The sequence below is a fragment of the Trichosurus vulpecula genome, chromosome 6 (genome assembly GCF_011100635.1).
Source record: "Trichosurus vulpecula isolate mTriVul1 chromosome 6, mTriVul1.pri, whole genome shotgun sequence".
Taxonomy (NCBI): domain Eukaryota; kingdom Metazoa; phylum Chordata; class Mammalia; order Diprotodontia; family Phalangeridae; genus Trichosurus; species Trichosurus vulpecula.
This window is the reverse complement of record NC_050578.1, coordinates 262,088,116-262,160,204: the sequence shown is the minus strand read 5'-3', so window position 1 is coordinate 262,160,204 and position 72,089 is coordinate 262,088,116. Positions and strand designations below refer to the sequence as shown.

At 35.8% G+C, this 72,089-nt stretch overlaps 4 protein-coding genes across 4 annotated transcripts in view; all 4 read right to left on the bottom strand.

The window, feature by feature from the left end:
• Positions 1–43, bottom strand: part of LOC118854004 (olfactory receptor 5D18-like) — a 945-nt gene extending 902 nt beyond the window's left edge. The window contains exon 1 of the mRNA XM_036764302.1: positions 1–43. This exon is cut by the window's left edge and continues 902 nt beyond it. Within this exon, the coding sequence (XP_036620197.1) occupies positions 1–43 (43 nt within the window).
• Positions 44–15,313: 15,270 nt separating this feature from the next.
• LOC118855021 (olfactory receptor 5D18-like) lies at positions 15,314–16,261 on the bottom strand. Its single transcript, XM_036765156.1, has one exon. The coding sequence runs from the start codon at positions 16,259–16,261 to the stop codon at positions 15,314–15,316; it is 948 nt and encodes a 315-aa protein (XP_036621051.1).
• Positions 16,262–26,698: 10,437 nt separating this feature from the next.
• Positions 26,699–27,628, bottom strand: LOC118853981 (olfactory receptor 5D18-like). The gene has a single exon (XM_036764272.1). The coding sequence runs from the start codon at positions 27,626–27,628 to the stop codon at positions 26,699–26,701; it is 930 nt and encodes a 309-aa protein (XP_036620167.1).
• Positions 27,629–45,774: 18,146 nt separating this feature from the next.
• Positions 45,775–46,722, bottom strand: LOC118854015 (olfactory receptor 5D18-like). Its single transcript, XM_036764321.1, has one exon. The coding sequence runs from the start codon at positions 46,720–46,722 to the stop codon at positions 45,775–45,777; it is 948 nt and encodes a 315-aa protein (XP_036620216.1).
• Between the last annotated feature and the right edge of the window lie 25,367 nt (positions 46,723–72,089).

Genomic DNA, 72,089 nt, shown 5'->3' with positions numbered 1-72,089 from the left:
TGAACATGACTGTAGCACTCTGATTTCTGGTAGCACTCACCATGATTCCTTTTGGAGAGAATTTCAAAGTCATACAATCACAGCCTATCAAAGGTAGGAAAAAAATTCTATGGCTCTATGCTTCAACACATTACTCAAATAGAACTCCCACCCCCACAATTAACATTACAGTTTGTTACAGTCTCTGCTTTAAGATACCCCATTTCAAGGAAACTAATTAAAATTGAATAACTCTAAATGGGTTGAAATTTTCATCAAAACTAAATTGATAGCTTTGCAACATCTATCTATTGGACCTCCCTTGTTTTCTGGGGTTAATCAATCTTTTCCAGCCTCCACAATGATTAGTCTAAAGCATGGATCACACTGTGTTAGTCTTCTCCACAACTTTTAACAATTTCCCTTTTCTCCCTATTTTCCGTAGAATTTACATAAGATAGTTTATCTAAAATTTACCTAAATCATATCTATGCCAATTTCATGTCTACCAGTTAATTGCTCCTTGCCACCCTGTGCTATAATTACAACTTCATTTGTATTGGAATTCTTTATGTGAAAATTTTATCATGAGATTAAAACATCATAAAACTATCTCTTAATTGGTCTCCCTGTCCCAAGTTTCTCATCACACCATTCCATCTTCTACATTTTCATAAAATGTAGTCTCTTCTTGTGTTTATAAAACTGATTTGTTAGATCCCAAAAGAACTTAAATATTTGTTTGCTAACCACAGTTTTCATAATAATTATATACGATATACGTGTGTGTATACACACATAGATACACATTTACATATGTATGTGTATATATGTATGTGTGTGCATGTATATATATATATATATATATATATATATATATATATATATATATATATATATATATATATATATTTATTTTTCTATAAGGAATTTGAGAAAATCCCACTGACCTATATGTTTGTAATTTGTTTCCTCTTCTTAAATTAGTACTGGCATTTACCTTTCTCTAATTTTGCAGTATTCCTCTGTTCTTTGTGATATTTAAACATTACTGCAAATGTCTCAGCAATCTTATGTTTCTTTTTTCAGTACTTGAGGATCTAGTTCATCAAGTTGTGTTAACCTGGCATTTCTACCTCCACAAAATTTCTTGCATTTATCCTTTCTACTCACATATCCACCACTTTCATGACCTCTCACTAACATTATTTCATTACCTTTTTATTTCATCATTTTGTCTCAAGCTCGGTTGCACTCCAATGTTTCTTTCACACGGCTTCCAGAGTTTCCTGAAGTGTATTTCTAATAAAGTAATTCACTCTGCTCAGATATATCCAATGATTTCTCTTAAATCTAGAATTTTTAAAAAATGTTTGGCATTTCATTCATATATATACACACATATATATAATATGTATATATAATATATATGTGCATATGCATGTATGTGTTTATATATGCATATGTGTGTATATGTGTATGTATGTTTATATTATATATACCTATATGCACACATACACACATATATATACATACAAACATACATATAAATGTACGTACATAGCTTTGTTTTTTATAACTGTTTTACATGTGCATAGTTATATATATGAGCATATATAACTATTTGTGTAGACATGTTGTATGTATAGCTATGTATGTGTGCATATATCCACAACTTACACACACATATACATATGTGTATGTATACATAAAGATAGAAAACATGCACGCATAGCTACATGTAAAGCATGTGTATAAATTCACATATATGTGAACATATGCGTATATGTCTAAAAATACCTCACAACCAATCCTCTAAAATTTTCTTCTCTTCCAAACTTCCCAATTTTTATCATAAGCACTAATACCCCACCAATTTTCCAAGTTCATAAATTCATAATTATCCTGAAATCTTTATTTCCCCTTACCTCACTTACCTGATCACTTGTGAGAAGACATTTTTACCCCCACAACATCTCACAAAAGACCTCTTCAGCTTCAATCACACAGCTAATAACTTAGGTTAAGGTCTTTATCAATTTTGAATAGACTACTAAAACTGTCTCTTAATTTTCTTCCTGCCCCAAATCTCTCATCACTCCATTCCTTCTTCTACAATTTGATAAAATGTATTCTCTTCTGTTTAGATTTTTGAAGCTCTATTCAACTTGACCCAAAGCAACCATTCCCACCTAAGTGGGAAATACTACTTAGTCATGAGTCCCTCCTCTTGCAATTGCAAAGTTGATTTGTGGGACCCCAGAATGAAAACTTACGTTATATAATTTTTTTTTTCCTTATAAAGGACCATCCTATGTATTTTGGGCCGTTGTTCTGGCATGCTAAAGTTATTTTTTTTTCTTATTTTAAAATTCTTTATTCTCAGAACCAATATCCAAAACTATGATTCACAAGCCCTGAAAATTTGACAAGCATGTAATCTATGCTTTTATCCAAGTAATTTTTTCAATAATCACTGTCACATGGCAAGAAGATATCTCTAGAAGAGGTCAGGGGAGGTTTGATGGAGGAAGTGGACCTGGATGGAAGGAATGGATTTTAACATATGTAAATGGGGGATAGTCATTTTTGTTGGTTTAGGGCCATCAATGTAACCTCTTGTTTTCAAATAATCTTTCTCATTCTAAAATTTCATGATTTAACAATCATGAATTCCATGTTCTCTATCCTATAGTCCTTGAAGGAAATAGATACAATATAATAAAAAAAAAAAACATCTTTTCCCTAGGAAAAGTAACCTAAGAAATCAAAGAAAGGGACTTGTAAGTTTGCATAAATTGAACTTCTGTCTGTATTTTATTCAATAACATAATAAGACCTCTGTTTCTACCCTAAAGGAGACCTCCACTGTCCCACCTTGATATTTTGATGGGATTAACCACAGAGAAACATGCCCATTAGAATAGTTTTTTGAGAACTCCACAGAAAAGTAGGCTAACAAGTTGCAAACTCAAGGTTAAGACATTCTCGCAGCTGACATCCTGTTCCTATTACCCAACCTCAAAAATAAGTAAATTCTTTGAGCAGTACCAACTAATGTGCTACCTGAAATGTTGTTCTAAATCTGTTTAAACTGCTATGATCTATGTCTGTATCTCCCTTTGTTCTGAGGAATTGCTAGGCACTAGGCAATTGCCTCTCAGCTAATGATAATTAACCATTCAGTCTTATTTCTAGTGCCTTCCCTCTATTAATTATTTTTCTATATATGCTGTGTATATATAGCTTATTTGCATAAATTTGCTATTTTTTCTCCCCTATTAGATTACAAATTGCTTGAGGACAGGGACTGGCTTTCGTCTTCTTTACATATAGCCAGCATTTAGCACAGTACCCAGCACATGATATGGACTTATTAAGTATATATTGTGTAGTTGATTGATCCTCTAGATTTGCCTCTTAAATGATTGGCCTCTACTCAAAGGGACCAAAATGGAAGGAATTACTCTCCTGGAATACTATATGACATCTAGGTGGAGGTTTTCCTCAACAATCCATTCTAGCTTTGCTATTTGGTTTACATTAGATTTTAAGATTCATTGCCAGTGTATACAGATTTGTTGTGGAGAGTACCTACAGGAATTAGGAATAGCTTTTTTTAAGCCCCAGAAAATCCTTCCTGATTAAGTTTTGTGTTCTCTATCAGCACAAGTTAGAACTCCCACCTGTCTTACTCCCTAACTTAAAGAAATTCATAGTGAAAAAAAAGCCTTGTTTGCAATTGCATCTGCTAACCTAAATAGTTATCTCTCTTCATTTACATTTAAAGTCTTCCTACCTTTGTCCAAATCCTGTTTGAGTTCCACTTCCTCTTTGTAGCTGTTTCTGACATATAAGTACTAAGTTTTTAGTGAATTGATTTTAATTGCTCAGTGAACATCTTATGTCTAGCCCCACACACTCATAAAATCAATATGCATGTCCACATACTCACCAAAAGATGGATGCTTCTAAATCTTATTCCTTTGATATGAATTACTGGGGGTAATCGTCCTGGTAAAATATTGTTTCCATAGTGGTAAAACCCCTAAGAAAAAAGTATCAGATTAGACTGAGGTTATCAGCATGCATACACAGTTGGATTCCCTCAAACTATGTTAATTTCAGAGTGGGATAGGAAAAGAAAATTTTCCACATTTCGTAGTTTAAGATAAAAAGAACAATGGGAAGAAAACAAGTAATTTTTCTGTGTCTAGGAGCTAAGTGAGGGAACTGAGGAAGTTATCTAAAGTCTGCCTGAGGACCCTGGAGAACCAGGCCCCAGAGAATCTCCTCTCAGTCTTTCCCCAATTCATTAGAGGAAACCCAGAGGTTCTTGTGTTACTTTTTCAGAATGGGATTTCCTTGAAATCTCAATGGCAATTTGAACTCAGATGTTTACTTCATTAGTCTTATTATCATTAAACTTAATTCTAATTTGGAAATAAATAAATGTAGAAAGCACCAAGGTTGATGGACTTGTAGATAATAATTAAATAATCAGTGAAATAAATATATATATATGTGTGTGTGTGTGTGTGTATTTATATATTTATATGTATATATATATATATAGCTGTACATATATATACACATACATGCATATATTTGCATATAGTTATCTATCTATCTATCTATCTATCTAATAAGATAGAAAAATATACAGTTAGTGTTAGAATTCTACTATGTCCCCAGGAATTGGCAGACCAATATTGGAGTTGAAGAGTGGAATTGGACTATTCTTCCATATCCTATCAAGAAAGCTCTACAAAGCAGAGCATTGTAAATGAAAATATTTACACAAATACATAAAGCAACAAATAGATAAATAAATAAATTGATAAAAGAACAAGAAAATAAATAACTGGATGACCATTAAAGTCTAGAATTCTCTCCTATTTAGACCTTTGGCTTCTGTGGTGTCATAGTTAATTTCTACCTTCTGGATAACCTTTCCTAGACCTTCTCAGTCTTATTGCTTTCCCTCTAAATTATAATTAGTTTACCCTGTCTTATTTGAACCTAGTTGTTTGTATACTGTCTTCCCCACTAAACTGTGAACTTTATTTTTAAAATTTTCTCTGTATTCCCAACATTTAGCGTAGCTCCTGTGCCATATAGTAGAGATTTAATAACAGATTTTTGTTTTAGTTGACTTGACTTAAAGCAAGCAGCCCATCACTTTTGACAGTTAACCTGAATTCACCAGCGTTAGGTTTCTACCTCTTTACTGAGAGTAGGGCAAGTTTTGTTATTAATAGTAATATAAAACTGACATTTGACTTCTACATTTCAAATTTTTCCACCTACATTAATTTAGGCAAAACATAAAATCTGATAGCTATTATTTTTCATCTCCAAGTGTGATGCTGAAAGAAACATGTCAGCTGCTCTGTGGAAGTAATGGTTCATAGCATTTTGTGGAACACAGCATTCAAATAGGCTTTAGCAATTGGCACTGCCTCTGATCTGTGCTGAGGGGATAACTCCAGGGCTAACTGAAGCACATGGGGAATATCTTGACTTTTGTGTGATAACTAGAGCATGGGGACTCTACTATTCATCAACTTTAGTTTTATGATCTATAATTCAATATATAAATTAATTATTTTAATCATCTAATCATTTAGTTATCAGAATTTATTTATTTTAATTTTTCCATTTCACATTAATTATCTATTTAAGTTTAATTACTATTTAATCTACATAATTATATAAATAATTGGAATTTTAGAGTTTATGCTAATATCACACATATAATTCATGCTTTCCCATTCCCTCAGTCTTATTTTTTTGGCTTATTTTTCGTTCTTTCCCCTTCTCACCCCCTGAAAGCAGTGGTATCATTAAATATTCTCATTTGAATAGTCCTTGGGTTTAGACTTTAATTTTAAAATAAGATTTATTATTGTAGAGCTTCACATTTTAAAATTAAATCTTCTCTGTTTTCTGCTTCCCATCTTTTTTCATGCCAAGATTTTTTGAGGGGCATACCCTCTCTCCTCGCTCCCCAGGTTGACTGGGATTCATCCTTCTGGTTTTTAGAAGCCTTTTTTTGGTTAAAAACTTGCTTTTGATGGCAATATTTTGGTGTAGGCTATATGTGTGAGGTCATGCAAAGAATATCCATAATAGTCATGTTGCAATAGAAAACAGACAAAACAAAAATTCTCAAGACAAATAAAAAAAATGCTTCATTCTGTATTCAGAAACCATTAGTTCTTTCTCTGGGCATGGATAGTATTTTTCATTATAAGTCTTTCAGAAATGTCTTGGATCATTGTATTGCTGAGAATATTATAGGGACAAATACATAACCATAGGCACTCAACTGGAGACCTCAATTTAAGATAAAAAGAGTTCATTAGTCACTATTCTTTAGGTCTCCTATTCATTAGTTTGCCAAGGTACCAGATTTAATATCATCTATTTCACTCTCTCCATTTTTCTACAAGAGTAACATAAAATATTTTATTAAACAATTTGGCAAAATTTGGGTAAACTCTATAGCATTCTATTTTATTTGACAAATTCAGATCACCCTCTCTCAAGGTTCTGTTGTTTCATTAATGTGAGGAATTCTGTATATCACCATACCCTACCCCAGTGAAAATGCACAGCTGGTTTTTAGTGTATAATCTTCTAGTATTGACTGGGACTCTAAGAGATTTAGTGTCTAGTCCATGGCCACAGAGGTCATATTTATCCTATTTATACACTTATATCTCCACTTGTCTTCCCCACTAGCATGCAAGCTCCCTAAAAAAGGGGTTCTTTTATTCCAAGTTCTTATATTGCCGGCACCTAGAATAGTACCTGGTACACCATGGGCACTTAATGAAATTCTTATTGATTGATATGTTTTAGAGACCCAACTTCAGCCCAAGTCTTCTATATGATGTTACACAGACAAGTTGAGGAGCTCTGTTATAAGACGAAATTTAGACAGGGATCACTTTTTTGTTTGTTTTATTTAGCTTTAAATTAAGCCAGGTTGGCTCTTTATTATTACTACATCTATATCATAATCGTCACCATCATCATCATAGCCAATATATCTATATATGTGTGTATATATGCATATGTATGTGCATAGATACGTATGTGCACGTATATGTAGATAGAAAAGATAGATAGACAGACAGACAGACAGATAAAGCTCACTATTTGTCAGGCACTACAGTAAGTCCTTTAAAATGATTCTCTCATATCCACAACAACCCTGGGTGATAGGTGTGATTATTATTACCATTTGATAGGTGAGGAAATTGAGGGAAGCAAAGTTTTAGTAACTTGCTCTGAATTAGACTGTTGGTAAATGTATGAGGTTGGATTTGAACTCAGATCTCTCCAACTCCAGACCCAATGTTCTATCTACTGCACTACTTAGATGTCTCTTTACTTTCTAGATAATTGATGATGATGAATAAATGAATGAAAATGTAATAATAATTTTTATTATTATAATATGGAAAATCTTATTTTATTCCATCAATTAAAAAGAAAAGAAATGCAATTGTTAAATGTTTACCACATGTTAGACTCTGTGCTATGTATTAGGGAAATTAATGGAAGAAAATAAAATGTGAAAGCAAGACCCTGTTGAGGAGCTTGAATTTTATTAGGGGAAAACAATACATGTAAGGGATCTAGAAATTGAAATGGGGGTAGGGAGGAAAGAAGCAAGCAAAATGTTTTAGGAATGTCTGGAAAGATACATGATGGCTGGAATTGTTGGCATGATATAATGAAAGCTCACTTATCAGAGCTCATGGTCCCAAGAGAACAGTTTGAATTCCAGTAGGAGGAGGAGGAAGAGTTCTAGTGTAGACATGACGTAATTTGGAAATAGCTCAGAAGTATCATGTTTATCCAGTTCTGCCCCTTCTATAATGTGAGATATGGATCTATGTGATGTATATGTGTGATATATATATATATATATACCATATTAAATATTATATTACAATATAGCATCAATATATATTACATATATTATACACATATTATAGCCTACAGAACTTCCTGCCTTACTTTAAGTCCCAACTAAAATTCAACCTACTATTGGAAGTCTTCTCCAACTCCTCCTAATTCTAGTGCCTCCCTCCATTAATACATATATCATTCTATATAAGATGTATTTCTATGTAAATATGTATGTGAATATATGTAGATAGATGAATAGTTATAGATAGAGGTAGATCTATCTTTATCTATACAGAGATCTGACATCTGTGTGACCTTGTCGTTTAATCTCTTTTGTCTTAATCCACTGGAAAAGGAAATGGAGAATGAGTATTCTAGTATCTTTGCCAAGAAAACCCCAAGGAGAGTTTGGTTGAAAGTGCTTGTGTGTGTGTGTGTGTGTGCGTGTGTGTGTGTGTGTGTGTGCGCGCGCGAGGGGGGAGGGAGTCAGAGGCACATTTGGGATTAAAGTCAGAGACATCTATGGTTATGGTTAAAGTTTGTGCACCCTTTGAAATAGAAGGTATTCACAGATGACGAATATGTCTTTAAATGACTTGAATTGCAGAAGGAAGTCTCTCCTGAATAGTCCCTGGCAAATATATAAGAGGGCAAACAATGCCAAAGTATGTCTATTCACCAGAAGGTGGGAGCATCTATATGGTTTGTTTCTTATTTCAGAGATTCAGTAAGTAATGAGCCTGGTGAAATAAAGCATCTCCATATTCATAAAACACCCGCAGAATATTGTACCTGGCCAACTTTATATCCATAGGGGCTATATACAGCCCAACAACGTCAAAACTCTAGTAATTTTCACCTAATTTGCAAGGTGAATAAAATTCTCTCCATATCACCCCATGAGCAGACCAAAGCAGAGAAACGAGTTCTTATAGGATGCAAGGAAAATGAGCCTGAGAATTAAGTGGAAGATTTAACATCTGCCTGTAGGACTCTTGAGAACCAGGCTCTATAGGCTGATCTCTAACTTTTTCTTTCCCCTATGAGCAACAACCCAAGGTATTAGAGGGAACCTTAGCCTCCTGTGTCATCTTCTCTGAGTTGGACTTTTTTTGTTAAAATAATACCATTGGCAGCTTCTATTTAGATGCTTATTTTTCATTCTTCTTGTGATGATCTGGCTAATATCTACATCTGAAGTGTCAGTTTAGAAAATTCCAAGGATCATTCTACAGTAGACATTTATTTAGATAATCATTGAACACAATGCTCCTCCCCCCCAACTTAGGGTGGGAGTTCCCTTGTGTATTCATGCATGGGTTAACTAACATTGGGGTTGAGGAGTATCATTATTCCATTTCCATTATCCTATGACAGGAAACATCTACAACTGAGTGATGTTAAGAACTAAACTATCATAAAAAGAAGTATCTGACTCAAATGAATTTTGTAATAAAATCTGGACTTTGGCACTCTCTAGCTCATAGCTCTGCTTTTAGAAGCAACAGCCATTTATTCCAGTAAAGTTTTTAGTTAGCAGGAAACTTTCCAGAAGGTCTTGCCATTGCTTCCACTCTGGAGAGACTTCCTTGGCAAGTCTGCCACCCATTACCAAGAATGAAATAAATGCACATGTGAAGTATCAATAGGACCATAACAGCTTATTTCAGGTCAAATCCAATGAGAAAACACAATTTTAATTATAATTATCCAAATTTTACTAGGGTTTTTTTTTCTAGTTCACAGAACACTTACCATTTTACCACCTGCGGGAGAGAAAAGAACTCTATGTTGGATTCGAGGAGACTTAATTTTACATCCCAACTTGCTTCTTTAGAGACTTCAGGGAACTTACCCTGGAGTAAAAAGTAGGAGGCTCTCTTTTGGTTGAGCTAAGTTACCTCCCTATGGGAAAATTCTTCTACTCTGTATCATCTGGTAAATATTCTTTTCTGTATACTTTCTCTAATTTTCAGTTTTCCTATCAAATTGGATGAATGAGTTTCTTGGATAATTTTTATATGCGTTTATTGTGGAACTGGTAAAGTGTGTGAAAGGGGTCAAGCCTTTTACTATAATGCTAGGAGTGCCTCTTCCCCCCAATAATGAAATAGTAAACAGAAATTAGATTGAATTAGAAAAAGAAACATCCCATAGATGAATAATAAGGAAACAGATGAATATAATACTAGCTTACTATTTTCTTTTTTTGAAAAAAGCAAAATGCCCTCTGATCCCAACTTCCTGGCATGAATCAAAGTCTCCCTTGGAGACGAGTGGGGGGTGAAGAGATTAGAGTTATCTAATCTTCTTCCCTTCCAACCACATGCTATACACATAGGTCATCCACCCCAATATGTTGGGTTTTTATGGCAAGTATAATGAAGGATTTATACTAGATGACCTCAAAAATCCCTTCCATCCCCAAAATTCACAGAATTTGTTTTCTTCATTTTACTTAAACTTGATATTGTTTCTTCTTTTTTCATTAGCTATTTCCTTAGAAAATTCCCTTCTTCTATCACCCTCTGTCATGTAATGAATTAAATACACATGCACAAAACAAACAAAAAACATCACACACAGTCAATAAGCATTTATTAAGTGTCCTCTGTGTTCCAGGTGGGTGCTAAATTGTAGGGATTCCAAGAACAGCAAAAGACAGTTTCTGAACTCCAGGTGCTCACAATCCAATGGAGGAGAGAAATGTAAGCAGTGTACAAAGAAACTCTAGACAGAGCAAATTGGAAATAATTGACAAAGGCAAACATTAGAATTAAAGGTATTCCACAAAGCCATCTTGCATAAAATGAGATTTTAGCTGGCACTTGAAATAAGTCAGGGAACCTAGGAGGTAGAGATGAAAAAGTGAGAGATATGCAGGCATGGGGGATAGCCAGTGAATTTCTCTCTTGAGAGAGAGGAGATGAAGTGTCTTTTTTCCGGGAACAGAAAGACCAGTGATAATGGACTACAGAGTATATGCAGAGGAGAAAGGTTTAAGAAGCCTGGAACGATATGCAATCACACACACACACACACACACACACACACTCACACACACACACTCACACACATACACAGAGAGAGAGAGAGAGAAGCACAAGCAAACAAGTTGATAAAAGTTATCGTACCTGAAACTATATACTGCATTCCATTTCCATATCTCCCAAGCTGTAATGACAGGAGGGAAAATTATGAGAATTTTGGGAAATTGAATTTTCTTCATTTTCTAACAAATTCTTACTATATTACCTTGGACAAAACAGAGAAGCTCAATTGTCTTCAGTTTATTTCTCCATAAAATGAGTTTGGAGACACACCATGATTATGGAATTTCTTTCCATCTCAAACATTCTTATTCTTGTGGAGCAATCAGAATGACTGTTCAGACCTCCTTGGAGAATTGGAACACTTAGGGATACACTTCCCCCTCAGCTCTCTCCCCACCCCCGCCACACCAAGATAATCACTATAGTATTTGTCCATGGGTTCCTGAAACAAACTTCATGGTATTTCTATTCTTAATTTTCCCAGAATAACTCAACAACCATTTATTGATTAGTTATTTTGTTCCCCTCACCAAATGCTCTGTTCCATAAAAATCCAGTTTTAGAAAATCACCTTGGGAACATACAATATATAAATATACAAAGGTACAATTCTTTTCCCTGGCTCAGAATAAGTAATGAAACCTTTCCACTTCATGACAAAACTCAGAATGTCCAAAAACCTGGAAAAAGTTTACATCCTTATATTGAGAATCTGAGTCTGAGCAGAAGGCTATGAAACATATCCTGATCCAGGAACTTTTAGACAAATGATGTAAAGAACCTCTAATAATTTTTTTCTCCTTGAGCTCCATGGAATGGAATTTCCTTGATGTCACAAAGGACAATTCACTAAAGTTGCTTTGGGGTAACCCACAATTTCCTTTGCAAACATGAATGCAGATGGTATTACAATAGTTGATGGGAAAATAACTTAATAATTTGTCAAGAGTGTGCTCAGTGTGAGAAATAATCTACATTATACTTGCCCTTTGCACCTCATTCCACAGAATGAACAACATATAAGGAAAGTTGAGAGATTGTTCTGTTATTGAGACTTCTGGGAGCCAGATGGTTGAGTAAGAAGTAGATCGCTCTCACTCTCCCTCATTAACTTCTGAAAGACCAGAAAATATCAGCCCAGGAAAACCCTGGAACAGCTGAGTCAGCAAAATATGGGTAGCCCAGGAAGCTTGGGGGTTAATGGCAAAGGCCCATCTCACTCTGGGGGAGGGGGAGCAGTACAGAATGGGAGGCATCCCAGAAAGCCAGCAGCCAGCTCCACCTCAGCAAACCAGGGGGAGATCCTGAGCCCCAGGGTGGTGGAGCAGGCAAGTTCCAAAACCAGGAAACTTGAGTGCATTAGCACAGGTAAGGGAACTCAGAAAAACACCAAGTGTGCTGGTGGGCAAGCATCCTTCAATAGCCAAACGTCCTGGTGCTTCAGCACAATTCCAGGAAACACAGTTCTAGGAGGCACAGCACCAGGCTGACAGGTATTCTCCACAAGCCAAATCTTCCAGTGCCTTAAAGAAGCCTGGTTGAGCAGGCATCTTCCAGGGACCAGACTCCACCCCACCCCAAACATGAGAGCTCCAGTGTTGCAGACCCTAGCTCAGAACCAGGTAAACTGTCAGAACCTACAGCCTCCAGCTCCCAGCCTCATCACAGCAAGCCATTGACCAGGTCCTGGGGTCACAGTACAAGGAGGTTGGGCCAGTGCCCCCTGTGCTCCAGCAAGATAGTTCCACTTTAAAAGCCAATAAATATGCAAACACCATGAGTAAAAAGCAGCAACAGACAATGACCATACATTCTTATTGTGGTTACAGGGAAGACCAAGGCACAAATTCAGAAGAGGACAATATTGTCCATATACCCACATCTGAAACCTCAAAGGGGAATATGAACTAGTCTAAAGACCAAAGAGCCTTCTTGGAAGAGCTCAAGAGGGATTTTAAAAGTTAAATAAAAGAGGAGAAGAAAATTTGGGAAAAAAATAAGAGGTGTGCAAGAGAGAGTCAATAGCTTGGAAAAGGAAGGACAAAATTAACTGTAGAAAACAAGTCCTTAAAAATACAGTTGGCCAAATGGAAAAAAAAGTACACTGAAGAGATTGTTCTGTTATAATCATGACCTAGCACAAAGGTGCCGGATAGTAAAGCTCCCATTGGTAATGCTGGGCCTAGGAAATCTTAGGATCCATTGCTTGAATATGGCTATCATGGTGCTATGGAACATTAACCATAGTACTTCTAAACACCCAGCACCATGCCTTGTGCCAACAGTACTTACTATAGGATATTGTTCTCCCTCCCCATGGAGATACAGTATGAAAACTGGTCAGGAGAGAACTGCGATGACAGCTACTGAAGACCTAGAAAAGAAAAGTCTTGATACAAAACCCTTAGGCTTGTCAAATGATTTGACATCCGTAACTTATATGATTTTATCAATGTTAGCAACAGTAAGATGATGTATTAGAATGTGTTGTCATGGCAACTTAAGGACTATGGAAGATGGAACTTTATTTTCTATTCATCTTAGTGGTGATTAGTCGAAATCACCTACAAAATTATCCATTCCAGGTGCTCCAAAGTTTATTGAGCAAAGGGTATTTACTACTGTTTCTTCTGTACCTAATCTATTACACTAATCCAACACTCTTTATTTCTTAGCCAGTACCAGTTAAGTTTAATGATGACCACTTTCTAATATAGTTTGAGATCTGGTACTTCTACACTTCATTATTTTGCAGTGTTTTTTCATTAATTCCTTTCACATTCTTGACCTTTTGTTCTTGTAGATGAATTTTGTTGTTATCTTTTCTATCTATAAAATGATTATTGGTAGTTTGATTGCATGGCACTGAATAAATAAATTAGTTAAGACAGAATTGTTATTATTACCATATTGGCTCACCATGAGCAATTGATCCAGTTGTTCATATCTGACTTTGTGTGAAACGTGTTTTGTAATTGTGTTCCTATATTTTCTGGGTTTGTCTTTGCAGGTATATTCCCAAGTAATTTATGTTTTCTACATTTATTTTAAATGGAATTTCACTTTCTATGTCTTGCTCCTGGGTTTTGTTGGTAATGTATAGAAATGCTGATGATTTTTGTGGATTTTATTTTATTTGTATCTTTCAACCTTGCTAAAGTTCTTAATGTTTTTCATTTTTTTTAGTTGCTTCTCTAGGATTCTCTATGTACACCATCATATCTTCTGTGAAGAGTGATAGTTTTGTTTCTTCATTGCCTACTTTAATTGTTTCAATTTATTTTTCTTCTTTTATCGCTATAGACAACATTTCTATATAATACTAAATAATTGTGGTAATAATGGGCCTCATTGTGTAACCCCTGATCATGCTAGGAAGTCATTCGTTCTATGCCTGCTTCAGATAATCCTTGCTCATGAGTTTTACTACTTTTCATTTTAAGGAAAGCTCCCTTTATTCCTATGCTCTCTGGTGATTTTAATAGGAATAGGTGCTGGATTTTGTGTAATGCTTTTTCAGCATCTATTCAGATAATCAAGTGATTTCTGTGGTTTTGTTATTGATATGGTCAGTTTTATTGCTAGTATTCCTAAGATTGAACCAATCTGCATTCTTTGTATAAATCCTACATAGTTACATAAAAAGATTCATGTGATATATTGCTGTAATATCTTTGCTAGCATTTTATTTTAAATTTTTCCATGAATATTCATGAGGTAAATAGATCTATAGTTTTCTTTGTTTTAGCTCTTCTTGGTTTCAGTAAATTTATTTTACCCCTAAATTTCAGAAGATTGACATTGGAATAAGGCCAACTTTATCCTCTTGAGTTATGTACAGTAAGGCTTGTTTTGTTGAGTACATGTTTATTGGATTTTTGTTTTGTTTTGTTTTTTCTCTTTTTTTCTTTAGGTAATCATTTTCATGTTACATATTGTTGCTTTTTCATTTAGGCATGAGCTCATAGATTTCTCATGGATACCCGTAGTATCCAAATGTTGGGCACTTGAAAAATGTTACATTACTACTAAGAAATAAATATTTTAAGTAAATATGTCAATTAATTCTCCCAGATTATGACAACCAGAAGATGAATCATCAGTGCCAATGATTTTAGAGTGAAAATATATTGTTGCTGTTGTTTTGTTGATTAATTGTGGTCCAATCTTTGTGACTGTATTTATAGTATTTTTGGCAAAGATACTGGAGTAGTTTGCCATCTCCTTTTCCAGATCATTTAGCAAATGAGGAAACTGAGGTAAAAAGGGGTAAGTGACTCACCCAGGATGACACAGCTAGTAAGGGACTGAAGCCAGATTTAGACTAAGAGCATCCTGACTCCAGAGCCAACACTCTATCCAATGCACCACCTAACTGGCAGTTCCATTAAATTCCTGATAGTTTCTTTCACATCTTTATTCCTCAAACTGTATATTAAGGGGTTCAGCATGGGGATTACAATTGTATATAACACAGTGCTTACTCTTACTAGAAACCATGAGCTTTTGGAACTGGGCACACAGTAGAGGAACAGGATGATTCCAAAGAAGATGGTAACACCTGTCAGGTGGGAGGCACAAGTAGAGAAGGCTTTATATCTACCACTAGCTGAATGCATCTTCAGGATAGTAACAAAAATAAAAAGATAGGATGTGAGTACAATAGTGAGGGTAAAAAATGTATTGAAATTAGCAAGGATAAAGAAGATTGTCTCTACAACACAATTATCAGAGGTAGAGACAGAAACAATAGCAGAATACTCACAGAGAAAGTTATTAATGATGTTGATTGCAGAAAATGACCTTATAAGGAGAGAGTAGATGAATATAGTAGAAGAAATTATGCCCCATGTATATACTGCTGTCAGCAATAGGGCACAGCGTTTCTGGGACATGACAACTACATATAGCAAGGGATTACAAATTGCCACAAAGCGGTCATAGGCCATGACTGCTAATAAGAATGCCTCTGTAACCACACAGATGACAGCAAAAGAATATTGTGTGATACAGGGAGCAAAAGAGAGGCTTCTGTCTTCCACAACCAAAATTTGTAATAATTTTGGTGTAATAATAGTAGAGTAACAGAAGTCTAAAAAAGACAAGTGACTAAGGAAAAGGTACATGGGGGTATGGAGTTTGGGGTTAATCTTGATGACCACTATCATGCCCAAGTTTCCTACTACGGTAATCATATAGATCACCAGGAATACCAGGAATAAAGGGATCTGGAGCTCTGGGTAATCAGAGAATCCTAGAAGAATGAAGATGATGTCACTTTCATTTCGGTCAGCATTCCCCATGGTTCCTATAGGAGAAAATCACAGAATTCTAGCATTTTAGGACAACTGGAAGAGATCATATAGTCCAAAATTGAAAAAAGAATGCCAGTATAACTAACATCAGTCAATCAGTAGTCAGTACAACAGATGATACAATATGTACTGCTCTATGTGCTTAGGACTCACAGTAAACCAAAAGACAATCCCAGCCCTTAGGGAAGTCACAGTCTAAAGCGAGAGACAGCATGTAAACAATTATGCATTAATAAGCTATATCCAGAATATATCGGACGAAAAAAGTCATTGAAGAGAAGACATTAGAATTGATTGGGATTGAGGGAGGCTTACTGTAGAATGTGCGTTTACCGCAGCGATTTGAAGGAAAACAGGAGTCAAAGGTGACCGTTCAGACTTTGAAGACTTTCAAGGTGGGAGGGGACTCGCTTTTTTCTGGAAATATTCCATTTGTCTCGGATAGCTGAATCGGGATGAACCCCCAAAGATATATTAAGCCCACATTTTCCTTTTTGAATTTCTACTTAATATTTTTTGTATTCTTTTCTGGAACTAACGTCTCTCCCACAGCTGCCATATAATTTTCCTAAAGCATAAATCCGAAATTTTGTCCCCCTTACCTCCAAGGATTCCATTGTATTTGAAAACTAACTCAAACTTCCTCTTTGATATTTAAAGATATTCCTAACCAGACTATGACAAATTTCTAGCTTTATAAACAATGTTCCTCTTCTTGCACTTTATTGTCCAATTAAACTTTTCTTCTTACCATCCTTCACGGGGGAAATTCAATCTCTTTTCTCTAAACCTTTATATATGCTCTGCCCCATGACTAAAATGCACTTATTCTGTAGTTCCTTTTCCCCCTGTAATGATGTACTTGAATAATGTCTCCCCTAATAGAAGAAAAATCCCTTGAAGACAAGTTTTCTTTATTTTTTCATGTTTATGTATTTGTATATCAAGCACCCAGCATAGTATTTGACTGACAGTAGTTGGTCAATGAATATTTTTTGATTGATTATCTTGATGTGCCCTCAAATCATCCTCCCCCTTCTTATGTCTACTTTGCTAAACCAAGCGTGTCCAGTTACTTCAACTGCGCATCAATAAGCATCAATTTCACATATTTTTGTATCCAGGTTATGGTATGATAGACTATCTGCCACTTAATGCCTTTGTAAAAGTAGACACCTTATATTGAAGATCATATTATGCCCACAATCCTTCTGGAGAATCCAAAAGAGCTATACCCTCCTTGAGCAGTTATGTGTCACAGTACAGTCATGGGGCTGGAATCAAGATGACTGATTTCCCTGAATACAAACTCAGTTTCACACAATTATGAGCTAAGCGATTCATTTAATATCTGTTTGCTTCAGTTTCTTCATCTGCCAAAACAGGAAAATAATAGCATTTCACTCGCAGGATTTCTGTGAGGGTCAACTGAGACCATACTTGAAAATCATTAATACAGTGCCTGACACAGTAGGTAATATATCATGTGAGCTGTTATTAAGCACCACCTTGTATTTTAGGGCCTATTATTTAGGATCCTCTATCTTATAGAAGATGACATGTATATATGTATATATAGATATAGACAGAAACACATTATGTACATAGAGAGTTTTAATGCATCTTCTACTCCCTTTGCTTAAAACCCTTCAATAAAAGGTACTTACAGATGATAAATACTTCTTCAATTGACTTGTAGAGGGAAATCTCCACTGAATAGTCCCTGGCAAAGATATAGAAGAAGGTGGGAACTTCTGTATTGTTTGTTTCTTAATTCAGAGATTCAATTAAGTAATTGGCCTGGCAAATAAATACTTCTATGATTCTAAAACACCCTCAGAAAATTATAACTGACCACCTTAGGGGGTCAGTGGTTATATACACCCTGATAAGATCAAAACTCTAGTAATTTTCACTTTAGGGGTAAGGGGAATAAAATTCTCTCTATGTAATCCCATGAGTAGACAAAAGCAAAGGAATAAGCCCATATAGAGTATAAGAAAGCTGATCCTGGGAATTAAGTGGGAGATGTAACATCTGCTTTTAAGACTCTTGAGAACCAGCCCCTAGAGGTTGATCTCTAAGTTTTGTTTTTCTCCCCGTGGGCAACAATAATAGGCATTAGAGGGAACTTTGTATCTCCTGTGTCATCTTCTCTGAGGTGGACTTCTTCGAAATATCAGTGGTAGTTTTCACTTAGATGCTTATTTTATATTCATCTTATCATCTTGTTAATATTGTGGTGTTCAATAGATTCAAGAGACATGGTTTATGGGTAATTAATAATTATCTTAATAATGCTAACATGGCCATTGATTCTGATTGGATAACCAGTAGTGAGAGAATGAATATAATGAGAGGTAGGCTGTATTCCAATGAGGATCTTGGGGTATATGCCACAGATCTCCCAAATCTTGGTCAGAGCCATCAATTTCCATATCGTCCATCTGACAAAAGTTTAAATCCACATTTTCACAGACCTGTAACAGTAAACAAAATGAGCAGGAATCCACACTTTCACCTAAAATTAGAGTTTCTTTATTTTGTTTGATCAGATCTTAGCCTGGTGAAGCCTTTGCCCAAGAATTCCCACTCTGGTTGATTTCTGGATGAGATAGTAGAAAAGTGGGAAAAACACTGGTCTTAATTTAATAATTAGTTATTAAATACTAGAGCAAAATAATTCTCTCAATGTCTACATTTAAAGTATCAGCTTAAAAATTCCAAGAATCATGCAAAAGTAGACACTTATTGACATAATTGTTGAACCCAATGTTCCCCCCTCCCAATTAGTATGGTAACTTCCTTGTGTACCCATGCATGATTTGGTCAACATTGAGGCTGAGGAGCATAATTATTCCATTAGTTCATGCATTGACAGGAAACTTTCACAATGTAAAGCCCCAATTACACAGTCAAGTGATGTCATGGACCAGACTATCATGGAAAAAAAGTTTCTGATTCAACAGAATTACATAATAAAATTCTTAGGACCAACAGCCCATTTATTTTCCAGAAAAGTCTTTGCTTATCAGTAACATTTCCCAAAGGTCTTTCAGTTGCTTCCCCTCTTTAGAGAATTCCTTGGCAAATCTGCCACCCATTACCAATAATAAAGAGGTGGATATGTTTTAAGTACCAAAAGGACCACAACAGCTTATTTGGGGTCAAATCAAATGATCAAACAAAATTTTAATTAAAATTATCAATGTTTTACAATTTTTTCCAGTTTAAAAAACAATTACCTTTGTAACAACTAGATAGAATAGTATGGAGAAAAGAGGTCTTGACTGGGTCCTAGGAGACCTAATTTTGAATTTTAGCTTTTGTAAAAAAAATATATTTCTCTTGATAATCTGTGTCCTGGAGATTCAGAGCTCACAGCCCCCTTCTTTTCTAAGGTGCTTCACAAGGACGTTATTGATAATGATATTGTATTGAATCTTCTTATCCTGGTCAAACCAGAACCAAACCTGAATTGATTTTACCTATTCAGGCTAGGATGGCGTTAGATCCTTCTGCCTAGATAGGCCAAGACTGGGAGTGATCTGGTATGGTGGAAGGTCTGATAGAACAGGTATTTCCTCTGTCCAGGAGATAGAATGATGGTGAGAAATAGCAAAAGTTTTATAACTGCACCCTCAAAACCTAAATTGAGCTAATTCTAAACTGCCTCCCAGGAGGCCCCAGTTTTAGACTGAACTCCCATGCAATGCATCTCAAGCCTGCTTGAGAGAAATTAAACCATGGAAACACACACCCTAATTTCATTTTTCTCTTTATTAGAACAGATTCTGTAGAAATTGGGGTTCAACACTTGACACATGTAGGTAAAAATACATGAGTGCCCACTGGCAAATTACTTAAGCTTTCTGGACTTCAGTTTCCTCATTTGTATGTAACACATGGCTTAATGGAGAGGTGAAAGTTCTTTATTCCTTTTCAAGCTTCCAGTCTCTCTGGTGCTACTGGCTTGTACATGCTAAAGAAAAGGATGAAGGTAATTCCACTTCAGGTTGCTAAAGGAAAAGACTGGAAAGACATGAGAGGAGCTGGTAAACTCCATATATCACTATCCTTTGCTTGCTATATGAGAGCCTTTGGGGAACTTCCCCTTGAGTGAGATCTAGGGACTCTCTTTTTGATTGAGCTGAGGTACCTCATTCACAGTGGGAGAGCTCTTTCACTGTATATTATCTGGTATATATTCACCTGTATATGTTTTTTTTTTGCAATTTTCAGTTTTCCTTTTAAATTGGATAAATGGGATTCTTGGCTAATTGCTATGTGTGCTCATTATGGAACTGGTAAAGATTAGGGAAGGGGTCAAGCCTACATAACTTGGAGTCCTCCCCCCATAAAGAAATATTGAACAGAAGTTAGATGGAAAGATTGATTCCCAGCTTTCTGCTTTCCTTCTAATCATAGTTGCATTGGTTTTGTTTGTACACAAGTTTCTTATTTTTTTAAATTAATTTATTTATTTAACATATTTAGTTTTCAGCATTGATTTTCACAAGAGTTTGAATTGCAAATTTTCTCCCCATTTCTACCCTCCCCCGCACTCCAAGATGGCGTATATTCTGGTTGCCTTGTTCCCCAGTCAGCCCTCCCCATCTGTCACCCCACTCCCCTCCCATCCCCTTTTCCCTTCCTTTCTTGTAGGGCAAGTATAGTCGAAATTATCTATTTTACATTTTGCAATGGTCTCTATCTTTTGTTTGGTCACAGATTCTTCCCTTCCCCATAGGTCTGACATGTTAATTATTCCTTGCTCCCCTAATTTGCTTATGCTATCACCCTTTATGTCTACATTCAGCACTCATTTAGACTTTATTTGGTATACGTTGTGAGATGTTGATCTATAACTAGTTTGTATCCTACTGTTTTCCAGTTTTCCCAGATGTTTTTGTCAAATAGTGAGATTTTATCCTAAAAGCTGGGGTCTTTGGGTTTATCAAACAATAGGTTAGTATGGTCATTGACTACTGTTTCTTGTATACCTAATCTATTCAACTGATCCACCACTCCATTTCTTAGGCAGTACTAGATAGTTTTGATGATTCTTTTTTTTATAATATAGTTCTAAATCTGATGTTGCTAGGCCATATTCATTTGTCTCCAGCCCCTTACCTTTGCTTTATGTGTGTCTCTCCACTTCAAATGTGTTTCTTGCAAACAACATATTGTACAATTCTTGTTTTTGATTCACTCTGCTATCCATTTCCATTTTAAGAGAGAGTTTATCCCATTCACATTTATGAGTACTAAGTGTGTATTTCCCTCCATCCTATTTTCCTCCTGTTTGTCTTCTCTCTTCTTTCACCCTTTCCCTCTTCACCAATGTTTTGCTTCTGTCTACCACCTCCCCCAGTCTGCCCTCCCTTCTTTCAGTCCACTCTCCTTTTTCTTAATCTCTCCCCCTCCTACTTCCCTGACAGGTAAGATAGATTTTTGTTTTTAATGGATTGTGTATATTAATCCTTCTTTGAGCCAATATTAATGAAAGTAAGATTCAAGGGATGCCCATCACCCTAACCTCCCATCTTCTCTACTGATATAAGAGATGTTTCACACCTGTTTATGTGAAATAATTTACCCATTTCTACCTCTCCCTTCCTTCTGCACTCAATACAGTCCTCTTCCTCATCTCTTAATTATTTTTATGTCATTCCTTCAAATTCACCTTATTCCCATATCCTCTGTCAATGTATATTCCTTCTAGTTGTACTATTTCTTGTGTATATTTATTAAGAATTACAAGTATCAACTTCCCATATAGGGATGTAAACACTTTAGATCCGTTGAATTCCCTTTTTACCTGTTTATACTTCTCTTGGGTCTTAATATTGAAAGTCAGATTTTTGGCTTAATTCTGGTCTTCTCCTTATGAAAGCTTGAAATCCTCCTATTTCATTGAATGATCACTTCCCCCTCAATGTATTAAATTTAATTTAGCTAGGTGGGTGAATCTTGGTTGTAGTCCTACCTCCTTTGACTTCTGGAGTATAATGTTCCTTGACCTCAGACCATTTAATATTGCAGCTTCTAAGTCTTGTGTAATCCTGATTGTGGCTCCCCAATATTTGAATTCTTTCTTTCTTGCCATTTGTAATTTTTTTTTCTTGACCCAATAGTTCTGAAATTTGGCTATAATGTGCCTGGAAGTTTTATTTTGGGATCTTTTTCCTGAAGTTATTATTGGATTCATTCAATGCCTATTTTGCTCTGAGGTTTCAGATAATTTCTTGAAATATGCTTGCTGTCCATGTTCTCCTTTGACACTGTCCCTCCTGGGTCTCTCTTCCAGGTCATTCATTTTCCCAGTGAGATATTTTACATTTTCTATTTTTTCATTCCTTTGAATTTGTTCAATTGATTCTTGATGTCTTGTAGCGTCATTCATTAGCTTCTACTTGCCTGACTATACCTTTTAAGTAGTTGTGTCCTTCACTAAGTTTTTTTTTTTAACTTTCTTTTCTATTTGGCCAATTGTCCTTTTTGTGGAGTTGTTTTTTTTTTAGTGGATTTTTCTATTTCCTTTTCCATTTGGCCAATTCTTTTTAAGCAATTGTTTACTTTTTCCAAGCTATTGACTCTTTTTTCATAATCTCTTTGTACCACTCTCATTTCTTTTCGCAATTTTTCTCCACCATTATCATATGATTTTTTAAGCTCTTTTTTTTTTAAATCTTCCATAAGTTTTTTTCAGGGTTCGAGACTACTTCCTCTTTTGTTTTGTTTTGGCGGGAGGAGCAGGGAAGGGTTGCCCATAGATGTTTTGATATTGCTGTTCTCTTCTGACGTTGTGTCTTGATCTTCATTGTTACCATGAAAACCCTGGGAGCTCTACTCCCAGGGTGGAAGAGTAGTGTCTTAGGCTTCTTGCACCAGGGCCTGCAGGCCCTGTTTGCTCGGTGCTACCTTGCAGCCTAAGGAGGATCTTTGTGTCTGGTGCTGTTCTGAGTAGGTGGGCAATGACTAGCACTCCTGGAGGCATTAGAAGTATGTCAGCTTACCAGGTGCTAAGCAGAGGTCTTAGTGGTGATATTTGCTGTGTACTTAGGCTGTGGGATGTTTGTGCATTTCCCTAGGAATACATTGGTATCTGCCCAATGGTGGTTGCCTGTTTGCCCAGGGATATACTGAAGCATGTGGAGGATCTCAAAGCTGGAGTCTGCCCGTTGCAGTGGTTATGCTGAGGCATGTAGGAGGTCCTGGTGTTGGTTTTTACCTGCTCCACCACCCTGGGCCTCCAGCTCTACCAATGGTTTGCTGAAGTAGGTTCTACTGAATTGTTCTTCATGAACCCAAGAGAGACATGTCATTAGAGGGAACTTGATTTCTCTTGTTTCCCCTTCATTGAATGGGATTCCCTTGATATCCAAAAGGACAATTCATTAACCTTTCTTTAGATTTGTCCACAATTTATTTTGCAAACATGAATGCCGATGATGTCACAATAGTTGATGACAAAAATAGCTTAATAATTTGTCCAAAGTGTGCTCAGGGTGGGAAATGATCTATATTATGTTTGCCCATGCCCTTCATTCCACAGAATGAATGACATACAAGAACAGTTGTGAGATTTGTCTGTTATATTCATGACCTAACACAAAAGTGCCATATAGTAAAGCTACTACAGGTAATGTTGGGACTAAAAAATCTTAAGATTGAAGCTCCAAAGATGGATTTCATTGTACTATGTAACTTCGGCCCTAGTGTGTCTGAACGCACAACAACATGCCTTGTACCAACAATATTTCCTATAGGATATTTGTTCACAATCCCCAGGGAGATTGATTCTGACAACTTCTGAGAATATTGCAAGGACAGCCACTGAGGACCTAGAAAAGAAACTTCTTGGTAAAAAAAATAGTTTAGGTTCCATTCATCCTAATTGTGACTGCTCAAAATTACCTATAAAAGTATTAATTCAGAGTGCCCCAAACTTTACTGAGGAATAATCAGAAGAAAAACACCATCTAATTCAACATTTTATTTCAATATCATTGACGTGTAAGTTGGCCCAGTTTGACTTGCACAGAATAGATAGCATGTGGTTATTCACTGTCTCAACAAGCATTTATTAAGTGGTTACTATGAGCCAGGTACTGTGCTAAGTATGGAGACTATAGATAAAAGCAAAGACACTGTCCCTGTCATTGGGTAGCTCAAATTCTATCTTAGGAGATAGTATGAAAACAACCATGTATGTACAAGATATGTTAGTGTGTAAATAAATGATAAGCTCAGAATGAATGGCATGGGGCTGGGCAGAGAGAGAAGAAAAGTCTCCTGAATAAAATAAGCTTTGAGACCAGGCTTGAAGATAGTATTGGAAACCTGAAGACTTCTATGAGGAAAGCAAACATTTCAGGCACCCCGGAAAAATGGAAGATCAGGAGTTGGAGTGTCATTTGTGAAGAGGAACATGTATGCAGTGTAGCTAAATATGTGGACAGAAGCAAAGTATCATAAGACTAGAGAACTTTGAAGGATTAGATTGTGAAAAACTTTAAATATCAAAAAGAGGATCTTATAGTTTATCCTATAAGAAATGAGGAGCAGTAGAATTTATTAAGCTGGGAAGAAATATTCTCAATTTGGTATTTAGGAAAATCTTTTTAGCAAATTAGTAGAGAATAAATTGGAGAGTAGACAAAGCATGGAGATCAATTAAGACACTTTTGCAATAGTTCAGGTGAGACATAATTGAGACAATTGCAAGGGGGTGGTAATGTGAGTAGAGACAAGATGACATATCTGACTAAGTTATGTTCTGAAGATCAAAACTATATTTGACAACAGATTGTGTATATGGGATGAAGGTTAATGAAGAAACTAGGATAACACTGAAGTCATGAGCCTCAATGATTGGGAAGGTAGTGCTTCCCTCAATAGTAGTATGAAAAATGGAAAGAGGTTAATTGGTGATTTTAAGATGCAGAATTGCTTCTTTTGCCAAAGTCTTGGTGGAACAATTCAGGCTAGTAAAATTCCAAATGATGATACAATGTTCAGGAAGCCTGAATTTGAGGTTTGTGATAACACTGGTAAGTGGATAGTAGGGCAGTGCTCAAAATGCCCCTAAATTCATTCCCTTAAAACATGCTTCTCTGACCTAGTGATCATGCTAACCTAAGGAATATTACTTCTTACACTATAGATATAATACAATAAATGCTACTAGAATCTATTGTTGCGTTAAAGAGGAATACACTTTCTGCCCAAGTAGGACAATTAAACTTTATTCATAGAAAATGCAAGTCATAGACAAACATGTAATCCTGGGGAGATTCCTTTAAGAAAGAACCCTCCACTCAATAGTGGTAGAAGAATTTTTGAATCTCTGAGAAACAGTTAATAGCTTCATTGTCATTGGCTTTGAAGGTGGGCTTACCTAGCATTTCAGCAGTTTTGCAAAATCTAATTATTATCTAGCCCATGAGTTCTTGGCCACTTTTGCTTCATGGATTAAATTAGCAGTTTGGTAAAAGCTTTGACTCCTCAGAACCATGTTTTTAAATTCAAAAAAACAAAATTTAGAAGATTACAAGGAAAACGTATTAAAGAGTTATCAATCTAGATACCTCTATCCATATAATTATATAAATTAAATTCATGAAGCCAATAATAATAATAATAATAACAATAAAAATAAAATATGTTTGGCCCAGAAGGAAGAACAAAGCAGAACTTAAGGGGAAAAAAGACAAAGAGAATATAATTGCTTTAATTGAAATAGAGTTAAGTATTTAAATGGACTTTCTCATTTAAAAAGAGTGATGAAGAATCTCATTTTCTGTGTCTCACTACTGATCAACAAATATAAATTAGTCTCTTACCATGTTCCAGTTACTATTTTAAGCTCTACTGAACTCTGACAGCCTAATCTTGGTCTTGCCATTAATTATGTTAGCCTACTGCTTTGATACAGTCTTGGGTGACTGGAAAAATCTTCCAACAACCTCAGTTGTTACTCCCCAGGGTTTTGTTCTAAGCAGCTTTAACTAGCAAAACCTACCCCTCACCTTGACAGGTCATCCTTACGTTTCACTTGTTCCCCATTATATAGAGTTATAAGAGGGCTGGTGAAAGAGGAAACGTGTAATCTTTAAAAATTCATATTTTTAAAGTATCCACAAGTTAAGAAGTTTGCATAAGGTCTTTGGGCAATCTTTATCCTATAGAGTTAATTGTGAGTTAATTTGTGTCTATGTGTGTGCATTTCCTTCCCCAGTGATGACCCCAATTTGCATATCCAAATGCTTATAACTTCAGGGCCAAAATACATATGGGTATAGTAACCACTCCCATATAAGTTAGAAGTTATTTTGCAGCAGTGAATTCACTAATGAAATGTTATGGCGTATTCAGATAGAAAATGTATTATCAAAAGAGTCATTTTAGGAATGTAATATTTTAGTGTCCAATAATTTTCCTGACGGTTTCTTTCACATCTTTGTTCCTTAGACTATATATTAGGGGATTAAGCATAGGGATCACAACTGTACAAAAAACCGTGCCAATTCTTATTATAAGCCATGAGTTTTTTGAACTGGGCACACAGTAAAGGAAGAGAATGGTCCCATAGAAGATCGTTACAGCTGTCAGGTGCGAAGCACAGGTGGAAAAGGCTTTATGCCTCCCACTGGCTGAATGCATTTTCAAGACAGTGACAAAAATAAAAAGATAGGATGTGAGCACAATAATAAGGGTGAAAAATGTATTAAAATTAGCAAGGATAAATAGGATTACTTCTGTAACATGCTTATCAGAGAAGGAGGCAGAAAAGATGGCAGAATACTCACAGAGAAAATTATTAATGATGTTGGTCCCATGAAATGACAAGATAAGGAGAGTGTAGGTGAAAATGAGAGATGAAATTGTTCCCCATGTATATGCCCCAGCAATCAGAAGGGTGCACCGTTTCTGGGACATGACAGCTGTATACAGTAGAGGATTACAAATGGCCACAAAACGGTCATAAGCCATCACTGCCAGCAGGAAGGTCTCCATCACCAAACAGGTAGCAGCAAATGAAAACTGTGCAATGCAACCTTCAAAAGAGATGCTTCTGTCTTCCACAACTAAGATGTCTAAGAGTTTGGGTGTAATTATAGTGGAGTAACTAAAATCCACAAAGGACAAGTGACTAAGGAAAAGATACATGGGGGTGTGGAGTTTGGGATTGATCCTGATGATGACAATCATACCCAAGTTTCCCACCACAGTAACCATATAGATGGTGAGGAACAGTAGAAAGAGGGGGACCTGGAACTTTGGATAATCAGAAAATCCTAAGAGGATGAAGATGACCACATCACTCTGATTTTGCTCAGCATGGTCCATGGTTCCTATTGGGAAAAAATATCAGAGTCCCAGAATTAAAACATTTTTAACTGGAACAAATTTTCATGGCTTTATCTTCCAACTCATAAGAGAAAAATACCTGCTCTATATTGTTCTTGCCAATTGGTTACCTAATATTTTTGAAGACTTTCAATGAAAAGAAATTTCTTCAGGTAGCCCAATTCCCTATTCTGCTTAGATAGTTCCATTTTAGGATACATTTTCCTTCAACACCAATCTTACTTATAACTTCTGCCCAGTGCTCCTTGTATTTCATATTAGAGATAATCAGTCTTCTATAGCAATCATGGTTTTCCTCAAACACATTTGTGACCATGTCACTCTCCAAAGATTTCTCCTTTTCCTCTAAAGACTTCTACAACCTTACCTTGATCTACTTTTCCACGTTTATACATCATCCCTCATTATGCATTTCATTTTTGAGGTATATTGCCTATCTTATTCTTCCTCACATGACACCCAATATTGATTTTTGTTTTTCCCTCCAATTATTTCCAAAATCTGGGACCATTTCCATACTGTTCTTTCTCCTGAAGTTTATATCTTAGAATCCAAACTTTCCTTTGAAGCTCAGAATTCTACATGAATCTACTCATGATACTCTTCCTTGCAGCTTTGAATGTTTTGCCCCCAAAAGTACCTTGAATTATTAAAATATATTTTATACAGCTACATATGTACATTTCAACTCCTGTGGGGCAAGATAAGCTCTTTGAATACAAGTTTCTTTTTTCCATTTTTCACTTATCATAGCACTTGACACACGACATGTAAAGAATACGTTCTGTGGATTGACTAATTATTGATTCATCAATTTGTCAATTAAATTATTTTACAATCTTTAAATCTTCACCAAATTCATTGCCATCAGCATATTCTCATTTGAGTTGAATTAGAGAAACTTATGCATGTAGATCTCCCTAGTCTTGAATCCCTTGAACTTATTGGTGTCCATCCCAAAATATAACTATAAACTAAAACTATAACTATATGTAACAATATATAACTATGTACATATATATATAAAACTATGATGTTAATAAAATATATTGATATTCTATTGTTATGCTTATTATATAATGTGATTATACTACAATTAAAATATAATATAATTAATATTGTAGCAGCATGTAACCCTAGGGTACTAGACAAGAGAAGTTCTTTTCAAATATGATTTCTCACCGGGTCTGCCATTCCAATAAGTTCTCAATTCACTATATTGCATTATTACAGGAAAGACTAACACACTCTATGTTTTGATGGTGATACCCTGCAGACTTCTAAATAACTGAATTTCTACACTAATATTGTATCACTGCTCACTTTTAGGCTGATGATCTTTTGCCACTTGGAGGCAGGTAAGTGGCACAGTGGATAAAGAGTTGGCCTGGAGATAAGAAGACCTGAGATGAAATTTGGCCTCAGAGACTTACTGGCTGTACAACACTGGGCGAAACACTCAACTTCTGTTTGCTTCAGTTTCCGCAAATGTGAAGTTATAATAATAATAACACCTACCTCCCATAGTTGTTTTGAAGATCAAAGGAGATTAAATATGGAGAGAGACCTTAGCAGAGTTCCTGGAACATAATTTTAATAAATGTTTATTTATTTCCCAGTTTCTACAAATTGCTTCTCTGTCTCTCAATTCCATCAAAGCTTTTTGTAGTATATCTGGCTAACAAACGCAGTTCTCTTTCTGTACCTCCTGTTCTGACCCACTTTTTTCTCCATGTTTCCCCTCTCCCAATCATTTCAGCATCTATTCACATGAAAATATCATCTGAATATTCAATTCTACCTGTACATTTCACCTATGATCTTTGTTTTGAGCAAGGATTACACTTCAAGAAAGATTTTACATTTTATGTTCTTTCCACCAGTTCTCAATGAGAATTGGGAGAAGTTTCTTTATAGCCTTAGGATCATCCACTAACAAAGCCCATTTTGTGCATTTCTATATAAACTTCTCATTGGATCTAACTACTGCCTTGCTTATGAACTTCTTTGCATTTCAATTGATATTTATTTTAATGCACTGTGATTACTCTCAATGTTTTCTCATCAGTATATAAATTCTCTCCTCTCCTGCCCATCCTCTCTCTCCATGTATAGATAGATTATAGATATAGATCTATCTATCCTTCATATCTACTCTCTCTATATAGACAGATATATGTATATATATATGTATATATATACACATATAATTTCTATGTAGAGAAATAGAAAAATATTTGACTGAAACATTTCATTTTGATACATTTAACTCCTCCCTGTATACCTTCCATCACACTTTGTGTGCCCCCTTCATGTTCCCACTTGACAGTTTAAGGCCCTAGGAACTAAATGCTCTTAGGATTTAATCTTTGTTCCTTTTAATGCTTAACATATAGCAAGTATATGTGAATAACTAATTGTAATATCTCTTTAAATATTTTTATATTTTAAAAGAAATGTTAGGACTGGGAAAAAGGAATTTTTAAATTAATTTTTAATTGTAACAAGTTAGGACTTGCTTCAGGATGGTTGGGGAACCATTTTTAAGAAGTAAATTTTCATCTTCTTTAAAAGAGAGATAATAGCAGTGCCAAGTTCACAAAGTTGCTGTCAGAATCAAATAAGGTAATCTTTGTAAACAGCTTAGAAAAACTCCTGACACATAATAGGTTCTATATAAATCTTGGCTATTGTTATCATTATTAATTATTATTTACATTATAGTTTAAGGAAGGGAGAGGAAAAAAGGAGAGGCTCATAAGTTTCATCATTCACTTAATATATTAGACCGTTAAAAAAACACCTATATGTGGAAGGCCATCTGAAATATTATGGACACACAAATGCCTGTCACTCATATATATGCTCACAAATCTTAAACATAAGGAGAAGGCAAGGCACACACCTATAATTCACTGTGATACAACAAAAGTATTCAAGGTATAAAAGGGAGAATTGGGGTAAAAAAAAACTACTAAAAGACATTTGAGAAAGAATATATTTTTTATATATAAGGGGGGATAAATACGGAGGAAAGAAGAGACCAAAATGCCTTTTAGAAGAAGTAGACCTTGTAAATGAGAGGATTCAATACAGATATAAAGGGAAATTAGTTCTAGGTTTGGAATTTGGGATGTCAAAGGTCACACAGTCCAGAGTAGTGTGAATAAGAGTTTAGGACAAAGGAAAATTTAAAAGTTGGAGTTGACAAGGAAAATGGAAACAAGAACAAATGATATAAATTTAATGATGCAAAGCTACAGTAACCATGTTTTACCTTAAAAACAAACACAATAATATGGCAAGCCAGGTCCCCTACTTCTCTGCAGAGGTAATGGACCATTTTATCTCTCTCTCTCTCTCTCTCTCTCTCTCTCTCTCTCGCTCTATCGCTCTCTTTCTCTCTCTCTCCCTCCTTTGCTCTCCCCACTCTGTCTGAAGGACTTACTCTTACTTTTTTGAAGAAGGAAAATTTTAGGAAGTTTAAGGTAAACAAAAGATATGAATAAAATATTATTTGTCAAAAAGGAAAGAGTCTTCCAGTAATAATGTGAAGTACTGGTTGGGAAAGGTGTTTAAACTGAAGGGGACAAAGATAAGTTCAGTGATTATGGTAATACTTTATGTAAGAAATGGTGACAACATCCTTGAATATTATCCAATAATAAAATGAAATGGGAGACAAATTTAAAAGACACACATGCTAGCCAAAATGCCTCTGATTTTTCACTATATGACTCAGTATTATGTTGTTCTAGAAAAGAAAGAATGGAATGGAAGTAGGTCCAATAAGATGAAGATGATTAAGAAAAGTGGAAAAAAAAGTTTGAAAATAAAATGAGGGAGTTATCAATGGAGAGACATAAGGAGTTTGATGGTCAATACACTCAGCATTTCAATGAAACAAGGTACAAGGAAACATAATCTCTTGCTGTCCCATCCCCCCTCCAAAAAGTACTCAAAAGGATTATAGATATTTTTGAGCTACACAATATGAAAATTTTATTCCATCTTAATATTTTATGTTCTTTAGGCTCACATCCTTTCAAGATCTCCATTTTAATATGTCTTTTCCTAGAATTCCATACTGCTTTGGTATTTTTCATTCTATGCTCTGTGACCCTTTCCATATTTAGTATGTTTTGTTCTCTACTATAACTTCCTTTCCAGATATAAGACTTTATGTTCCAGGTTCTTTGATATTTTTCATTTATTATACCATGCATTCTATATTTTATATGATGTTATATATATATGTATATATGATATTATTTATTTCTCAAAAGCTCCTTTCTATTTTAAATTTGCATGCTAATTCTCAGCTTCATCATTCTCTGATCTCTTTCATAAGATTTCTTTCAATTTGGACATTCTGTGTTGTAATAATACCTCTCCCAATTCATCTCCTTCCAATTATAACATAATTATAAATTGCAATTAATAATTATATTTTATAATATATAAATAATTTTATAATTTATAAATAACACATTTATAATTATAATAAAAAAGAGATAAGATAGGTGGACAACACAACTCTTAATGACATACCTTAGGGGAAAAAATGAACAAAATTCCCCTCCATGAGTAAGTTTTGTTATCCCTTTTTGCTAGTAGGTAGAGAAAAATACTAATTCCAATCCCTAACTCTCCCTTTGGCCCATAATTGAATTGTGAGCCTATTAGGGGAAAAATGGAATTAAGGTTGAAGGTTGCAACACCCTACATGAAACTTTGGCTATCTTCTTACCTAATCTTGCTTCTTGACTTCTTTGAGCTCTTTTTTTTTTCCTTCAAGGACCATGAAATTCTTCCTCCAGTGTGTCTATAGTTTATGTCCTATACCTCTGTATGTAGTTTTTCCTATCAAGTTATCTATAATACTCAGTAAAATCCTACCTTAAGGTCCACTGCTCATTAATAACATTAAAAGTATCCCCTTGATTTAGTACAGTACTTTGCACATAGTAGGTGCTTAATAAATACTTCTTGAATTGCTGACTTGACATATGACAAAATAAATGTGGAACATTCTCCGTCAACCTCTTGTTTCCTGGAAGTTCTTTTCTGCTTTAATTGAAATGACCTAAATTGCAATGGGATTTCTTTTGTCTAGTCCCTCAGCACTGACATTGGAAGGAGAGGGGCAATATTTACATGAAGCTACTCACCAGAAGATGCATATTTGTGTATGATTCATTTCTTAGAAATGAGTTGCTTGAAACATTGAACTTGGTGACAAAATATTTCCATGATTTAAAATAAGGTAAAACAAACAAGAAACAAAAATAAAATAAAAATTTAGGTAATAGCAATTTTAAGAGTTAGAATCCACAGTGATGAAACATTAAAAAAAATCTTTCTCACAGAGCAATAAAGGAGAAGAATATTCTCCTCATTTCATAATGTAGTTCTGAGTTAGACAGAAAGGAAGAAAGTAACAAGCCATTATACTTTGTTTGGAAGTATATCAGGAAAAGATGCAGAAGATATGATTTCCATCTCTAGGACCCTTGGGAAAAAGTCTATGGAGACTCTTTCCTTAGTTTTTTTTTTCCCCTGAACACTGAGAAGTCATTAAAAGGAATCTTGAGTTTCCTCTGTCTTGTTCTCTGAGGGGAATTTCCATGAAATCTCAGAGAAGATGTACCTTCATAAGTTTATTTCCTGTGTTCCTTAATTGCATATCAATAAAACCTACATTGCAATGTCAAGATTAGGGAAAAAAATTCTAGGATAACACAGCAGTAAATATCAATGATGAAAATAATTGCTGATCTCAATACATTCTCCTCAGTATTGAGGATGGGACTTGCCATATGTCTTTATCCATAATTGGCCGACCATGAGGTTGATGAATAGAACTGTCTCTTTCATCCATGTCCTTTCAGGAAGTCTACAAGGAAGAGGACTCTTGAGCTAAGCTAAGGTTCAGATATTCAATGGAAAGGAGGTGCTAATCTAGGGATTTCCTTTTATGAAACTTGTGAGGATATATAACTCTTCCATTAGAGTCATGCACTATTTATCAAGAAAACCTGTGCTGAGAAGAAATCTTTCCTCCTTCAAGAGACCATCCTAATTGCCAGGAGTAAAACAGTTAGGTTATTTGCGAGGCATGATTGGGACTAGAAGGAGTTGTATTCAAAAATTAAATGGTGACACACAATTTAAAGTAAAAGAACAATAGTGATATTACAAATATTAACTATAAACTAAAATATCAGTAGTGACATCCATCTTTAGACCTTTATTTGGGAAGCTGTGATACATATTTTTCAACACATTGCTCCAGTGAGAAGCAATATATAATACTGTATTCAAAGAAAAAAATTGTTACTAAACGTCAGAGGAAGAAGGTTTGGATTCTGGCTCTCCCATTTGGACCTTGAACAATTTAATTAACTTCTCTGAACCGCAGTTTCCTCTTCTTAAAAAAATATTATTTATTTATTTAATATTTTAGTTTTCAGCATTGATTTCCACAAGTTTGAATTATAAATTTTTCCCCATTTCTACCCTCCCCCCAACTCCAAGATGGCATATATTCTGATTTCCCTGTTCCCTAGTCAGCCCTCCATTCTGTCACCCCACTCCCCCTCATCCCCTTTACCCTTACTTTCTTGTAGGGCAAGACAGATTTCTATGCCACACTGCCTGTATATCTTATTTCCTAGTTGCATGCAAAAACGTTTTTTTTTGAACATCTGCTTTTAAAACTTTGAATTCCAAATTCTCTCCCCTCTTCCCTCCCCACCTGCCCTCCCTAAGAAGGCAAGCAATTCAACATAGGCCACATGTATATCATTACGCAAATCCCTTCCACAATGCTCATGTTCTGAAAGACTAACTATATTTTGCTCCTTCCTATCCTATCCCCCTTTATCCAGTTTTCTACCTTGACCCTGTCCCTTTTCAAAAGTGTTTGCTTTTGATTACCTCCTCCCCCTGTCTGCCCTCCTTTCTATCATCCTCCCTTTTTATCTCCTTCCTCCTTCTTTCCTGTGGAGTAAGATACCCAATTGAGTGTGTATGTTATTCCCTCCTCAGGTCAAATCCGATGAGAGCAAGATTCACTCATTCCTCCTCACCTGCCCCCTCTTCCCTTTCTACAGAACTGCTTTTTCTTGTCAATTTTATGTGACATAATTTACCCTATTCTATGTCTCCTTTTCTCCCTCTCTCAATATAATCCTCTCTCATCCCTTAAGTTGATTTTAATTTTTTAGATATCATCCCTACATATGCAACTCACCCTGTGCCCTCTGTCTACACACACACACACACACACACACATATGTATGTTACCTTCACTTACCATAATACTGAGGTTTCACAAATTATACACATCTTGACATGTAGGAATGTAAACAAAACAGTTCAACTTTAGTAAGTCCCTTATGATTTATCTTTCTTGTTTACCTTTTCATGCTTCTCTTGATTCTTTTGTTTGAAAGTCAAATTTTCTATTCAGCTCTGGTCTTTTCACTAAGAAAGCTTGAAAGTCCTCTATTTTGTTGAAAATCCATATTTTGCGTTGGAGCATGATACACAGTTTTGCTGGGTAGGTGATTCTTGATTTTAATCCTAGCTCCTTTGACCTCTGGAATATCACATTCCTAGCCCTTCGATCCTTTAAAGTAGAAGCTGCTAGATCTTGAATTATCCTGATTATGTTTCCACAGTATTCAAATTGTTTTTTTCTGGCTACTTGCAGTATTTTCTCCTTGAATGGGAGCTCTGGAATTTGGTGACAATATCCCTAGGAGGTTTCTGGGATCTTTTTGAGGAGGCAATCAGTGGATTCTTTCAATTTCTATTTTGCCCTCTGGCTCTAGAATATCAGGGAAGTTCTCCTTGATAATTTCTTGAAAGATGATGTCTTTTTTTTGAGCATCGCTTTCAGGTAGTCCAGTAATTTTTAAATTATCTCTCCTGGATCTATTTTCCAGGTGAGTGGTTTTTCCAAGGAGATATTTTGCATTGTCTTCCATTTTTTTCATTCCTTTGGTTCTCTTTTATAACATCTTGATTTCACATAAAGTCATTAGCTTCCACTTGCTCAAATCTAATTTTTAAGCTAGTATTTTCTTCAGTGGTCTTTTGAACCTCCTTTTCCATTTGGATAAGTTTGCCTTTCAAGGCATTATTCTCCTCATCGGCTTTTTGGAGCTCTTTTGCCATTTCAGTTAGTCTATTTTTAAGGTGTTATTTTCTTCAGTATATTTTTGGGTCTCCTTTAGCAAGTCATTGACTTGTTTTTCATGGTTTTCCCACATCACTCTCATTTCTCTTCCCAGTTTTTCCTCTACTTCTCTAACTTGCTTTTCCAAAACCTTTTTGAGCTCTTCCGTAGCCTGAGACCAGTTCATGTTTGTCTTGGAGGCTTTTGATGTAGGCTCTTTGACTTTGTTGACTTCTTCTGGCTGTATGTTTTGGTCTTCTTTGTCACCAAAGAAAGATTCCAAAATCTGAGTCTGAGTCTGAGTCCATTTTCACTGCCTGGCCATGTTCCCAGCCAACTACTTGAGTTTTTCATCTGGGTATAACTGCTTATAAAGTACAGAGTACTTTCTCCCAAGCTTCAGGGGCTGCACTGTTATTTTCAGAACTATTTCTGCACAACAAGCTCTGCCACACCATTGCTCCTCCTCCCCCAAGAACCACCAACCCAGACCACCACTAAGACCTTAAGCAGGCTTTGTACTCCTGCTCTGATCTGCCACTTAATCCCTCCCACCAGGTGTGCCTGGGGCTGGAAGCAACTGCAGCTGTAGTTCCATACTGCACCTCTTCTGCTCCCCCCAGGGTGGTGGCCGATCTGCCAACTCCTTTCACTCTGTCTCCCCCAGTATTTCCCACTAACCTTCTCTGTTGTCTTTGGTGTTTGTGGGTTGAGAAGTCTGGTAACTGCCACAGTTCACTGATTCAGAGAAATAGCACCTGTTCTGCCCAGCTCCAGGTCTAGTTGGTTGGGGCGTAGCCCACACTGAGCTCTGCTCCACCCTGCTCCCAGAATGGGGCCATAGACATTACCCAGCAAACATCCGTGCAGTCCTGGGCTGGACCCCTGCTTCCCTCCACTACTCTGTGTGTTCTGCAGTTCTGGAATTTGTTCAGAGCCATTTTTTATTGGCATTTGGAGGGTCCTGGGGAAAAGCCTTAGGCTAGTCCGTGCTTTACAGCCACCATCTTGGCTCTGCCCCCAGTTTTCTCTTCTGTAAAAGGAAGGTGTTGGACTAGGTGAACTCTAATGTCACTTATATCTCCAAATGTATGAGGCTTACTTTCTTTGTTCTTTTTTTAATCCAAGTTGTTTTTTGTTGCTCTTTCTTTTTATATCAGCTTTTTCCCTGCAAAGTCTCACCAGCCCAACAACAAATACTCCAACACTAACAAAGAAAAAGAAAAAACACACAACTAGCAAGTCAGTTTTTATATTCTGAATTCAAAATCTATAATTCTGAACATCTTTACTGAGAAGTAGGTATTTTTCCTCATAATATTCTTAGATTGGAAAAAAAAAACTTAAATTCTACTGCACATCAACTTATTCCACCAAAAACGAGATTTGGCTACATAACTTCTGTCTTTTCCTTCTGTCTTAAATGTATTAATTAAGTGAGACCAAGCAAAGTGACCATTGGAACTCTCTAAGGGCCTTACCCAGGTTGGGATGTTCTTTTCCTTTTGTCTCTTTCCATGTCAATTCAGAAAAGTCTTCCTTGGGGGTACCCAAAAACATCTTCACAACATCACCAGAATCAATTAACACACATTTATTTTATTTTGATCATGAAGATGGAGGTCCAGATATTTTCTCTGATCATCATAACTTCTTGAATTTCCAAAATAGGAATTAATCAAGTGAAATATTTTTTTTTCCTTTTCCTTGGTTCGGATAACAAAAAACCATAATAAGTTAACAATCTGAAGAATTGTAGACAGATAAAGCTAATTGCTAACCTTTAACCTACTCCTCATTATGCCTTTTTTTTTGTTTGTTTGTTATTTACTGCAAACAACACTCTTTTGAGCAGTATTATACAAATGGACCCACAGGCTTGCAACAAAACTCAAGTCTATACTGCCATCCCTCTTGATGTCTTGAAAATCCAAAGGGCAGGAGGGCAAAGTCAAAATGGCAAAACAGTGGGAAAAAGTATAACCTAGCTCTCCCACAAAGATAAAGAAAATGTACCATGCAGAATTTTCATGTGGAAATCCAAGAAAAAAATATAGCATTATTCTAGGCTATTTTTTCCAGTATGAGGAAACAAATAGAAAAGTCTTAGACAGTAAAAATAGAGATTGGCCAGGAGTACACTTTGTAGAGCACATAAGTACTTGGGGCTGAAAAAGAACCCAGACAGGGGCAGAAGGAGGTGCCTAATGGTCCCTAAACTTGTGCAGACTCTGAGAAAAGATGTCATTTTATAGCTCTATAGATCGTTATACTGTTGTGGTTAAATAATTCAGGACAGACTGAGAAGTTGTGGTGGCAAGGTCTCTAGCTACGTACTGAAAATAGAGCAATGAGTAAGTAGCTGTGTGACTCTGAACCCAGAATCAGAACAGAGACTTAGTTCTAATCACCAGCCCAGGCTGAAAACTATGATGGAGTAAACAGGCTGGAATCCCATACCAAAGGGGATCATTTGAATCTGCAGAGCTTCACAGGAAAATGAGAGTGGCTGAGCCTAACAGCAGTCTACAGGAACTTCTTCTAACTAGGAAAAAGTTAACAGGTGTTGTCTTGAGACTCACAACTTGGTCAGGAACTTGTATAGATCTGAATAAGAAATCACTGAGGGGACTTTATCCCAGATCACATAACTTGGAAAGCAAATGAGAGTAGTAGAGGAGAGAGAGAGAGAGAGAGAGAGAGAGAGAGAGAGAGAGAGAGAGAGAGAGAGAAAGAAACCATGGAAGAAAGATGAAAAGGGAATTGATGGATTGCAATAAAAGGTACAAAACCTTATCCAAGAAAATAATGTTTGAAAATTAGAAGTAAACAAATAGAAAATGACTCCATAAGAAATCAAGGAATAGTAAGAGAGTCAAAAGACTGGAAAAATAGGAAAAAAAGTAGATACACTGAAGGTAGATGTGCAGCCCAGAAAAGGGCACAACAAGACCTCACACCAGAAGTATGAATCCTCCATGAACAGTCCGTACATGCTATTCAGAAGCAAAATAAGGAGAGAAACAAGGAAAAGAACAAATATATAAGAAAATATGATGAAGTAAAATATACAATTAATAATCATAACTGTGAATTTTGATGGAACAAACTCACCTTTAAAAGGTAAGAGGAGGGGCAGCTAGGTGGTGCAGTGAGTAGAGCACCGGGCCCTGGAGTCAGGAGGACCTGAGTTCAAATCCGGCCTCAGACGCTTGACACATGTACTAGCTATGTGACCTTGGGCAAGTCTCTTAACCCCAATTGCTCTGCCAAAAATGAAAAAAATAATAATAATAAAATTTTGAAAAAAAGGAAAGAGGATAGTAGAATGGATTAGAAAAGAGAATTGAACAGTATTTTGTTTAAAAGAAATATCCTGGGCAGAAAAAAATACACACAGTTAAAATAAGTCAATGAAGCAGAACCCATTAAGATTTAGTTGAGTGCGGTTCTCTGCTGCCGGCCCAGGCTCCCACACATAGACTGTGTTTGCAGAAGTCAGCCATGATGTTCCAGAACTTAATGAAAAATGTTTGGACTCCATTGAGGTCCTACTATGCCCAGGTTTACCAGGAGATCTGGGTAGGAATGGGTAAGATGGGGTACACTGTTTACAAAATCAGAAGTACTCATAAAAAAGCCAAAGTTTTGAAAGGTTCAAATTTAGTTGCTTTTGCTCATGGATGTCATTAACAGGATTTACCTTAGGATTGTGCATAATGTGAAACATCAGGCTGGCTGTAAATTTGGGCATTGATGACATTGATGACAGATGAAAGAATGCAAGGATTTCCACGTTACCTTTTAGGTTTTTACAGTGAAATAAAGTCATACATATATATATATATATATACACACGTAAATTAAAAAAAAGATTTAGTTGAAATAAAAAAAAGAAGCCTGGAGAAACAATCATAATCTCAGAAAAAGCTACAGCACAATAGATCAAAATAAGAGAGATAAACAAAGAAACTGCATTTTGCCCAAAAGTAACTGTAAACTATAAACATTGAATTGATATTAACACAAAACATATATTGCACAAATTCTTAGCATCTATATTCTTAAAGTAAATATTAAATGAGTTATAGGGAGAAGGAGCCTAATTATAATAGTTGCAACCTCAGTATACCCTTCTCAGACCAAATTAAATCAAACCAAAATAAATTGCCCCCAAATGAAAGTTGAATCATTTTTAAAAAGTTATATATGATAGACTTCCAAATAATATTGAATGGAAGTAAAAAGAAATATCATTATTCTTATATATGTGGGTTACCTTCAGAGAATTTAACCATGCACTGGGCCATAAAACCCTCACAAACAAAGAAAAACACAAATGTTAAATACAGCTTTCATTGTCCACATACAATAAATTTAAATTTAATAAATAATCTCTGAAGAAAATACTAAAAAAAAATGAAAAATCAATAACTCAGGCATACAGTTTGACTGGGTTAAGGAACAAATTATATAAATAATAATTGATTGTATAAAAAAACTAGGTATTATAATAAGGAAATGTTTCATTTCTATGTTTTCTAGTTTTTTTAAATAGAAATGAGTGTTGTTTCACACACACAAAGCTTTTGATCTGTATCTAATGATGTAGTCACATAATTTTTTGTTGCTATAAATATGATTAATGGTTTTAGCCTTCATTAAGACGAACCAGCTCCATATTCCTGCTAGAAATTCAGCCTGGAAATAAAGTACAACCTTTTTGATATTTTCTTAATTCCCTATCCTTGGCACATTGGTCACACTGTGTTTTAACACACTATCATATTGTAAGCTGAAGTTCAATTAGATAAAACAGCAAATTTTTTAAAAAATTAAAAAAAATACATAGGAGGCGAAGCTCCCACATAAAGATATTCAGCATTAAGAATTCATCTCTTGAGGTTTTTAGGTAGACAGGAGAACCTTATCTTATGCACTTGGAGTGTATAAGGCTATCCTAAAATACAATAAGTCTTTTTAAACATGAGAAAATATGAATATTTTCACCTAGGTACTAGCATTTTAGTGTCACAAAGTTTATGTTTCTCATATTAGCTTCAATAGAAATAATTGATTAATAATATAGCCAAATCTGTGCATATTCAATGAATAAGTAAGTAAAAGTCTGGGGAAACAGTTTCAAAAAGAACAGCTTATAAGGGAAACACACAGGAAAATAAAAATATCTGCAATTATAGCCTAACACAGAAGAGGAAAGAAAAATCATTTCCAATTTCTCAAGGAATTTGAAGATGAGGTCTTTAAAAAAGTCCCAGGTTAGGAATCTCTTCAGGGATAACCATGAATATGAAAGGCTCAGATTAGCCCCCACCTATAGCTACAACATTTGTCAGGTTCACTCACTCAACTCATACCAAATGGTTGATGTTTATTTTTTCCTACCAAGAAAATTCTACCGGTAATCTTATGGAAGATTATCCTCCTAATCAGTGCCTCATGAGTCACCATTATTGTGCTTAACCTTCAAAGGCATAGCAAAAAAATACAGAATATTTCCCACATACTTTCCCCAAATACATTCAGAAAACAGGAGGGATGGAAGAATGAGTATGAACTCAAAGTTTAATGATAACTTACATATGCACATGTATTGGACACACATGGCCAGAGTCACTAACATTTTCATCTGCTGAATTGGGGCTGAGAGGGTCCTGCATTCCCTTCAACAGAGGTGTTACCAGGTTCTTTTTATCTAGAGTCCTATAAAGCTCTTTCAGCTAGAATCACAAGTCTTAGCATCATCAGAATCATTGTCCTTTGATTTTTTATGAGCCTGAACTTTGATTATGATCATCTACTCCAGTCAGCAGATGATAGAAAGCTTGCCTTGGGGAGGGGAAGGGGAGAGAAAGAAAAATGAAAAAAAAAGCTCCTTCACTACCTAAGTCATTCACATTTCCTTAGGGTGATTAGTCTCAGTTCAATAATTTTCAGGTTCCATATGCTATAGGGAATTTAATATAAATGTTTGGCAAGACAAAAGTGTGAACAAGTCTATTCCCAGGGGGATTTTTGAATTCCTGACCTCTTCAAATACACTTAAGGTATTCGTGCTTTGTATTCTCTCTAAGCTAAAAAACATCTTTTTTTTGACAATTTGAAGTGTTCCCCCATAACATCACTTTCTTTTAGTCTCATGTGTCCTTTGGCTTTTACTTAAGTATTACTGGAGTACCTTCTCCCCGTATGTTTAAATAAATGTTCTTGTAATATATATAAAAGGTTCTTTGGCTCAAAATGTTTTCACAATATTTTTGTTTTGTTTTTTTTCCCTCTATAACACATTTCTATTTGTGAGTAAACAGAGTGATTTAAATATAATTTGACATTTCTTAGTGACTTCTTAATGGCCATTAAGAGCATCACTTCCTACACACAAGCCAGGCAGCATTTGCAGAAATTCTTGTCTTTCTAAAAAAAGAAACCCAAAGTATTCACAAGCAAGTCAGAAAAAAAAAGCATCAAAGGAATGCAGAGGCCACCAACAGCAATGAAGCCATGGAGATAGTTCTTTGAGAAAATACCTTCCACCCCTCAGAGACATGAGTATCTTCATACTCCTCCCTATTTAGTATTTCTTTGGTGATCTCATCAATTGCAATGTATTCAATTACCATACTTATACAAAAGATTCTCACATGTATTTATCCAGTCCTAACCTCACTCTGCACGGGCTGTCTCATATCTCAAACTTTTTATTGGATACATGAAGATACTATTGACATTTTAACTCTACATGTTAAAATTAAACATATTATCTTTTCCTGAATACCTTATTTCCCTCTTTTCATAACTTTTCCAACTATCAAGGACACTATCATCCTCCCAGTTACCCAGGCTAATAAACAAACATCAGCTTTGACTTCTTACTCACTCTCTATCAATAGGTATATTCAGTTGGTTGCAATATGCTATCAACTTTTTTACCTTCTCAACATTTCTTTGATGCATGTTATTCTCTGCTCTTACCATGCTGCCATGCTAGTTCCAGTTCTCATCATCTTGTCCCTGGACTATTACAACATCCCACTGAATGGTCATCCTGCCTCAAGCCTCTAAGCACTCCAATCTATCCTACTCTGAGCTATCAAAATGATCATCCTAAAGTGTAGATCTGACCATTCTCTTATTCAATAAACTCTGTTAATTCTTGATTTCCACCAGTTTCAAATATAAAAACCTTTCATTATATTTGAAAGATCTTCACAAATTTGCCCCTCTTTACGTTTCCATTTTCCATATTTTCTTCTTTTCCAAGAACTCTGATATGATGATTCTAACCTTTTTTCTGCCCTTAAATATTTTTCATCTCTCATTTCTGTCAATTTTCATTGATTTTCTCACATGCCTAAGATTCTCCAACTCTTTTATACTTGGTTCTACTTCCTGCCTTCCATGGTTTCCTTTAAGTCTCAGTTGAATCCCTCTATTTGCAATAAGCCTTCCTTGTACCTCCAGCTATTATGAGTGTTTTCTTTCTGATGTAATCTCACATATATTGTCATAAATTTTTTTTTAATTTTTACTTTCTTCCACTATCATTTGAGACTGGCATGGTAACATTAAGTCATATAGCTGACTAGGGATTTTCTTAAGATTGCTAAAATAGCTATGATTTCTACTAATTTTGATTGAGATAAAAAAATCAGATGGGGTAAAAGAATTTATGATATATTCCTGGAAATCTCAGAATTTTCCCTTCTCACTCGATTATGGATTTACTAGATCTGATGACATTTTTTCTTCACTTATTTTTGAAATGAAAGTCTCACAAGCATATCTTTTGAAATGTAAATATTTATCTTCTCCGTCCAGTGGCCTTAAATTTCTGCCTTCCATTTGGCAGCTACAATCCGAAATTATACCTTCTTTTTTTTCTGTTCTTTCTCTGACATAATTGGAGAATATATAAGCTTCAAAATAATCTCTTTTCTTTCCTCAGAGCTAATTAAGAACTCTAGGCCTATGCCAATGCTTATAATGAATGGGGTTTTGCCTCTTACATATCTGCATATTTATCAACTTGTTTGGCAGCAGCTGCTATCAAATAATCTCTGGATATTTTCATAATAATATCCTGTATATATCTCTTCTGTGCATAGATTTTTGCATGGTTTCCCCAAATTGATTATTAGTTTCTTGTGCACAAGGACCATTTTTGCCTTTCTGTTTAGACCAATAGATTAACAGAGTGCTAGGTAGACAGTAGGTACTGAATACATTGGCATTGACTTGGTTTATTGCTCTGGAGAACAATATGTAGTTTAATATTTGCCTTAGCCTGAAAAGTAAGCTATTTCACAGGTATTTGAGAGCTATTGTAGAATTTTATCATTGTCTAGAATAAAATATTGTCAGTTATTTTATCCTTCAAAGAAATAGCAAAGTGAGAATATTTTAAAGCAGTAGTTCTCAAAGTGTAGTCCAAAGAGCTCTCAAGGTCCCTGAAACCCTTCTACTCACTCTCATGTAACAAACATTTTTAAGCACTTGCTATGTGGCAAGAGCTTTGTTAAATTCTGGATATACAAATAGAGGCAAAAGACATTTCCTTCCTTCAAGGAGCTTAAAATCTAATGAGGAAGGCTATGTAGATATAGATACACACAGGTACATACATGCATGCATATATACATATGCACACATAGATGTGTAAACATGCATGTGTACATACATATATAGATATATGTGTTTGTATACACATGTGTTCTTGCACATAAATACATGTATACACATGTATGAAACAGACATATGTCTCTATATCTCTATCTATCTATCTAGCAGAGGAAAGGCTTGACGTAAAAGATGGGATTTTAGTTCTGGTAGCAAAATTACAGGAAAGAAATAGGGTAGTTCCATGGGGTAATTGTGGTTAAAAAAATAAATTCATACTAATGCCAAGGTATTTTTATTTTTAAAAAATAGTATAGAATTATCTCAGAGAAACAAAACTTTTTTGAGGTCCTTGGTTTTTAAGACTATGAAGGGATCCTGAGAAAAAAGTTTTGAGAATTCCAGGAAAAAGAGAAAGGAAAATCTGATTTTTCTTTAAATAAAGGAGTTCTATTTCTAAGATTTCATTATTCATATCAAAAGAGAAATACACAAGGCACTTCTTTCTTCATTTCCACACTGTCAATACACAATATTTCTTTGTGAGAGTAAGTTAAACTGTAATAACATTAGTCCTCCTGATTCACTGCTATGGTACTTAGTCAACTCTGTGTCTATTTCAACAGTCTCAATGTTTGATGCTCCAATGTTTCTCTCTAACTGCCAAGTACTAGTCAATCTCCTCATACCCAGATTTCACTTCATTTTTGATCCTTTCTTCACTGTACATGAGTGTGAAGAGAAGGTTGCAGGAAAGAAAACAGCTGTCCAATTCTGTGAAATGAGTAAATTTATTTTATCATCAAATTATAGAAGATCACCTTTGGTATGAGGCTGGATTTGCCCCATTAAGTTATGTATAAGAGGTTTTGTTGGGATGGGTTATTTGATTGTTTTTGTTTTGTCTTTCTTTTTCTGAAGTAATTATTTTCACATTAAACAATGTTGCTTCTTCATTTTTATATAGGCTCATGAATCTATTATGGATATCTGCAGTAACCAAATGTTGGAAATTAGAAAAGTACTACAGTACTATAAAATGATGAATATATGATGTAAATATCCCAAATACCAAGTACCAATAATATTAGTGAAAAAATATTTTGTTGTTCTTGTTTTGTCAATGAGCCATGTCTGACTGTTTTTGACTGCATTTTCTAGGAAGAGATACTGGAGTAGTTTGCCATCTCCTTTTCCTGCTCATCTTACAAATGAGGAAACTGAGACAAAATGAGCTAAGTGACTTGGCCAGAGTCACAGGGGTACTGGACTAGGAGCTTCCTAACTTCAGGGCCAGTACTATCTATACACTGTGCCACTTAGCTTGCACTTCCATTAATTTCCTGATTGTTTGTTTCACATCTTTATTCCTCAAACTGTATATTAAGGGGTTCAGCATGGGGATCACAATTGTATAAAACACAGTGTTTACTCTTACTAGAAGCCATGAGCTTTTGGAACTGGGCACACAGTAGAGGAACAGGATGATTCCAAAGAAGATGGTAACACCTGTCAAGTGGGAGGCACAAGTAGAGAAGGCTTTATATCTACCACTAGCTGAATGCATCTTCAGGACAGTAACAAAAATGAAAAGATACGATGTAAGTACAATAATGAGGGTGAAAAATGTATTAAAATTAGCAAGGATAAAAAAGATTGCCTCTGTAACACGAGTATCAGAGATGGAGGCAGAAAGGATAGCAGAATACTCACAGAGAAAATTATTAATGATGTTGATCCCAGAAAATGACAATATAAGGAGAGAGTAGATGAATATAGTAGAAGAAATTATACCCCATGTATATACTGCTGTCAGCAATAGGGCACAGCGTTTATGGGACATGACAACTACATATAGCAAGGGATTGCAAATTGCCACAAAGCGGTCATAGGCCATCACTGCTAATAAGAATGCCTCTGTAACCACACAGATGGCAGCAAAAGAATATTGGGTAATGCAGGGAGCAAAAGAGAGGCGTCTGTCTTCCACAAGCAAGATCTGTAACAATTTGGGTGTAATTACAGTAGAGTAACAGAAGTCTAAAAAAGACAAATGACTAAGGAAAAGGTACATGGGGGTATGGAGTTTGGGGTTAATCCTGATGATCACAATCATGCCCAGGTTTCCTACTACAGTAATCATATAGATCACCAGGAATATGAAGAACAAAGGGATTTGGAGCTCTGGGTAATCAGAGAATCCTAAAAGGATGAAGATGACATCACTCTCATTTCTGTCAGCATTCCCCATGGTTCCTACTGGAGAAAATCACAGAATGCCAGGGTTTTAGTACAGTTGGAAAAGCTCTCAATGGCCATATAGTCGAAAATTGATAAACAATATTACTATCACATCAGTCAATCAGTAATCAATCCAATAAACATTTTTCATGTATTCCCCATGTGTCAGGTACAGTGCTAAGGGCTGAGGACAAAAAGAAAACCAAAAGACAATGGAAAGGGAGAGACAACATGTAATCAATTATGTATAAATAAGCTATATCCAGAATAAATTGAATCACAAGAAAATCACCAAAGAGAAGACCCTAGAATTGATTGGGATTGATGGAGATTTCCTGTAGAATGTGGATTTATAGCAGGGTTTGAAGGAAACCAGGAGTCAAAGATGACAATTTATCACCTAGTCTTTATTTGAAGACTTGAAGGTGGGAGGGGACTCACTTTTTGTGGAAGCATCCCATTTGTCTTGCATAGCTTAATTGGGATGAACTCAGATACATATTAAACACACATTTTTCTCTTTGTGTTTCTTCATATCACTTCTTGTACTCTTTTCTGGAAGTAATGTCTCTCCCACAGCTGCCATATAATTTTTCTAAAGCATGCATCTGAACTTGTGTCCCCCTAACCTCCAAAGATTCCATTGTTTTTGAACACAAATTCAAAGTTTTTCTTTTGGTATTTAAATATATTCCCAATAAGACTAATATAAATTAGTATTGTATACAATATTCCTCTTCATGCACTCCATTGTCCAGTAACCTTGCTTTCTTACTGTCCTTTGCAAGGGGAGTTCCATCTCTTTTCTCTAAACCTTTTGATATGCTATGCACATGACTAAAATGCAATTATCTTATATTATTTTCTGTAATAATGTACTTGAATGTAGTCTCCCCTAATAGATTTTGACAAACTCATTTAACTCAAGGACTGTTTTATTTTTTGTTTTCTTCTTTGGATCTATGTATATCTAATACCCAGCCCAGCCTGTAATGGACAGTAGTTGTTGAATTAATTTTTATTGATGGATTGAATATCTTGATTTTTTCAAATCATCCTCCCAACTTTTGTCTATGTGTCTAAGAAAAGTATGTCCACTTACTTCACTTGGTCATAAGTAGGCATAAATTTGACTTGTTTTCTTATCCAGGTCATATGACAGATTATTTGTCAGTTGATACCCTTTATAAAAAAATGACACCCCAAACCCACAGTCCTACTGGCAAAAAATACAATATGGCTACACCTTCCTTGGGCAGCTCTTTGGTGCAGTAGATAGAGTGGCAGGCATGGAGTCAGAAAGATTCATCTTCCTGAATTCAATAATGGCCTTAGACACTTAATACCTGTGTGAAACTGGGCAAGTTATTTAAACTGTTGTCTCAGGTTGCTCCTCTGTAAAATGTGATCAAAAATGAAAGGACCAAATTCACCAATATATTTTCAAATAAAGCTTCAAATGGGGTCAGGAAGAGTCAGACATGATTGAACCTGAATGTGTCCTCCTCATAGAAGGATATAGTAACTCTCTTTATCAAGTTTGATACAATTATAATTTTACTTTTCCGAATATATATTCATATAGATGTGTGTATGTGTATATGTACATATACACATATATACAATATATATTGTATATATAATTGTACATATATACATATATACAATTCCATTTCTGAATATATATGTGTGTATAATACATAAGTGCATAAACACATATACATATATATACATCTAGGCATGTCTACATATATACATACGCATATATTCACACACATATCCATACGTCCACATCTATACAAATATATACATCACACACACACACACACACACACACATCCCATTAAACTTTGGGTTCACTAAAATCTCCTGAGCTTTCTGTTTTTAGATAAACTGATAACTAGTCATGTACATTTTTTCTTATATTTGTGAAACTGATTTGTGAAATCCAAGGGTAAGTGTATTTATTCTTATTAAATTCCACCTGCAAAGTTGTAGACTAAACCTTTAGTGTATGAAAAATATTTTTCAATACTATCTGATCTCAATGGACTATTATTTTCTAAATACTTTAGGGATAAAATGAAATATGTGTATAAAAATTTAGTACAGTGCCTAGGACATAGCACTTAATAAATGCCTATTCTATCCCCTTTACATTATCTGCAAACTTGATAGACTATCTATGCATTGTATCCAAGTAATTTCTAAATGCATTCAAAACCCTAACATGAATCAAATGGCATTTGGACATTGCGCGGGAGAACTCTTTTTAAATTGGTAAGAAATCACTATTGACCTCTCTTTGGGTCTTACATTCAGGCTATTCTAAATTCATCACATTTATTATCATCTTAATCTTATCTCTCTACCTTCTTCTACGTTAAGAATGTTTTGGTAAATCCTATCTAATCTTTAGGTCTTCTCTTAATTTACCAATTTTGGCCCATCATTCACCAGCTGTTTCTGGATATGGAAACTCTCTTTGCCAATGTAGATAAATACCTCTTCAGGAACTTATACTCTTCGAAAGTTTCATTGGGACAATGTGAGATTGAATGACTTATCCATAGTCATAGAGTTTTTATATTTTAGGAGTAGAACTTAAACATGATTCTTTGATCTACTATACCACACTGTTTCTCACTGGTTAAGGGATCCTGTTTCAAAAAATAAAATTAAAGAAAAACCAATAAAGTAAATTTAAAATGACTTTTTTCTTTGAAATGATGCTGAACGCATAAGATCATAAGTTTATTTTCTTTACACTTGTCAATTTTCCTTTAATATCACAGTCTATTTTATAACTGGGATCCAAAAATGATTACAATGGCCTGTATTTTGCCAGCATTATCTTCCTTTTGTTGAAAATTTTGCTTTTAGTTTTTCTCTCATACTTTATTTCTCACCTATTATCTCATATTTTAAAGTGTATGTAGAGTAAGTTTTCAGTCACATTTACTGGTTCTTTCAGATTCTACATATATACTTCTAGAACTAGAACTTTTTTATCAATACCCTTTTGGATTTATTTGGTTTCTCATAACATATCCAGAAGCTCAGGCTTTATTGGAATACTAGAAGGATAATTATAGTTAAACACATCTCTCAGAATTCTAATCTACACCGATTAGTAGTATTATGCTTTCTATGATTGTTCTATTTTTCCGCAAATATGGTTTTTAACTTGTTTTCAGCTTTCCATATAAGCCTCAACTTATCCTAAGCTTCTGCATTTCTGATACTTCTCAGAAGATTCTACTATACCTTTGCTTCAATCTTTTTATTTACTTTTTTTTCTTCTAATTTAAGAATTTTGATGATCTTGTGCATCCACATGGCTCTTTTTATCACTTTTTTTCCTCATTTCTTCTTTCATTTCAAGAATCATATTCTTCCTGGTCCAACTTGTCTGCAGACTTTTATTGCTTGGGATACTACCTACTCTTCATCCAATTCATCTCAGCCTCTTGCAAACCCCTTTGCCCAAAACATGGATTTCTTTCAGACTCTTCAGTTTTCTTTTTTTTTTCTTTATCACAAACTATCACCATGTTAAAATTGCCCACTTTTCCATCCCATGTTCCTTCATAAAGATAAAAATCAGTTCTAGAATATAGTTTTCCATTTTTGGTTTATCTAATATTTAAAGAGATAGTCATTAAGATACATGAAGGATTTGTACCTACTCCATTCTTTGGCACAGAAAGGTTCAACCGATTGTGGATAATTGGATTTATGCATTAATAAATTATTGTATTTCTGTAAACAGCTTGTAGTGTTTTCCCCAAACTCCTCATTTCTCACATCTTTTGATGGGATTCATATTTAAATCTGTTAACAATATTAACTTTTCTTCCACCACTGATATCCACTCAGATATTCTCTATCATGCTCTCATATAATTTCTTGACTTATTTGTATGAGTATATTTCTTACAATCCAATATTATTCCATCTTTTATTTACCTATTCTGTATTTTTGAAAAAGAATATTCCATTTCTAAGTCTCATCTGATGAAGATTAAGTGAGATCAAGGAGATCAATATCTTGTTTGCCTTATAGTCCCAAGAGGTTTACTATAAATAAAACAATTTCCTTCAGGCTAGAATCACAAATGGCAAGATATAATCTAATATGAACAGAAATTTCTTAATCTGTAAATGCCATTGAGCAAGAAACTTTGGTAAAATTTCAGGAGAGGACCCTAATTATAACTGAAGTTTGTATTTGGCATCTTCCCCATACACTTTCTTTTTGTTATGGTGCATCCTCCAGGACCAAGAACCCTGTTTTGATGTCCTCTTGTTTATCTCCCTGATTTCTTATGTCCATATATGTTTAAGGTCTTTCACAATGCACCATTTTTTCCTGTCTGCAGGAGAAGGTATTCTGTAAGTCAGTAACATATTTGTGTGGATAATTTAATACCTTCACTAATTGGCATTTACAATTTAAAATAGAAACCAAAACTCTAAAAAGAAAGGCCAATGAATGAATCATGATTGGCAATATTTTAGAAAGTAGATCAGTTTGAAGGAATGAGGTAGATTTTTCCATTAAAAACACACTCATGTACAAAGATATGGTAGTTCTGCCATTTTATTACCTAAGTCAATTTGGTCAAATTGGTCTGGCTCTGAAGAACATCATTCTGTTCAAATATGTATGGATTTGTAGAAAACACCAATGCATTTAGGGCACTCCATTGGTGTCCTTATAATTGACTTAGGTATGACACAGTATTGATCTCAAGGACTTTCCGCTAAGAAAAAAAAACACATAGAATATTTGTGCATTGTGGAAAGGGGTTATAGATAAGCAAGTATAAATGTACAATTCATTGCAGCTTCCAGGAGTAAACTGGAACATTTTAATAGCTGGATCTCCAAAAGAAACATTACATATATATACACACATATATGTATATATATGTGCATACACACACACACACAGATATATATATATATGAATGACATATTTTTTGTTAAGTTTGAATTATAAAGCTTCTCCATTGCTTTTCTAAGTCTAGGTAATCAAGAAAACAAACACAAAATTAGCTTTGATTTATACCTTCTAATTTTCAAGGTTTAAATATTCACACTGTAAATTTAATAAATCAGCTGTTATAAACAGGTGCCAACTGACTCAGCTCACTCATACGTAAGTGATAGCATTGAAAGTGTGAAGAAGAAATGCAGGAAAACTTAAATGGGAGACATTTAGGGAAAGGGCAATTACTTACACCTGGGTGACTTACAATGAAGGGGAGAGGATTCAAGGAAAATTAAACAGATGACCTAAGTCTTGAAGAAATGGAGAAATAAAACATACACTATATAGGGAAACCATTTCTTATTTTGGTATATGAAGAGGGAACTTTAGAATTGTATAAGCATGTGGGACTGAAGTAAATTTAGGAGTTAATACTGAATGAGGGAGAGATATATTTTACTTATTCAATAGCCAAAGAGAGACTAATGATTCTCTTGCAATACAAAAGGATATCATTAACAGAATAGTGCATTAGAAAGATTATGATAATGAAATAATTGTGATAGTGTAAATGGAAATTGCAGCTAGGTGGGCCCAGTGGATAGAGTACTGGGCCTAGAGTCAGGAAGACCAAGTTCAAATTTGTCCTCAGATACTTACTAGCTGTGTGAGCATGGGCAAGCCCCTTAACCCTATTTTCCTCAGTTTCCTCATCTATAAAATTATCTGGAGAAGGAAATCACAGACCACTTCAATATTATTGTGATGAAAACCCCAAATGGAGTCAAGAGGAGTCAGACCCAATTGAAACAACTAAGCAACCACAACAACAAATGGAAATAAGTATAAAACAATTGAAATGAATTTATCAATAGTATAATGAAAAGGCTTGAGCTTAAAGAAGACATAAGGAAAGGCTTTTCTTTGAAGCAATTGGAGATTATGGGTGTTGAATTTTCTATATATTGCCAGACTTTTCAATATATCGGATAATTTTACAGAATTGTTATTGTTTTGTTTCTATTTTTTTTAATTCTTACTCATAAGAGTTTGTGCAGAAGGAGGGAGAACATATTAGTAAATATATGTCAGATAAAAATCAATTAAATTGTTTTACTTTAAATGTAATAGCACTTCAACAACAGTGTAAAAATATGAAGGTCTGTTTGGAAAAACAATCTAGATTGGAGTACTCAAAACTCATTTGTAAGCTATGCCAATAGTCTAGAGAAGAATGGATGCTGATATCTTTAAACAGTACCAGTTCTATGGAGAGAGAGAGAGAGAGAGAGAGAGAGAGAGAGAGAGAGAGAGAGAGAGAGATAGCCATGCAACCTGAAATCCTCTCCAAATTAAAATTTTTCTTACATGGCTGTCTTGTCTAGATTTCTTCAAAAGAAGGGATGCAGTGAACAATGGGTCTCTGCAAATGAAAAAAAAAATGAGTAAGACAATGCAAAGGATGTAGAGAAAAATAAGGATGTGAACAATAACATGGTCAATACAATGAAGCAAGCCACAAGGAACACTTAAATGTACTGCCTCCCTCTGCCTACTCCAAAAGCAAGACTGAAAGACACCTACATAATCTTGAAATATATAATCTATAAGGACCATTTCAGCACTGACATTGTATCTTCTGTTAACTAAGATCCTTTCCAGAATAATATTCTCTTATCTTTTTCTAAGATTCCTTCTTACTTTGATGCCATTTATTCTATTCTGTAAGATTCTTGCCACCAGTAGCATTCTATATTTCAGGTTCTCCCTCAATTGCGATTTCTCATGTACTATACTGTAAGATCCATTCTGAATGTTTCACTCTGTACTTGAAAGGCAAAATTCTATTTTTAAAGTCTGTTATAATTTTGACCTCTTATATCTAGAGGTCCATTTGTGTTTCAAATTCCTAAGTTTGAATTCTCTATCAAACTCCATTATTTTGTGTTCCGTTTTCCAAGGTCTTTTCCAGCTCTGATACTCTAGGTTCTTAGTCTTAAGACACCTTGCAGTGATAAAGCCAATGATTCTATTTACTTATTTGATAAAAGGTCAACAACAAGAAGGATGCAATCTTTTAAAGCAAGCCTCTGTAAAAGCGCACTGTGGAAGCTTTACTGTTTCTGATGTCTACAAGGTAAAGCAAAGTGATCAAACCAAGCCCTGCCACCAATCATTGCTCCCCCTGCTATGAATCAGAAGTATGTACCTATGATAGAAAATCACAGAAAGCAGTAGGTAACAGCAGTTGTAGTTATGTTAACTCTCTCCCCATCCTGGAATGTCCTCCCTCTTGACATCCACTTAAATCCTACTCTTCTTAGGTCTGTTTAAATCTGATCTCTCCTGGGGAGCCATATTTACACGTCCTGCCTTTCAGTAATGAGTTACTCCTACCAAGCTCAAAATAACTTTTTGCCTACCACAATCTCTGAGATCTTACTTTATGTTTGCTAATAAGGAATTTGATTGTTTATATAGTTTCCTACTTTCTTAAATTGAGAATAAGCCTTTGGATGATAGGTACTATGTTCAATGACTTTGTACCTTAGAGCTCAACACAGTCACATATACCAAACAAAAGCTCAGTAAATTTACCCTGATGATATTTTTTTTCTAAAGTTGCCCATTTCAAGTTATTCCTCATTCCTTTTCCCCAGAAATTCTTTTCAGTGATAGGGGTCTTACAGATAATAAATACTCCTAAATGACTTCAATTATTGAGGGATGTCTTATGTCTAGTCCCTGGTAATGAGGTGAAAAGGGGAGGGAATACCCAAATGCATTGACTTACCACCATGTGGACAGCTCTGCTTCTACGCTATTATTTCTTAGAGCTGAGATGTTAGGAGTAATGGGCTTGGTAGAAAAAGTGTTTCCATGATTGCAGAACAATAACAACAGTAACAAATTTATCAGATCATGTTCAGTACAGTCGCAGAAACATACAGCCTAATCACATTGCAATTACAGTAATTTTCATAGCGTGATATAATATAGGAAAAGAAAATATTTTCTATTTTATAGCATATCCCTGAGAAGGCAAAAATTGAGTAAAAAAGAAACTACACACTGTCCAGAGCCTAACTTTGGGAAAGATGTTGGTAATCTTCCATTTTTTTTCTCTAAGACCCTTGGGAATGAGACTCTGGAGTGTCTCGAACGTGTTTTTCCCACTGGGATACAAAACAAGGGAAGCTTTTGTCTCCTATGAGACCTCAAAGAAGGAGTTCTTTGAAATCTCTGTGTGGAGCTCCTATTCAGGTGATAATTTTCCCTTGATCTTAATTACTTGAAAAATAAAAATGTAGAATGTTCCTAGGATGCTGCAATAGGTGGTAATTATAATGAAGTTATCATTGAACACAACATTTTTTCACTCATTAGTTAAGGTAGAAGCTACTTCTGTCCACAAACATGATATGGACAACACTGGCAGTGGGAAGTAGAATCACTTTTTTGTTCCATGCTCTGACAGGGAAACTCTTAGACAGCTCTTGAATGTATGGTGCACACATCGGGCTCAGGAAGTCTTGGAAAAGTAGGTTCTGTTGTAGTATAGGGCTAGCATGGAAATGATGCTCAGGAGGCCCTAGTCTCATAATTCTACCCTTAGCAACACACACAGATTCTTCAGGAAATCTGTGCTGAAAGGGCCTTTTCCCAGAGTTGTGAAACTTGTTCACAGGAGGTACTTCCTCCATGTGTCTATCTCCCATTACCAAGAGTGAACCAGATCCTAGTTCACAGATATATGTATATACATGAGTCACAAATGAGACAGGCACAACCTGCAAAAGGCCAAATCAAGTGATTCAATATATTTCAACTGAAATAACAATAATAGCCTTCATAACTACATTTATTTCTACAGGTCTGTAGAGACAATTAATCACTGTGCTATATTTTTTCTTAGAAAAAAAATGAAGGGGGGGGGCGGAGCCAAGATGGCGGCTGGTAAGCACGGACTAGAGTGAGCTCCGTACCCGAGTCCCTCCAAAAACCTATAAAAAATGGCTCTGAAACAATTCTAGAACGGCAGAACCCACAGAACAGCAGAGGGAAGCAGGGCTCCAGCCCAGGACAGCCTGGATGGTCTCTGGGTGAGGTCTATTCCACACGGAGCTGGGAGCTGGGAACGGAGTGGAGCAGAGCCCAGCCTGAGCGGCGTGGACGATCCAGACCAGAAGCCGGGCGGAGGGGGCCCTAGCGCCCTGAATATGTGAGCTGCGGCAGTTACCAGACCAGGCGGAGGGGGCCCTAGCGCCCTGAATATGTGAGCTGCGGCAGTTACCAGACCCCTCAACCCACAAACACCAAAGACTGCGGAGAAGGTTAGTGGGAAAAGCTGCGGGAGTGGAAGGAGTTCGAGGTTCGGCTTCCAGCCCCGGGGGCAGCGGAGGTGGGGCAGCTACAGCTGTTGTTACTTCCGGCTCCAGGCCCACCTGGTGGGAGGAATTAAGTGGCGGATCAGAGCAGGAGTGCAACAGCCTGCTGAAGATCTAAGCCCAGTCTGGACTGGGGGTCCTTGGGGAAGGAGGAGTGCGGCTCTGACAGAGCTGGCACCTCCCCCCCAAACGTAGAACATAGAACTCGTTAGTCTACAAGCAGTCATACCCCACTGAAAAACTCAAGGGTCAAGTTAGTTGGTTGGGAATATGGCCAGGCAGTGAAAACGCGCCCAGATTCAGTCTCAGACTTTGGATTCTTTCTTTGGTGACAAAGAAGACCAAAACATACAGCCTAAAGAAGACAACAAAGTCATAGAGCCTACAACCAAAGCCTCCAAGAAAAACATGAACTGGCCCCAGGCCATAGAAGAACTCAAAAAGGATTTGGAAAAGCAAGTTAGAGAAGTAGAGGAAAAATTGGGAAGAGAAATGAGAAGGATGCGAGAAAACCATGAAAAACAAGTCAATGACTTGCTAAAGGAGACCCAAAAAAATACTGAAAAATACACTGAAGGAAACAACACCTTAAAAAACAGACTAACTCAAATGGCAAAAGAGCTCCAAAAAGCCAATGAGGAGAAGAATGCCTTGAAAGGCAGAATTAGCCAAATGGAAAAGGAGGTCCAAAAGACCACTGAAGAAAATACTACTTTAAAAATTAGATTGGAGCAAGTGGAAGCTAGTGACTTTATGAGAAATCAGGATATTATAAAACAGAAACAGAGGAATGAAAAAATGGAAGACAATGTGAAATATCTCCTTGGAAAAACCACTGACCTGGAAAATAGATCCAGGAGAGATAATTTAAAAATTATTGGACTACCTGAAAGCCATGATCAAAAAAAGAGCCTAGATACCATCTTTCAAGAAATTATCAAGGAGAACTGCCCTGATATTCTAGAGCCACAGGGCAAAATAGAAATTGAAAGAATCCATCGATCGCCTCCTCAAATAGATCCCAAAAAGAAAAAAAAATGAAGGCTTTGACAAAATTTATCACTAAGACATATATTTATGAGCCTATTATAGGGTATCCATCTGCATTGTGATATATCATCTCTATTTGATTAAGTTCTCATTTATGGAAACAGTACTTGTGAGAGATAGGAAAGCTGCCCTACATGTGGGATTCCCTCCCCATTTTTGTTTTGCTGGCATTAGGATTCAACTCATCTGTTGGATGCAGAAAGAACAGTTTGTGGTGATCGATGAAGTCAGAGAAATTTTCTTTGCATCGTGGGACAGCTAACTTAAAGAGAGAAACTATGACAGCCCCAAATTTGATGCTACAAAGACTAGGGACAGAAGGAAAAAAAGCACCTGCCCCACCTCCAAACAAGAAAGTAAGCTCTTACAATGTGCTAAATACCACACTGAGCACTGAAGATTCAAATAAAGGCAAAAATGCAGTCGTTGTCTTAAGGAGTTCCTATTCAGAAAATAACATGTAAATAATTGTGTACATATGAAATATGTATGTGTAACTATATATGTATATGTGTATAGGCATATACACATGTATTATATATGTGTATACATATACACACATACATACGCATATATATCCACAGACCATATAGAGTTATGGATGTATAAAAATATAGTGTATAAATTTATGTGTAAATATATATATGTGTATTTGTATACATGTATGTGCATGTGCATGTGTGAGTATATGTGTCTCTGTGGGTGTTTATATGTTGCTCCATCATTTCAGTCATGATCAACACTTCCATACCCCAACTGAAGTTTTCTTGGCAAAGATACTAGGGTGCTTTTCCATTTCCTTCTCAGGCTCATTTTAGATGAGGAAACTGAAGAAGAGTTAAGTGACTTGTCCAGTCTCACATAGCTAGTAGTTATGAGAGGCCAGATTTGAACTCAGAGAAATGACTCCAGGGCTAGCACTCTATCCATTGTGCCACCTAGCTGCCTCTTACACACACACACACGCACACATACACACACGCACGCACGCAAATGCACAGTGTAGAATGTGATATAAATGAAAGACAATTTCAAAGTGGAGGCGCTAGTAGTAGAGGAGCATAAAAGAACTTTGTTAGTGATAAATGCATAGGTAGATAGGAAGAGAAAGACAGAAAGTCAAACAGAGAGAGAGTGAGAGAGAGCCAGAGCATAAGAGAGTGAGAGCAAGAGAGAGAGAGAGTGAGAGAGAGACAGAGAGCAAGAGAGAGACAAAGACAGAGAGAGACAGAGAGATACAGAGACAGAGAGAGATAGAGAGATAGACGTTGAGACAGAGACATACAGAGAAAGATACAGTGACACACAGAGAGAAATTGAAATGTATGCTATCTCTGCCTATCTCTCTGTGTATCTTTTTTAATTAGTATGTTTCTCTATCTCTATCTCTCTGCCTCTTTCTGTATTTGTCTGTCTCTACCTCTATGTATTTCTCTTTCCAGAACTAGAATTTCATAGGTTTATGTAGGTTCCCTAATAGTTAAATTCCTTTTCCTATTGCACAAATAAAGTCAATACAACCAAGATTAGAAGGGAAGCAAAAACCTGGGAAACAATCTTTATGGCCATTGTCTCTGATAAAGGTCTCATTTCTAAAATATGTAGAGAACTGAGTTGAATTTAGAAGAATACAAGTCATTTCCCAATGGATAAATGGTCAAAAGATATTAACAGGCAGTTTGCAGAGGAAGACATTAAAGCTGTCTATAGTCATATGAAAAAATGCTTTAAGTCACTATTGATTAGAGAAATTCAAATCAAAATAACTCTGAGATATCACAACACACATATCAGATTGGCTAACATGACAAAACAGGAAAATTATAAATGTTGTAGAAGATGTGAGATAATCAGAACTCTGATTCATTGTTGATGCAGTTGTGAACTGATCCACACATTCTCAAGAGCAATTTGGAACTAACCAATAACTGAACCAATAGTAAGTGCTTTTTACAAATATTATGTCATTTAACTCTACAACAATTTTATGGCATATACTATTCCCATTTTGTAGTTGAGGAAGCTAAGGCAAATAGAGGTTTACTGATTTGCCCAAAGTCACACACTGATAAGTGGTTGAGGTCTTCCCAAGTCCAGTCCCATTACTCTATCCACTCTGCCACTTAAGTACCTATGAATGCCTATAAATGTTGCATCCATGGTAACAGCATCTATGCTGCATAGCCAATGGAATGGCGAACATGGAGTCAGGAAGAACTGACTCAAGGGTAGTGATTTGAGCCCCAAGTGTAGTGGCTCAATGGGAGGAAGAATAGATATCTCTAGCCTCTTCTCCCTATCCCCCCTTACTTTTCTCCAAGAGAGACTTTTTATTCTTGTCAGCAGGGGAAGGAAGGAGATAGTGACAGGAGGCTACCACCCTCCTCTCCTCAGAGAGAGGAAGTACCAGGCTAGAATTATATTGATCTACTCACTTTAAATATTGTCCTTCTAATGGATATGATTGAGTTCCACCTAACTTTTGACCCCAAGCTCCATATTCAAGGCTTGACCGCTTTGCCACATATCAGTTTCACAATGAATAAACATAAAGAACATTAAAGAAGCCCATTTCTTCAAATTGTGGCAAAACAGAAATTAGAGAATATATACATAGTAGAATCCATACCAGATGATCCAGAGCCAAGGAGCTCTCCCATTGGGAGATAACTTAGTTCAGCCAAGAGAGGGGGTCCTGAATCTCTAACACAGGTTGGGCAGAAATATTGCATATGAACTTTTGGAGTGGAGATGCCTCCAAATTTGCACATTCCATACTTCTTTTGAGTTACTGTAAATCTGCTCTGTTCAAAGAGCACAGCACCTACTTCAATGCAGGCTTGCCATTCTAGGTGGTCCTGTGCCAGTGTCTCCCATGTCTCATACTTAACTGGCTGCAGATATAACAATGAATGCTTTATCATTGGTGACGGCATGTGTCTGACAATCAATACCTAAGTTCTTCAGAGTGACCTTAAGAGTATCTTTATGTCGCTTCCTCTAAACTCTGTAATATATACAGGTACAGCATATTGATATTTACAAATCATCTAAAAAAAGCAAAATGAGTCAGAAGGAAAATTATTTGATGGTAGATTATCTGGAAAGAAAATTATTATATATCCAAAATTTCATTCAGAATATATGCTCTCATCCTATTATCATTAAAAGGTTTCTGTGGATACCAAATCAGAAATGTATGCATATATGGTGTCTGTAAAGACTGAAATTGTTTCCTCATGGAACAGTTTTCACTCATTATATGGTTGGTCATACCACCACTCGTTCCTTAAGATACCCTAATAGCCAATATTTCTCAGGGAGACTCATTATGTTGTTTTTGGGAAAGTGCCAACACATATCCAAACCAAACCATGCTGAAATGTTTCATTCTATTCCCTTCTAGGGGGAAATTCACTACTAGGTAATAGCCACAAACCAGTGGTAAAGTATTCATTTTTAATATCTGAAACTAGCAATTGTTAAAATGGCATTTTTTGGGTTTAAATGTATCATTTTCCTCCAAAGCTTCCTCCTCTTCCTTCTGCTGTTCTTCCTCCTCCTCTCCCCTCCTCTTCTTCCACCTCCTCCTTCTCCTCTTCCTCACAATAATAAAAAATCAGAAATAGCAGCAGCAGCAGCAACAGGAAAATAATATACAAAATGACTATAATAATCTAAATGGAAAGAACACCTAACTACAAGAGTTGAAACTGAATGTCATGAAATTAGGAAGAACAAGCTTAGACCTAAAGAAAAGATGTGAGAAGACACTTTCCTCTTCTTCCTTTATGATATTTAGCATCCATGGGTGCCAAATGTTGCATATGATGTCAGATATTTTTCTGTCTTTGGTTATTCTATTTTCCCTCTTCTCTTTCTTGTTTTTCCATTTTTTTTAATGAGTGTCTCTGAAGAAGAAAGTAAAGGAAAGGTTGAGGACGGAAGCTAGGTAAAGCTATTTCTATCTATGTATCTATCTGAGGGGAATACTGAAATAGTGAAGCCCCCTCAGTATGGTATTGAATGGAGCATTGAATAGTGAAGCCCCACCCAGCATGGGAAAAGACCTTGTCTTTACTACCATCCACCCCCCACCCTGCACCCCTTCTATGTTTTTAGAAACTGCTCTCCTGAGAAAGTAGATATAAGAAATTACATCAGTAGACAGATACCTGCAAGGTCCTGTTTTATCTAGCTTTTACTCCCTTTTCTTAAGCCTGTCTTCTTCTTCTTTGTTCTCTGTTGCTGGGGAAAGATACTGTGTTTAGGATGTGAGCTCCAAATCCAGTGAATGAGAAGAGTAGCCAATAGGGGGTGGGGAAACTGTGCGTTAGGGTCTATATAATGTGCTTTGAGCTGAATGCCACACACACACATGTGCTGGCATCATCTTGGTCCATGCTGGGGTGCGTCCTTTCTCATAAGAAAGTAATAAACTCCTGTTTGCCTTTTCTCTAGAATGGTTTCTGTATATTTTTAATGTGAGTAGTGGTCTCTGACCCACATGGTTTTGGTACATTGCCTGGAAAGCCTCTTTTTGGGAGGGGTCTTCCTGTACAGAACCCCAGGGCAGGTGCCCGCTGACCATTCCAGGTGGCTTGAGGTTTTGGTTTGTGAAGTCCTCTCCCCTGATTAGATAAGAACCCAAAGAGAGACTATCTTGGGAGGCAAAAACGAAACTGGAATGGAGCTCCTGATAGTTTTAGGGAAGTGCACCCAGAGGAACGATTGAATTGATCTGGTCACCTAAGTTATGTGCATGATCCCAGGTGAGCGAGATCCGTGAGTCCTCTAGAGGGCAAGACAGGTGAGCAACTCCTGGGTGACCTGGGGTTGAGGTAAGATCAGTGAGCTTTTCTCTTTTTTTAGAAAAGGCAAATCAAGATCTTGTGAAATGCAATTGACGTCTAACTTGTGCAGTGGATTTCTAAAAATCCTCTCTGAACTCTGTGTCATTTTCTGTCTCTATCTGTTCCATGTCTCCCTGTGGAGCGAGAGTGTAATTTGACACTCTGTAAGGTCCACTTTCAAGTGTGGAGTGTAGTATATAGCCATTGAACTTTTCCAACTCTGAAACGCTGCAATTTGCTTTCATAGGAAACATCATGATGGAAGGTATCAGAGTGCTGTGATCATATGCACCCCTGTAGCATTTTCTGAATACCCAGATATCTGAGTCCCCTTCTCTCTATTTCTGGTTATCTATGTGGTCACAGTATTGGGAAATATGAACATGATTATGTTCATCAGGATCAATCACAAACTGTACACCCCCATCTACTTTTCTTTTGGAAGCTCCATCATTTTCTGTGTGTGTGTGTGTGTGTGTGTGTGTGTGTATAATGTATATAAGGCATATGTATGCATATTTTATATATGTGCGTATATATGTGTGTATACATATACATGTATGTATGCATGTATATATGCACACATACACATATGCGCATACATATATATATATAGAGAGAGAATATTTAAATTTATTTGTTTGTTTATATGCTTATTTATTTATTTTTACTGCTGTCAGTGTGTTGACAGAAGCTTTTTTGTTAACAGTAATGGTCTATGACTGTTGGCCATTTGTGATGCCCTTTAATGCATGGGACATGGTTTATATGTGAAAGTTATCTAGATGCTGGTGACTGGGACATATGTATGGAGATTGATGTCTTACCTCATATTTACCTACCCTCTCATTTGATTGTCTTTTTGAAGGCTAACATCATTAATGTTTTTTTTCTGTGAGTATTCTGTCATTCCTCACTGCCTCTGGTTCAGATTGGCACATAAGTGAAATGACACTTTTCATCCTTGTCGATTTTAGTGATTTGAGCACATTTATAACCATCCTTATTTCCTATATTCAATTTTTCATCACCTTGATAAAAATGCTGTTTGCCGGGGGAGGTATAAAGCCTTCTCCACCTGTGCCTCCCGCCTGACTGTCATCTCTATTGTCAATGGGACCATTCTCTTTCTATATTTTGTTGCCAGTTCTAAAAACTCATGGATCTTAGTCAAAGTGACATCTGTTTTTTTGTTTTGTTTTCTTTTGTTTTCACCATGGTCATTCTTATGTTGAACCTTCTAACATACAGTCCTAAAAACAAAGATTTAAAAGAAGCTTTCAGGAACCTAATTGACACCAAAATATTGTCTTCCTAAAATTATTTGCTGACTTTGGGAATCTAAGATTTATTTCTTGGTAACTTGGGGAATATATTCAAAATTAACAAATATATTTTAACTGATCAGAGAAGAGTATTTTCTTCTTGCTGCATAGCTTGGGACAATACAAAAGATTAATGAAAGTAAGAAACTCAAGTCCTGAAGTGTATATGAAGTTTTTATTATGGACCCCACGCCATGCTGAGATATTTAATAATAAGTAATTAAGAAAAGTTTTAAAAAAGCAAAATTATATAACAATTTGGAGAAGGAAGAGAAATGAAAATTTAAATTGAAACATGTGGGATTTGGAGAAAATAAATTAAAAAATGAGATGGATGTATGCAGGTACAAAATTTCAGGCAGAGTTTCTAGAAGCTGGGTAGGGGAAAAACTCAAAATAAAAAAAATCTTAGACTTTAAGAGTATGTGGTTTTATTCCTGTCAGGAAACAGATGCTGTGGGAAAACAAACAGAACCGAATAAACAAAAAAAAAGAATAAAACAAACAAATTTTTTTCATTGTATTTTCTCCCTTCAGAATTTTCTACATTTGGACAGTTCTCCCATTTGCATCATTTCCTCTGTTACATAGCTATTATTCTCAGAACTATGCTAGATCCTGTCCTTACCCCTAATTCTACCCCCCACTCAAAACACAACCAAAGTATTTCCATTTATATCCTCTTCTCTCCTTTACTCTTCTGTCCTCTAAACCATGAGTCCATGTTATTTAACCTTTTGCCTCATCTATCCTTTATTAATTTCTCAGGAAACCTGATATAATTTACATTTTAATAAATACAGACTTCACAAAGGAATTTATTATTATGATTATTATTCATTATTATTATGTCTAGTTCTCCAATTTCTTTGCTATAAATGACTTTCACAGTGAAATCAACTCTTTTAAATTTGGCTGGTATCTGACCTGTAACTTGCAGTATTAGTCAGCTTCCTAGGGCGCCAAGTGTTTAATGGTTAATGCAGGGTCACAAGTGGGTATGTGTCAGAAGTAAGATAAGAATCTAGAATCTTCTGATACAAGTTTGACTTTTTGTCCACTATGAAACATTGCTTTTCACCAAGGAAATTTTTAATATCTTTAAATGTCCTTTAATTGTCATCATTTATTCAAACCTACTTTCTTCATCTCTTTACTTATGCCCTTATTATTGTACTACTCTGTTTTTCAGGATTTACTTTCACATTTCTTTCAACTTTAGCCATGGCGATCTCTGACAGAAATCAAAGTGCTACAGACATATTCATTCTTTTGGGATCCTCTGACTACCCAGAATTTCACATTCTTCTCTTTCTGCTTTTCTTGGCCATCTATGTGATCACTGGGATGGGGAATCTTGGAATGTTTGCAATCATTATTGTGAAGCCCAAATTAAACAATCTAATGCATCTTTTTTCCTTACATACTTGTCCTTTCTACATTACTTTTACTCCACTGCTGTTACACTAAACCTGTTGGACAACTTAGTTTTAGAAGATAGGACAACGTCTTTCCCTATTTGCATCATGTAATTCTTCTCTACTGCTCATCATGTAATACTTCTCTACTTCTCTACAGCTTTGACTGACACAATTGTGTGGGTTGTGATGGAAGATTATTGCTTTGTGGCCTTTTGTAATCCTAATTTATATATGGTTATCACTTTCTAGAAATGTTGTGCCCTGCTGATGGCTGCAGGGTACTCCTGGGGCATACTCTTCTCTCTGCTCTTCACCTACTCTGTGCTTGCATTATCTTTTTGTGGAACTAACATCACTAACAATTTTGTTTAAGTATTCTGGTATATTCTCTGTCTCCTGCTCTGATAAGTCAGCTGATAGTTTTTATAGTTGCAAATTATAAGTTGAGCACATATATGATCATAGTCACCTCTTATCTTTTTATTTTTGTACCTGCCCTGATGATGCATTCTGGTAGGACAAGGCATAAGGCCTTCTCCATTTGTGCCTCTCACCTGACAATTGTTGGAATCTTCTTTGGATCAGTCCTTTTCCTTTACTGTATACTCAATAGTAAAACCTCCTCTTTCATGATCAATGTGGGCTATTTTACAGTGGTTATTCCCATGATAAGGCACTAATATACAGTCTGAAGAACAATGATGTGAAGGAAATACTCAGGACGTTAATAGAAAAATATTGTTTTCATGAGATTATACCACCATTATCATCAGCATCAGTATCATCACCACTACTATCACCCAAAATAGCTACAACAGCCACAGCCAAACAAGAGCAACAGTAACATCATATTTTGCTTAAATGTTTTCCTAGAAATGATAGTTCAATTCCCTAATTAACAATATACACGTTCAGTAGGTGTAATACTGTAATACTCCTCTGGTGTTTAGACCTTTGGCTACATCATATGTGTCACACTGTGGGACAAGTGAAACAAGAATGTGAAAAGTGAAAAAATGTCGTAGCTGCCCAAATTTCATCACTCTTCACTGTGTAAGATATATTGGCTTCCATCCCCTCACCATAAAGCCCCTCTCCTTAAAATGAGAGGCAAAATACAATAATGTTTTTAATTTACTATCCTTGACCATCAAGTTTTTCCAGGCTCTCTTCAGATCTTCCTAACCTATCTCTAGTAGCTGGGGGAATATCTTGGAGTGTGGAGAGGTTCTGATAGGAAATAAGATATTGAGAAATGACCATTGATGGTCAGGGAGAAGAATAGTTATCACTAAACACTCAGACACACCACCAGGTTGATGTAATTCAGTACCTTGGTAAACTACCCTATAGAAATGCAATATTTTCTGAAATATTGGGTGCATCCCTCTTTTATGAAATATAGTACTTCCTCATCTCTACTTTTTAGTACCTCTGGCTTCATTTAAAAATCATTAGAAGCACCACCTTACAAAGATGAGACATTTTCTAAATCTTGTTCATCCCATACTGTGTTATCATTTCACACATGGATAATATATGAGTATATGTGTACATAGATGTGTATATATACATATATTATGTCCAGAAATATTATTTTGTTGTAGTTGTACATAATGTAAAGAAATTGATTAATGTTTCTAAGGATGATTAAAAAGCATTAAATAAGACCAGATTATCTTCAATATGATCATTTTATTCAAGCAAGGAATATTTCCCAAGCAAAATTCTTTTTGTGTAAAAAATTTTTTTTTACTTTTCATGACCCAATGTATGGCTTGAGATCTATCTATCTATCTATGTCAATATAGATATAAATATAGGTACACTTACACAGACACACATTTCCAGACCCTGGGAATATTGCTTTGCTCTCTGGTTTGTTGATGTAGGTGAAAAAGAGAGTCAAAAAATGCCCTATGTGGCAATCTTCATTTCTCATTTTTTTGCACTTCTCTGAAAAATTCTACATTGTCCCCTTTTTTCTGAACTAAAGCACCACACATATCTCCTTTTTACAATAGTATGTGTTTGTGTCTATGTGTGTATGCATATATATATGCACATAGACACACACATATATATATACATATGTGTGTGTGTATATATATATATATATATATATATATATATATATATATATATATATATATATTTACACTATGGTAACAGGGATATATGTGTGTCAGATATTTGACACATTTACTAGCTGTGTGACCTTGGCAAGTCCCTTAAACCCAATTGCCCTGCCTTCCCTACCTCCAGAAAGAACCAAACAACAACAAAAAATTATTAGCTCACAAGTATACTTTTTTCTTTTGACACTCTCTGCTATGTGCCAGTGCCTAACATATAAAAGCCCCTTAATAAATTCTTATTGATTTCAACTTAACTATCTTTGTGGCCTTTTGTGATTCGTTCTCTCATTTCCACAGTCTACTTTTATTCTTTTCCTCTTTTGCAAATATATACTTATGAAAAGAGCCTAGGTTTGCCTTGGTGCCTCTCTCTTCCTTTTATCTGGAAATCTCTTACACATTTTTATAAGTGTTTATTGCCAGGTGGACTGCCTAGAAACATCTCCAACTTCACAAACTTGCTCACTGTATTACTGGGAGTGGGGGCAAAAGAGGGGGGAAATATTTTTTTTATTCATAAAAGTGGCCTTACACTAGAGTCACCATCACCTTTAACATCTAAGAAATGAAGTCTCAATGACATTCCATGTGGAAAGTGTCTAGTGATGGGCATAACTTAGGAGTACTCATGTCAAATGATAATAGTAGCAGCATCTCCACAGTAGAGATTCTTGCCTGAGGGTTTCCTGAGGGTTGGTTGATCACCAAGGGAATCATACTATGTATAGACTTCCTATGCCAGGAGGTAGAAGGAAGGAAAAATTCTACATCTTTAAGCCCACTTTTTACAATATCATCATTCTCCTGGGCAAGGTGAAGTCAAGAAGTATTTACTAAGTTCTCTCAATAAGCATCTATTAATGTGATGCTGGCCAGGACGAACACCAACTCCTCTGAGGGTATCTTTGAGTCATGTGATAATTTGTTTCTAATTGTAAATTGTATGATACTGAGGGAAGTCTATGTAAGTATTTGTGAAGGTGGAAAACTCTTCTATCTGTAAGACCATTTTGATTTTTAGAAAATTCCCTTCACTGAAAGTGATATGGAGACATTTTTTGAAATATTTCTTTTGGGACCACATATATATTGTCAATAGAAGTTCTCTAAGGTGTGGTTCCTAGAGATCTTGGAGGCAAATATAGGTTCTTCATATAAGTACCATACTCAGGTTTCAAATACAGAAGGACATCTTTCTGACTGTGAATTTTGTTGTAAAATGGAGTGAACCACAGATTTTTTTTGTCAATAATGTATACCGGTGGATTAATTCTTAGTTTGATAATAAGGAAGGGGTTGGAAAAGTATCTATTCATGAAATTGCTATATTACAAGATACACCATCATCTGTGCTATGGATCTAGGAAATGAAGTGGACAGGACAGTCTATGTTCTGGTGAGTAGATACATCTGCTAATTTCCTCCTATGCACTCTTTTTTTCCTGATCTATTTACTGAAAAGTAGAATATTTCTTTCATAAGTTCCTTGCAAGATAAATTAGAATGGAACTGCCAGAAAAGTGGGAGTGGGAGGTCTTATCTGAGGTCATCCTCCTCCCCATTGTCATCATCATCATTCATACTCTAGTCACCATTTTGTGCATGGAAGCAAAAATTCATGAATATTAGGATTTATGATATAATGTTCCTTCCCACAACAGGTTTTCAATTCATGTGGGAAGATGAGATAGGTAAATACAAAGACCAAAACTAATACCATGTAGTTCATGTTAAAGGTCCACTGGCAGGTACAATCAAGGCTCCAGAAATTGAGAGAAATGAAGAATACCTGTGAGTGAGGGGGTAGGATTTTCAGCAACTTGGGCAGGCCATGCATGAAAAGCTAGACTAAATTTATTTGGGATCAAAACAGAAGGCTTCACACTTTGGGGGAAATGGTATGCATAAGGGCAAGAAGGTGGAAATGCATATATTACCTTTGAAGAATCAAGAGCAGAACAATTTGGCAGTTACTGTGACTTCACAGAGGAAATTGTTGAGACATAATGGAAAAAAGGAATCAAATTATATATCCAGAAAAAATAAAGTGAAAAAGTGTATACTGGAATTACTAAAGAGCAGTAGAGTGGAATCACAGTTAGTTCTATGTAATGCTAGATTGGGAATAAGGATAATTTTGGTCAATATTATGCCTGAGAAACACACTAGTTAAGTGAAATGTGGTGGGGAGGGAAATGAGTTAAACTTTCTTCTCCTAAAAAAAATCTGAACTTAGAAATTGCAAAAGATGTGTGAAGGTATATTAATGGAGGTGATTTACATGTCTAAAGCTCCTTATATCTCTGGTATCAAAGATCCAGACCAAGGACAAAAATCTGACATTTAGTAAAAAAAAATACAGCCATCATATTATTTGACTTTCAATTATTGTTATTGAGATTTTACTTTGAAAATAATTATTTTTAGAACTCTCTCCTCAAAATTATCTGAGTTATATACAACTATAAAACCTCAACACAAAATTACAATCAATTTAAATCTTTGACTATAAGGTGATGGTTTGATGGAGAGACGTTAATGCACTGAAAGGCTATAATGCTGTCAGAATGGACAAGATGAGGGACACGATAAATCATGAAAGGAGATGTAGATGTGAAGGGGGGATCATGACTGTCTTCAATACAGTAGTGTAGAATCAGGATTACAAAGAATGAGATCTAGGCTTCATGTCAGGCAGATTTTCTGAGCAATTAAAGTTTATTAGAAGTGGAACAGACAGACTCATTTGTGTGGTTCTCTGAAGGTTCCCAGGACATTTCTTTTCCTCCTGCTTTTGAGTGTATCTTGTTTCAACATGTAAAAAGGCTAAAGCTATAAAAATGAATTGCCTGACATCAAGGAACTCTTAAGCAATGTTATACAGGTTAACATTTCCATATAAAGTCCATACTAATACTAAAAAAAGAGCCTAATGCCTTTTACAAAATTGTCTTACAGCCTTAAGAGAAAAGCTGGACAGAGATTTTCAATGGACAGAAAATGGTCAAGCAATGGTATGAAAATTGGGAAAGATTTGCTCAGTAATTAAGGAAAAATTTAGATTTCTACAATTAGAAAAAAACAGAAAGAGGTCATTGTGGCAAGAGGTATGGTGAGAGCAAAGGTTTGGAGCTAAGAATATACATTGTGTTTATGGTAGAAAGATGATACACTTGGGTTGAAACTGATGCTTGCTGTATACAATTGGGATGGAAAATCAGAGCTCTTGAGAGAAAGTTTATGGAAGAACACAAATGACTGGCTAAGGACGCTAGCAATCTATTTGGTTTGGACCACAATTTAAAACAGAATTATTATTGTTTTGCAATTGACTGGTTTTGAAGACGAGAGGCAGTGAAGTGGAAAGAGGGTCAGATATGGATACAGAGGAACCCTGACTAATGATTCTATTGTTTAATACCTGGGTGATCTTGGACAAATAATTTTGTATCTTGGTGCATCAGTCTCCTATAAAATGAGGGGCTAGACTAGGTGGCTGAAAAGTCTTTAAGCCCTAAATCTATGTTAAAAAAATCATAAACCTGTAGCCATAGCACCACTGAGCCTACACATCCATTGATGACACCAGAAATGCAGATGAGATGGGTGAGGTTGAAAAAGTAGCTAAAAACCTAGAAAGATAAAGAGATAGATATGAAGAAAAAAAATTTAGGGAGTCTAGCATTGAACTACCCACCATTTTATTTTTGATTGGTTACTTCTTAACTCTCTTGCTTCTATGTATATACTCACATATACATATACACACACATATATATGTTACAGACATTCATATATAATAAGCCCAGGAACAGTGTGGTACCATTGAGAGAATGTATCAGGAAGATCTTTGTTCTAGCTCTGCCTCTGAAAACCTTAAGAGAGAATGTTTTAATTAAATGACCTTGGACAAGTGTAAGTAAGGAGGATTTTGTTATCCTTTTTATAATTTAGTTTCCCAAGATCCATGGCCATGGCAATGTCTCATTTCCAGATGTTAGATAATAATTCCCAGAATAGCCCCAAGGATCCTAGATTGTAATTCCTAGAATCATAGTGATAGACAATCCTACTGCGACTGCACAGTGAGATATGGGATGATATAATGCAGTATTTACTATGCTTGCACTGAATGACAGATATTGCTAAACTTAACTTGTGAGCTTAATGTTGGCAAGATGCCTTCTTTGCCTGTTGCCCTATAAAGAAAGTGGGCACTGGTCAGTGATGGGGGAACCCATTTATGTTTTGGGTGATGAATAGAGGAATGTATGTATGTGCTTCAACTGATCCCCATTGAGGCTTGAGTGGTTTAAGGGGAGTGCAAAACTGGGAATGCTGTGGCTGTCTCTATTGGCCTCATCAAGACATAGGGATTGTTACCTCCACCTCTTGTCGGCCCATGTGAGGAGAGTGGTTAGGGAATGCTGTAGCAGTTGATGCTCCCATTATCAGTAACCCTTTTGAGGAGAGTAGACTAGAATAAAGTAACATTATCAACCCCTCTGAAGGTGTCTTGCTGTCCTTCATATCTAGAAGATCAAAAGTGAACCTGTGAAAGGCTGGAGTCCAAAAACTCTCCAGTGCCTCCTGTGTGTTATTGGAAATGAAAAGTCATTTAGCCACATTGTGTCTCAGGCAATAAGACTGAAAAAATACTGAAAAACATGGGGCAGCAGGGTGGAGCATTGGATAGAGCACTGGCCTAGAGTTGGGAAGGTCTGAGTTCAAAACCAATCTTAGACACTTACTACCTAACACAATTTACTTTAGTTCTACAACTGTAAAATGAACTGGAGAAGGAATTTTTGGAATACCCCAGTATCTTAGCCAACATTGTAGACCATCCCCAGCTGTCCTGATGTATATCTGGCTGCTAGATCCAGATGGCTCCAGGAGGAGAAAGTGAAGCTAGTGACTTTGCACAGCCTTCCCTCACTAATGTCCAATTCACTTTCATGTCACTGAATCACCTCCCTGATGTCATAGTCCTCTAAGAGAACAAAAGACAAACAAAACCAACAACAACATCTTAGCAAAGAAAACCGCAAATAGGAAGAGGAAGAGTGACTGAAAAATGGCTGAAAGCCTCAGTTAACTTTCTAATTGTATGTTATAAAAAGTTCTTACTGTACAATGAGGAATCGTTTTTCCCATATCAATGTGTTGACTGATCATATATGTGAGACTTTTGTGAAGCCCTTTAA

Bases quoted from the DNA above. Each gene is read 5' to 3' on its own strand.
- LOC118855021 (XM_036765156.1), bottom strand. From the start codon at position 16,261: ATGGGGAATGCTGACCGAAATGAAAGTGACATCATCTTCATTCTTCTA.
- LOC118854015 (XM_036764321.1), bottom strand. From the start codon at position 46,722: ATGGGGAATGCTGACAGAAATGAGAGTGATGTCATCTTCATCCTTTTA.
- LOC118853981 (XM_036764272.1), bottom strand. From the start codon at position 27,628: ATGGACCATGCTGAGCAAAATCAGAGTGATGTGGTCATCTTCATCCTC.